Source organism: Mobula birostris, chromosome 5, assembly GCF_030028105.1.
Source record: "Mobula birostris isolate sMobBir1 chromosome 5, sMobBir1.hap1, whole genome shotgun sequence".
NCBI lineage: Eukaryota > Metazoa > Chordata > Chondrichthyes > Myliobatiformes > Myliobatidae > Mobula > Mobula birostris.
The window spans coordinates 167,046,685-167,118,773 of NC_092374.1; positions in this window are offsets into that span (position 1 = coordinate 167,046,685).

Here is a 72,089-nt window from a genome sequence, read left to right on the forward strand (position 1 = left end):
AATAAACAGTCTATATAAAGCATCTTATAATCCATTTGACAGAAACAGATGAGTTTTGTGCTTGACCTGATATCACACAATTGTTTTGGTTGTGATTATTGACCATTTGATTCTATAAACCTAATCTTTGAGAAGGAAATTAATTTGTAAATTGCTGGCTGCAAAATAGACTTTCAAAAAATAACACTGTATTGGAACAATATTTGTCAAGTGTTTTCAAAGATTTTTCATTTTGAGGCAGTCCTTCGGTTCTAAGGATGGCTTGTTTCAGATCTGGTTTTGTGGGTTTTAAGGTGGCTGAGGAGTTCAATATGGGAACACAGACTCTTCCACTGATACGGCAGGAAGTGTCCAATAGGTGAGTGGGTCGGTAGTTTGTGAGGTGATTTACTCCTTCTGCTGTGGACACTACTAATGTCGGAATCTGGGGTTCTCGATGTTACCTGGAATTTTGCTTCTCCACTTCTGAATGATCATTGGCCAGAGGATCCCTTTCTCAAAAGACTTTGAGCATCTTGTTTCAACCCATCTTTTTCGGTCCACCAACTAATTTCCCACCACGACAGAGCACAGAAGAGGGTGTCTGGTGTGGCTATCTGTTATTGGGAAAGTGAAGCAAGTATACAGCCTGATGAAGAAAATGGAGACCATTTGGGACCTTAATGTTCCAGACTTTGAGCTTGGTTCCCCTATCAGGAAAAAAATTCTTTCCTTTCATAATTAAGGGTAACCTCTTTTACTAATATTTCTCAAACGTCATGCTCTCGCCTTCCACTCTTATGCACTCTGGACATAACTTTCCTTTCAGAACCAACATACTAGTTCACCTCCTTATGAGGGCATAGAGGGAGACTTCGGCCAAGACGGCCTTCATAGAATAATAGATTCCTCTCTGCCAACACATGGAAGTAGTCACCCTTTCTAAGTTAAGGACAGAATTATTTTTAGAGTCAGGTATTGGGATGTTCCTCCATGGGCGTGTTTGGGATTGAACAGTGCCCCTCTACAGATGCTGTTTAACCTGTTGATTGATTTCTGCGTTCTCTGTTTTTTGACTTGGGGGTGAACAATTTGTGAAATTTGTGAGAAAAAGATGTGAACTTGACCCAGTCAATATTTCTACTGTATAAGAACACAAGGAATGGGGGGAGGAGTAGGCCATCTGCTCAGTTGAGCCTCTCTGCCATTCAATAAGATCATGGCTGGAGAATGAGATCCAGATCCATCTACTTGCCATTCGTCTATAACCCTTACTACCCCTACTATGCAAAAATCCACTGAACTGTGTATACTTCCTACTTTCAGTCAGGAAGATATGTGAAGCACAATGATCACATGTGAAATGAAGAATCAACATAAGAGTTCAGTGCAGGGGACATTTGATGAACTTTGCCTCTCTGCAGGAAAGCTGTGATAAAGCCAAACAGGACACGGAAAACACACACAAAGTACTGGGGGAAATCAGCAGGCCAGGAAGCATCTCTGGAAAAGAGTAAACAATTGACGTTTAAGGCTGAGACCTTTCACCAGATCTGGAGAAAAAAGCTGAGAAGTCAGGGTAAGAAGTGGGGTGGGGGGTGATGGTTGAGGAAGAAATACAAGCTAGTAGGTGATAGGTGAAACAAGGAAATGGGAGCTCTGATGTAAAGATCTGGGAAGTTGATTGGTGAAAGAGATTAAGGGCTGGAGAAGGAGAAATCTGATAGGAGAGGACAGAAGGCCATGAAAGAAAGAGGAGGGCGAGGAGCACCAGAGGGAGGTGATGGGCAGGTAAGGAGAAAAGGTGAGAGCAGGAAATGGTGAGGGAGAGAGCAGGGCACCATTACTGTAAGTTCAATAAGTTGATGTTCATGCCATCAGGTTGCAAGCTCTCTATACAGTTACTTCTCCGACCTGCATATGGCCTCATCATAGAGGAGGCCGTGGGCTGACATATTTGAATGGGAGTGGGAAGCGGAATTAAAACTAAAATTGACGGCCACTGCGGGATCCCGTTTTTTTCTGGCAGACTGAGTGTAGGTGCTTGGCGAAGCAGTCTCCCAATCTACGTTGGGTCTCACCAATATTCAGGAGGCCACACTGGGAGCACCTGATACAGTAACAGTCTCACAGGTGAAGTGTCGTCTCACCTGGAAGAATTGTTTCTGGCCTTGAATGGTAGTGAGGGAGGAAGTGTAGGGGCAGGTGTAGCACTTGTTCTGCTTGCAAGGTTAAGTGCCAGGAGGGAGGTCAGCGGGGAGGGGCAAGTGGACAAGGGAGTCGCATAGGGATCAATTCCCTCAGAAAGCAGAAAATGGGGGTGCTGGGGAGAGAAAGATGTGCTTGGTATTGGGAACCCATTGGAGATGATGGAAGTTATGGAGACTTCTGTGCTGGACGTGAAGGCTGGAGGGGTGGTAGGTGAAAACAAGAGGAACTCTATCCTTGGTGGGGTGGCAGGAGGATGGGGTGAGGGCAGACATGCACGAAATAGAAGAGATGTGGTAGAGGGGTGCGTTGATGGTGAAGGAATGGAAACCCTTTTCTATGAAGAAGGAGGACACCTCCTTAGTTCTGGAATGAAAATCTTCATCCTGAGTTCAGATGCTGCAGAGATGGAGAAATTGAGAGACACGGATGGTGTTTTTAAAAGTAAGAGGATGGGAAGAGGTATAGTCCAGGTAGTTGTGGTCTATAATAGACATGAGTAGATAAGCTGTCTCCAGATAGAGATACAAAGAGATTGAGAAAGGGGAGGGAAGTGTAGTAAATGGACCAGGTAAATTTGAGGGCAGGAAGGAAGTCGGAGCAAAGTTGACGAGCTCAGCATGGGTGCAGGCGGCAGCACCAATGTAGTTGTTAATGTAGTGTAAGAAAAGTTGGGGAGTGATACCAGTGTAGATTTGGAACATAGACTGTCCACATAGCCGACAAAAAGGCAGGCATATCTGGGACCCATGTGAGTGCCCATGGCTACACCTTTGTTTTGAAAGAAGTGGAAGGAACCGAAGGAGAAATTATTGAGAGTGAAGACGAGTTCCACCACACAGAGGAGAGTTGCGGTGGAGGGGAGCTGGTTGGCTCTGGTGTCCAGAAAGAAAGAAGCCTTCCTGTTGGGGGATGGAGGTGTAGAGGGATTGGGCATCCACAGTGAAATAAGATGATTTGAGACAGGGAACTTGAAATCATTGAGATGATCAAGACCGTGTGAAGTGTCACAGATGTAGGTAGGAAGAAACTGAACCGGGGGAGTAAAACTGAGTTGAGGTACGCAGATATGAGTTCAGTGGAGCAGGAACAAGCAGAAAAAATAGGTTTACCTTGACAACAGGAATTCTGCAGATGCTGGAAATTCAAGCAACACACATCAAAGTTGCTGGTGAATGCAGCAGGCCAGGCAGCATCTGTAGGAAGAGGTGCAGTCAACGTTTCAGGCCGAGACCCTTCGTCAGGACTAACTGAAGGAAGAGTGAGTAAGGAGTTTGAAAGTTGGAGGGGGAGGGGGAGATCCAAAATGATAGGAGAAGACAGGAGGGGGAGGGATAGAGCCAAGAGCTGGACAGGTGATAGGCAAAAGGGGATACGAGAGGATCATGGGACAGGAGGTCCGGAAAGAAAGACAGGGGGGGGGGGGGACCCAGAGGATGGGCAAGAGATATATTCAGAGGGACAGAGGGAGAAAAAGGAGAGTGAGAGAAAGAATGTGTGCATAAAAATAAGTAACAGATGGGGTACGAGGGGGAGGTGGGGCCTTAGCGGAAGTTAGAGAAGTCGATGTTCATGCCATCAGGTTGGAGGCTACCCAGACGGAATATAAGGTGTTGTTCCTCCAACCCGAGTGTGGCTTCATCTTTACAGTAGAGGAGGCCGTGGATAGACATGTCAGAATGGGAATGGGATGTGGAATTAAAATGTGTGGCCACTGGGAGATCCTGCTTTCTCTGGCGGACAGAGCGTAGATGTTCAGCAAAGCGGTCTCCCAGTCTGCGTCGGGTCTCGCCAATATATAAAAGGCCACATCGGGAGCACCGGACGCAGTATATCACCCCAGCCGACTCACAGGTGAAGTGTTGCCTCACCTGGAAGGACTGTTTGGGGCCCTGAATGGTGGTAAGGGAGGAAGTGTAAGGGCATGTGTAGCACTTGTTCTGCTTACACGGATAAGTGCCAGGAGGGAGATCAGTGGGGAGGGATGGGGGGGACGAATGGACAAGGGAGTTGCGTAGGGAGCAATCCCTGCGGAATGCGGGGGGGGGGGAGTGAAAGATGAGCTTAGTGGTGGGATCCCGTTGTGGCCTCCTATATATCGCTCAGACCTGATGTAGATTGGGAGACCACTTCACCGGGTACCTACACTCTGTCCACCAGAGAAAGTGGGATCTCACTGTGGCCACCCATTTTAATTCCACTTCCCATTCCCATTCTGACATGTCAGTCCATGGCCTTCCCTACTGGTGCGATGAGGCCACACTCAGGTTGGAGGAGCAACACCTTATGTTCCATCTAGGTAGCCTCCAACCTGATGAACATTGATTTCTCGAACTTTTGTTAATGCTCCCCCCACCAACCCATCTCCCTCATTCACCTCCATATTCCCATTTCCTTCTCTCACCTTCTCTCCTTACATGCCCATTGCCTCCCTCTGGTGCTCCTCCCCCTTCCCTTACTTTTGTGGCCTTCTGTCCTCTCCTCTCAGATTCCCCTTTCTCCATCTCTTATTCTTTCACCAATCAGTCAGAAGAAGGAAATTAGCAACATTTTGCGTTGAAACCCTGCATGAGAACTGAGAGTCAATAAGCAAGATGAGCAGCATAGGGAAGGAATGGGAAGTGGCAAGATAGATTCCAAGATGATTGGTGGACTAAGGATAGGTATCAGTTGATGGACTAACAGTGCAAAATGGGAGCAGTAAAAGGGGGTAGAGTTGGAAGTCTGTGGTAGGTGATAGATAACACGAGTCTGGTTCCAATGGTTAGGATCTCCAAAACTAGAGGGAGATCCAGAATTAAAGTGAGAGGATTTAAAGGAGATCTAAGGGGCATTTTTTTCACAAGCAGAGCAATTGCTAGAGGAAGTGGGATGAGTCAGATTTAGAAGGATATGAAATTAATGCATGAAAGTGGGATTAGTGTAGAAAAGCATGATGGTTGACACAGACATTATGGGCTGAACGGCCAATTTCTGGACTGTGAAACACATTAACACTATGATTTCTTGATGTCCATTATCTCCCTTCTGAGATAGTCAGCATATTGATGGACCAAGTTAGCAGAAAGCATGTTTCTATTTCCCTATCTCTCCTTACTATTCTTGTAGTCTACCCCGGGATCTCCTGCCTAAGGTGATGTAGCATGATGTAACACAGTTACTCCACAGTAACACACATGGTGATGCATTTTTGGGGAGAGCTAAATTTACAAGCATCACCGCCTTCTCAGTGTGACTAACTAAATCTGCACACAATCCATTTCTCTCTAGGTTAATAGAACCAATGGCTTTTGTGTGGTTAAGAGCCCACTTATAGTGCTTGAGGCCAATCCTTGGGTCTCCCTTGGAGCTGCTGCATGGGATATTGGGAAATGCCCGCTGTTTATCAGATAGATTAAGGATGCATTGGATTTGGATATGCACACACACACATGCATTTGCTATGTGCACACACATACACAGTGGTGCATACATACATTCTCTCTCTCTCACTCACACGCACACACAATGTGCATACACATATGCACACACAGACATACACACACAAGACAAAGACAAAGGAGCAGAAGTAGGCCATTCGGCCCATCGAGTCTGCTCCGCAGCTCCCCCATGAGCTAAACTATTCACCCATCTAGTTCCAATTTCTGGCTTTTTCCCCATATCCCTTGATACCCTGACTAATTAGATACCTGTCAATCTCCTCCTTAAACACCCTCAATGATTGGGCCTCCACAGCCATATGTGGCAACGAATTCCACAAATCCACGACCCTTTGGCTAAAAAAATTTCTCCTCATCTCTGTTTTAACTGGGTACCCTCTAATTCTAAGACTATGTCCTCTTGTCCTGGACTCACCCACCAAGGGAAACAACCTTTCCACATCTACTCTGTCCAACTCTTTCAACATTCGAAACATTTCTATGAGATCCCCTCATTCTTCTATACTCTAATGAATACAATCCAAGAGCCGACAGACGCTCCTCATATTCCAGGAATCATCCTCGTAAATCTTCTCTGAACTCTCTCCAACATCAGTATATCCTTTCTAAGATAGGGGGCCCAAAACTGCACACAGTATTCCAAATGAGGTCTCACTAATGCCCCATAGAGCCTCATCAGCACCTCCTTACTCTTATACACTATTCCTCTTGAAATGAATGCCGACATAGCATTCACTTTCCTTACTGCCAATCCAACTTGTTGGTTAACCTTTAGGGAATCCTGCACGAGGACCTCCAAGTCCCTTTGCACTTCCGATTTTTGAATTTTCTCCCCATCTAAATAATAATCTGCCCAATTATTTCTTCTTCTGAAATGTACAACCGTACATTTGTCAACGTTGTATCTCATCTGCCATTTCTTTGCCCACTCTCCTAATCTGACTAAGTCTCTCTGCAACCTTTCCGTTTCTTCAACATTTCCTGCTCCTCCACCTATCTTGGTGTCATCCGCAAACTTGGCCACAAAACCATTTAATCCATAATCCAAATCATCGATATACATTGTAAAAAGAAGCGGCCCCAACACCGACCCCTGCGGAACACCACTAGTAACCGGCAACCAAACAGAATAGGATCCCTCTATTCCCACCCTTTGCTTTCTGCCTATCAGCCAATGCTCCACCCATTTCAATATCTTTCCTATAATTCCATGGGCTCTCATCTTATTAAGCAGCCTCATATGCGGCACCTTATCGAAGGCCTTTTGAAAATCCAAATACACAACATCCACAGCCTCTCCCTTGTCAATCTTATTCAAGATTACCTCAAAAAATTCCAATAAATTGGTAAGGCAGGATCTTCCCTTCATGAAATCGTGCTGGCTTCGGCCTATCTTGTCATGCACCTCGAGGTATTTCATAACCTCGTCCTTAAGGATTGACTCCAATATCTTTCCAACCACCGATGTCAGACTAATAGGTCTGTAATTTTCTTTTTGCTGCCTCCTTCCTTTCTTAAATAGCGGAACTACATTTGCGACCTTCCAGTCCTCCGGAACCATGCCAGAGTCTATTGATTCCTGGAAGATCATTTCCAATGCTTCCACAATCTCCAAAGCCACCTCCTTCAGAACCCTTGGATGCACCTCATCCGGGCCGGGAGACTTACCTATTCTTAGTCCACTTAGCTTCCCAAGCACTTTCTCTCTAATTATCTTGACTGTACCTAAAACTATTCCCTGATACCTCTGGCTATCAGGTATATTGCTCATGTCTTCCACTGTGAAGACTGATGCAATACACTCATTCAGTTCCTCCGCCATCTTCGACAGACACATGAATACATAGAATACATACAGTATATGCACATGCACATATGTACAAAGATTCATGTACATGACCACACAGACACACACTCACTCAAGCACACACACACACACATGCTATGTGTTTACGCATACTGTATACATACATACACACATACCTCCATATTCATGAGACAAACAGGCGCGCGCGCGCGCACACACACACACACACACACACACACACACACACACACGCTATGTGTTTACGCATACTGTATACATACATACACACATACCTCCATATTCATGAGACAAACAGGCGCGCGCGCACACACACACACACACACACACACACACACACACACACACAGCAGTTGTAACTGTGAAAAGAAGTATTGAGCTGGGTTCGAATCCTTATTATTTCAGACAGTAGAAGGCTACAAACAGATGCTGCAAGGCCTTAACTGCTCTCACCACCACCACAGAGGCACCTTGGAGCTTCTTCCAAACATACTGGATCAATCAACTGGGACCTGCCTTTAGGATAGAGTTGGTCACCATCAGGTCTGTCAGCACTGCCCTTCATGCCTCAACAAGGTCAGCTGGGTGGGAAACTTCTCCTTCAGCTGGGCGTGCTGGCTCTGTCTGACCATACCGTGACATGTCAGAGTCAGGGAGCGTCAGCAAATATTCCTTTCCATAATGAGTTTGGTCAGAAAGTCACAGAAACAGGCTCTTTGGCCCAGGTAAGCTAGAATCCCATCTAAGATAGTCTTATTTGCCTGCACTTGGCCCATATCAGGGGTCCACAGACCCCTTGGTTAATGGTAGGGGTCAGTGGCTTAAAAAAAGGTTGGGAACCCTGTCTAAACCTTTCCTGTCCATGTACTCCATTCAAGTGTCATCAAACTGTTGCTAAAGTATTTGCCTCAACCACACACCCTGGTCCCGTGTTCTAATGTGGGAGCTGTATAGCAAAGTTCAGGTTCATTTATTGAAGAGATCTAATGTTCTCCTGTGGATCTGTCTTTAACTTACCCATGTTGCTTCTGCTTTATTTGTGAATGGAAGATATGCCACTTTAACTGCGGGGAATTTTGATTGTGTAATTTTTGATTTGTCTCAGACAGCTATTCAGTGAACAAGGTGATTGTTGCAATAGTTTCTCACTGCTTGACCAGCATTCAAAATAGCTCATCTAGATCTGTGTTGCAATTTAACAACTAAAGGCTATACATGTACTGGTAACATTCTCCAGAGAGGAAAATGTTCAGGAAATGTGGATAAATGTGGATGCTGATTAATGGATCATGCCCAAGTTCAGTTAGTCACAGTGACATAGAAACATAGAAACATAGAAAATAGGTGCAGGAGTAGGCCATTCGGCCCTTCGAGCCTGCACCGCCATTTATTATGATCATGGCTGATCATCCAACTCAGATAGATCCGTGCTGATTCCAATTATGAAATGGTGACCTTTAGTGTCCCCATGGATGTTCACCCACTATGACTATTAACTTTACTCTAAAGATACACTTTCTGGCAGGGGGCTAAATGGAAAATAAACACTCACGTTCAAGTTTGAGGTTATTATCAGAGGCAGACATTCACAGGGTAAGAATGCCATGAAAGTTAGCTTTTTGTAGCACAGTACATTACAAACACAACATAATCTACACATACTGTACACAACAAAATACATATTACAACACTAATTGAAGTTGAGTGACACATAAAGAATAAAGAAATTGGCTGAAGTATTGTTAGGGTTTTTTCAGGTCAGTTCAAAAATCTGATGGGAGTGAAGAAAAAGCTGTTATCAAACTTTTATTCACCTCTTCTGGATCACTCTTCATTCTCCTGTGCTCCAATGAATAAAATCCCAAACTGCTTTATCATCTTTCTCTTTAACTCAGTCTCTCAAGTCCAAGCAGCATGCTCATAGATATTCTCAGCACTCTTTTTCACTTAATGGCATCTTAGCCACGGCAGGAGGACCAAAGCTGAACACACATCTCCTGGCCAACGTGCCAAAAGCCTTCTTCACCTCCCTATCTACCTGTGATGTCACTTTCAAGGTTGGGATTCAAAGGGAGGAAAAAAAACATAGCACCTTACACACAGGATGCTCCAAAGTATTTTACAGCAGATGAAATACTTTTAAAGCACAGCTGGGATACAGTTAACATAACAAATAATTTTCATGCATCAAGATCTCACCAACAGCAATGAAATAAGAAGCTTGCTATTCAGTTTCTTTCTGAAGAATGAGTGCAGAGTCCTAAGTTTAAAAGGACGCAATAACGCTCTCAAACTGAGTTTTATTCTTGTTACTAGACCTTTTGGCAGCAACGTGCATCAGCCCTGCATATACAGTAGAGAGCTTTATACAACAGAGAAGTAAGCCATTCTGAGCTTTGTATAACCACTGCACGCTCTTCCCACCATTCTTCTCGGCAGCCACTGATGTATCCTAATCATTTTCCTCTCAGGGATACCATGGTTTGGTATTATAATTGGAATAGGTTTATTATTGTCACATGTATCGAGGGACAGCTTGTCTTGCATACTCTTCTACAGGTCCATTTATTGTGCAGTGCATTAGGACAATTATGGAATGTAAAAAAAGTGTAATTATTATGAGTAAAGTGCAGTGTAATCAGACACTAAGGCACAAAGTAATAACGAGGTAGATTGCAAGGTCAAGGGTTCACCTTATTCTATGAGGGAGCATTCGATAATCTTATAACAGTGGGGTAGAAGTTGTCCTTGAGCCTGGTGATTAGTGTATTTTCTGCCCAGTGGGAAGGTGAGAAGGGAGAATGTGCAACACCGAGCATTCACATATCTGTCTTTTAAACCTTTCTACACTTAATATATGTCGAACCACCTGCAAGTCCATAGCATCCATTCGTAGCCATTCCTTCAACCACCAAAATCAAAGTCAATGTCACCGTTCAGAATCAGGTTTATTATCTCTAATGTGCAGTATGTCATGGGCAAAATAGTGATGTAGTGTTCATGCATTCATGGACCATTCAGAAACCTGATGGTGGAGGGGAAGAAACTCTTTCTAAAACATTAAAGCTCCTGTAACTCCTCCCTGATGCTAGTAATGATAACAGTGCATGTCCTGGGTGATGGTGGTCCTTAATGATGGGAGTCACCTTTTTAAGGCATCACCCTTTGAAGGAGTTTATTGTAACATGCAGAAGTATATGAATGTGTAATTGAAATAGAGAACCTACATGCAGCAGCATCACATATAGTGCCATCTTGACTCCTGAAATTCCCTCTCTAGTTAATCATCTCTCCACCTGTTATCGTGAGATGGAGATAAATCCTAGGATGCACAGAGACACATCGTCAGTGATACAGTCAAGGATCATCAGTTGTTTCAGGTCTTTTAGCATCAGACACTCTTGGCCAGGCAACCTTGCCAGGATTGATCAGACCCTGCCTGGTGTCCCAGCAGCACTGGTCCACTGGGTTCACCTCTCCATCCATAGCTATCTAGAGGTTCGCTCAGCAGCCCCTGTGACGGCGCTGATGGCTCTTTTATTTGCAACCCCCATAATGTCAAGGACAGAGCAGGTTCTGCAGAGCGATTAGCCAACAAAAGCTCTACATCCCACCTCTATAGGCTCGCAGTGTGTCCTCCACCGCTGCCTCTGGAACTGCTTTACCAGCTCCTGGTATTTGGCATTCTTACGTTCAGATACCTCCTCAATCTAGTCTTCCCAAGGAACTGTCTCTTCTACCATGACCACTGCTTTGAGTACTCTGATAGAATGACCTTGTCAGGTTTCAAGGGTGATGCTGTGATGAAGTCAGCGACCTTTAATTGCTTGCCAAGATCAACTTCCAGATGCCGTGGTGGGCATACCTGAAGGCGATCTGGGCTGAGGCTGGGTTGGTCTTTCTGGATTGGTGGAGGTGTCTTCTGGAGTTCATGGCCGAGAAGATACTTTCTGCCACCATCTTCAACACCTGGTCATGACGTCAGCCATAGTGGCCTTCTCCCAGGGCTTTTGGGCAGCTTCTGAGGATATGGCCCAGGGTCCCTCTGTCAGGGCAGAGCGGACATGGTGGTGCCTCACTTTTGCCCCAAGCGGAAAGTTTCGCTGGACTAGGCAGGACATCGTACACAGACTGGATCATAAACTTGATGTGCTGGGGTTCTGCCTGCCAGTTGTTGGACCAGAAGATCTTCTGCTTCAGTGTACCCTTCCACATTGTCCAAGCTCTCTGCAGCCCCATTCCCACCATCCTGGTGGTACGCACTTCATCGACAGCTCGCATACCTATTCCTGGACATGTTTGCATTTTCCCTGACCAGGACCCTGTCAAAGTGGATTGAAGGGAAGCCACCCAGGATAGGTGGGTGGAGATTAGGAGGACGAAGGCGCCCAATGGCGACTCCTTTGCTTACATCTTCGGAAACAGCTCTATTTCTATCTTCGATATCTCCTTTTTACATTTTCAAAGTTCTTTTGAAGACCCTGACCTGGAGTTATACGCTGACTTCACTTCTTTGCGGAACTGGGACCTCACGACCAGCCACTTTTTGATATGCCAATAACGCAGCCTGGAAGACCAGCACGCATTCAGGGTGCCGGATTTTCGTGGCTCTGGAGCAGGGCTGATTCGAGGCCGGTGCCTTCTCCTGACGTGTTGTGGGAGTACACAGAAGATCGAAAGCCGTGAGCTGGCTGCTGGCTATGTGCACAGGGACCTGAGTTCTTTGGGCACAGAGCTTGGAAAAAGTGTTGCAACAGACTTTTAACACTATAAATCAGCAAGTTGTTTTGTTATTTCTCCCCTCTCGCTGCGAAACAGGGATACCTCTTTTTCCCTTATTAGGCAGAGAGAAAGCCTGTGGTATGTTGAATACCAGGTGAATGAGTAGTCTTTGGGGTACTGCAAGTCTGTGTCTTTATTGATGCTTTGCTGCACGCTTGAATGCTCGGTGGGGGGGGGCGCCATTGAGATTGAGCCTGCCGTTGACCTATTGTGGCGATAGGCAAATTACAATGGGTCCAGGTCCTTGCTGAGGCAGGAGTTCAGTCTAGATATGACCAACCTCTCAAAGCATTTCATCGCTGTCGATGTGAGTGCTACCGGGCGATAGTCATTAAGGCAGCCCACATTATTTTCTTAGGCACCGGTATAATTGTTACCCTTTTGAAGCAAGTGGGAACTTCTGCCCATAGCAGTGAGCAGTTGAAAATGTCCTTAAATACTCCCACTAGTTGGTTGGCACAGGTTTTCAGAGCCTTATCAGGTACTCTATCAGGATCTTCCACTTTGTGAGGGTTCACTCTCTTTAAAGACAGCCTCTGAGATGGAGATTACAAGGTCATCAGGTGCAGCAGGTATCTTCACAAAGCAGTCCTGTAGGTGCTCCTGTGCTTCCCTTCTTGGTCCTCATTGCTGGTGCTGCAGCCTTCAGTCTCTGCTTATATTCAGGAAGTAGAAGTACAGCTAGGTGATCAGATTTCCCAAAGTGGGGGCATGAAATAGCACGGTAGGGTGTTCTTGATGGTGGTGTAGCAATAGTCCAGTGTCTTGTTTCCTTTGGTATTGCAACTGATCTGTTGATGGTAGTTGCTTAGTGATTTTTTTCAGACCGGCCTGGTTAAAATCTCCCAAAACGATGGTGAAGGCATTAGGGTGCGCTGTTTCGTGCATGTTGATCCCATTGCTCAGATCATCTTGACATTTGCCTGAGATGGAATATAAACTGCTACCAAAATGACTCAGAAAACTCCTGTGGTAGGTAAAAAGGATGGCAATTTACTCCTAGATATTCCAGGTCTGGTGAGCAGAATTGGGACAGCACTGATATATTTGTGCACCAAGAAGAGTTGATCATGAGGCATACTCCTCCACCTCTGCTTTTGAGAGACTCTGTAGATCTATCCTGATCGTGTATAGTAAACCCGTCGATCTGAATCGCTGCATCTGGTACGGAAGTGGTTAACCAGGATTCCGTGAAACAAAGGACACATGTGGTCCTAATGTCCCTCTGATTCAGCACCCTAGCTCTGAGATCATCGATTTTATTTACCAGAGACTGCACATTCACCAGCAAGATAGTCAGTATAGGGAGTTTAAAACTCCATTTCCTTAAACGTACTTGTAGCCCCGATCTACACCCATGCCTCCTCTGAGGTGTCCTCCATGGACACTTCTGACCACAATCGGTGTTGTTTCTGTTGGTTTTAAGCAGCGATAGGTTGCTTAAATGCATCAAGACATCTTTGTTGCCTAAACTGACTTTGGAAGCAGTTGTGCTTTTTCACTGAAACAGGGATATTTAATTGTATCCATTGAGAGTACTGCTGCTACTCTTGTCGTGCCTAGGCATCTCTGACATCAAATGTACCTATTGAAATTATTGAAACCTATTGTTGAAAGACCTGCAACACCCGATGACCCCAGGTTACATTAATGAAGATGTGTTCCTGTGCATGTTAGGATGTATCTCAATTTTATTATAAAACTACTCTTTAGAGCCTATTCCTGTTTCCACCATTCAGTCACCACTTTTCAGTTCCTGATCATCCAGCTTTGGACAAATCTCCCTCAATGAACTTTGAGACTTTATCACAAAAAAGGTATTAACACTTTTCTTTGCCCAAAAACAGATTCCTCTGAATTGTTGAGCTGTGGAGAAATAACATTAAAACTTTCCCTGTGCTGTGTTGAATCATTTCCCTGTGGCAAACTAATGAAATTTCAATGGGCTTTTGTTGACAAGAATGCAGTTCATACAAAGGGAGTGCACTGACAATGTCAGCAGCACATATCAATCTAAATTCGCTGCAAGTGACCTTTGTCTGAGATATTTCGGATGATTTTAGATGATCTTGACCTAGATTCACAATTTATTTATTCACAAAGATTGACAATACCCTCGATGAGAAAACTGCCCTATTTCACTGTGTAAAAATGCTTTCCAAAACAGCACAGACTAATTGAATTATACATTCTTTGCTGGCTTTTAGAGTATACATTGGAAATTCAGAAGTTTTACAAATGCTCTAATTCTGAAATGAAAACAGAAAATGCTGGAAATACAGACTCAAAAGAGAATGTAGTTGCTGGAATCTCGAGCAAAACACAAAACACTGGAGGAACTTAATGGGTCAGGCAGAACCTATGAAAGGAAATGATGCTTCAGGTAGAGATGTATGATCAGCACTAATGAAAATAAATAACGATAAATATTAAAGATTAACTTCAGTTGTTACATCTACATTGAAACTTATAGTAAACTACACTCACTTGCCCATCCATTAGTTGTTCACACAACAAATGATTCCCTTTTAAATACTCTTTATCTCATTTTCTCATTATTTATTGCTATTTATTATATTTGCACTTGCATGGCTTGTTGTCTTCTGCACTCTGGTTGATCTTTCATTGATCCTGTTATAGATTTGCTGAGTATTCCTGCAAGAAACTGAATCTCATGGTTGCATATGGTGACATATATGAATTGAATCGAATTGTATTGACTTTATTTCTTTCATCCTTCACATACATGAGGAGTAAAAAATAGAACAGTCAATGTAACATAGAAATACACTCAAATCAGCGTGAGTTAATCAGTCTGATGGACTGGTGGAAGAAGCTGTCCCATTTCCTGGATGGTAGCAGCTGGCATAGATTGTGGTTGGGGGTGACTCAGGTACCCAATGATCCTTCGGGCCCTTTTCTCACACCTGTCTTTGTAAATGTCCTGAATCATGGGAAGTTCACAACTACAGATGCACTGGGCTGTCCGCACCACTCTCTGCAGAGTCCTGTGATTGAGGGAGGTACAGTTCCCATACCAGGCAGTGACGCAGCCAGTCAGGGTGCTCTCAATTGTGCCCCTGTTGAAAGTTCTTAGGATTTGAGGGCCCATACCAAACTTCCTCAGCCACCTGAGGTTTAAGAGATACTGCTGTGCCTTTTTCACCACATAGCTGAAGTTTGATAGTAAAATTTACCTTGAGATTTGAACTTTGAAATACATTCTTTGCAGCAACAAATCTGAGTAACAAGGATTGTGCTCAGGCAGCTGAAATGCCAACACAGTATACTCACACTTACAAAACCCTGACTATAACCAAGCATCTTTGGAAGGTATGAGGAAGCTCCCACAGTCACAGGGAGAACATACAAACTCCTTACAGACAGCGGCAAGAACCAAAACTCGATCAGTGATCACTGATGCTATAAAGCAATTGCAATAACCATTAGGCTACTGTGCTGCCCTACTCAAATAGTCAGACAGCAAATGAGGAAAGGGACAACAAATTAATACCTCAGCTCAGAGATCTTCCACTGGAACTGGGAATAAAGAGGAAATTATTTCTGTCAGCCTCTATCCTATGTTGACATATATTCAAAATAAAATATTTCTGGATTGGTTTATGAATCAGTCTTTATTAAAGACCATTAGCCTGAAATTTAAACACCATTTCTCTCTCTCTTTCCAGAAGCTGCTTGATTTGCTGAGTATTTTCAATGTAGTCAATTTTATTTGCAATTTTTATTATTAGCAGCTCTCCTGTACATGACATCTCATTCAGGGAGATGTATACAATGTGAAATGGAAATTTCTCACTGAGAACATTTCTTTTCATTTCATAAATAAAATTTCCAACTGCACAACTGCGTGATTGCTACACTGGCAGAGGGGAATGCCTTTCAAATGAGACATTAAATTGACTTCTTGTGCATAGAAGGGTGAGTTTATACAAAGTGCCTCTCAGGTTCGGTACACGTGGTGGAATCGGGATAATGAAGAGGTGGAAATAGGAATGCTGAACAAATGGCTACTGACATACTGTGGAAAGTGTCCTGACTAGTGCATCATAGTTTTGTATGACAACTTGAAAACACAGGAATGTAAGATTCTTGCAGAACATCATGGATTCAGCCCAGTACCTCACAGGGACATCCCTCCTCACTACTGGTATCACCTACAGAAGGTACTAGCTCAAGATGGCAGCATCTACCATCAAAAATTCCCTCCATCCTGGTCATGCCATCTTCTTGCAACTACCGCTGAACAGGAAGTAGGAAAACCTGAAGTCTCACACCATCAGGTTTAACTTCAACTATGTGGTTTTCGAATCAATGGCAAAACCCAAATCACTATCTCAGTATAACAACTCTATGACCACTTTGACCATTTTGCACAACAATGAATTTTGTTTCTTCATGTTTGAATTCTGTCCTTTTCCATTAGTAGGACCATAAGAAATAGAAGTAGAATTAAGCCATTTGGCTCATTGAGACTGCTCTACCATTTCATTGTGGCTGATTGATTTTCCCTCTCAGCCCCAATCTCCAGTCTTTTCCCCATATCCCTTCATGTCCTGACCAATCAAGAATGTATCAACCTCTCCTTTAAATATACCCTATGGCTTGGCCTCCACGGTCACTTGCGGCAATGAATTCCACAGATTCACCACTCCCTGGCTCAAGGAATTCCTCCTCATCTCTGTTCTAAAAGGATGACTCTCTTTTCTGAAGCCATGTCCCCTGGTCCTAGACTCAACAATCCTAGGAAACATCCTCTCCACATCCACTGTATCGAGGCCCTTCAATATTTTATAGGTTTCAATGAAGTCATCCCTCATTCTTCTGTATCCCAGTGAGTACAGGCCCAAAGCCATCAAACACCCTTCCTATGTAAGCTTTTAAATCCCACAATCATTTTTATGAACCTCCATTGAACCCTCTCCAATCTCAGCACATCCTTTCTGATATAAGGGGCCTTTGTATAACTTTTTATAACTTTGTATAATCTGTTTTTTTTCTTCTCGTGAACACTGTGTATCTGATTCTTTATGCCCAAGATGCTGCTACAAATAAGGTTTTCATTGCACCTGTTCATACATGCACATGGCAATAAAGTGGAATTTGATTTTGTGGAGGGTGAAAAGGGCATTGGATTTAGGACAAATCAATGATTGAATAAAACAGTGATAAGCAGCAAGTCAGTCTGCTGTAGATTTAAACATGTGCAAGACATACTTCACTCACTTGGCCTTGAACTGAAGGATAATGTATATAAAAGAGTAATACTCGAATTTGAAAGTTAATCTGAACCATAAATAAGTTACTCCATAATAATGTAAAATTTGATTTATTCCTGCACTTGGATTAAATAAAAAAAATGAGAAACTGCCCCATAAACTTGGCCAATGTAAAATCAGGAAGGTTGGAAGTAATTGAATATTGCAGCTGTGGCCAATAGTTCATTTTCATCACCACATATAATATAATTATTAATACAATATATTATGACCTGTAATATTTTAAAAAATATTTCAACTCAAATCCAAGTTAATTTATAAGTACAAAATTTACATTTAAAAAATACGTTAAGAAACAACACACAATCAAAGGTGAATGAATACTGGTGTCACTGCATTACTAACCACAATTGAATTATTCTGTGTACTCACCACTGTAATCAATGCGAACGATCATTCAGGCTTTCCACTTACATAAAGGAATAAATGGTGTAAAGAAAGCAAATGATTCCTGCACTTGTATTTTCATCAATTAACAGCTGGCAGATCAAATCAATGTTTTTTCTTGAATTTGCTTGGAGCTAGTGTCAATTCTAAATGCAGGTGATGTTGAACAGTAATGGATTATTGATGTTCCGTTTATTATATCCATGGACTGCTGAGAGGGTTTGACACCACATTTTCCTGCTGCTCATTTGATACTCATCAGCGTAAGGAGCTGAGTCCGGTGGATAAAATTTAAACGTGGCATTTCTATACGTTGAGGTGCATATGTGTGCATGTGTTTCAGTATGTTGTGCATTTGTGTGTGCTCATGCAGACTTGTATATCAGTGTTTGTGGTATACATGGCTGTATTTGTATCCTGAATATATGACACTGAGATGAATCTCAGGGTTGTATACTGCATACATACCTAGATAGTAATTAGAACTTTGAACTTTGGTTGACTGTGTGTGATTGTGTCTGTGCACATGTATGTGGGTTCCTGTAAATGCATTTGCATTGCATCTGCGTGTGCATGTATGTGAATATGTGCTTATATGCATTCATTTGTCAGTATATCTGTGCACATTATACATACCTACATCTCTGTGTACACATAGATATGTGTCTGGCACGCAAAATGCTGGAGCAACTCAGCTGCTCAGACAGCATCTATCGAAAAGGGTAAACAGACTTTCTTATGTTTAGGTATGTGTATGTTTATTGCTACATTTGTGTGAGAGAGAGAGAGAGAGTGTGTGTGTGTGTGTATTCGCACACGTGGGCGTGTGTGCACACACATATGCATGTGAGTTTACCCCCAAAGCCAAAGGAGAGAGGATTGTGAGCTTCATTCTTTGTTCACTCTTAATGCAATTTATTGTCTAAAACCGTTTTTAAAATTCCAGAGAGATTTTGAGTGGATAATTGAATAAAAGAGAAAGACTTGCTTTACCCTTCTGCAGCAAAACCATTCTCTGTTCTCTCATAGCAACACTGTCATGATATAATGCTGAGCTACTTGGGATGACATGGGACAGGTTCCCGGTCATAGTTGGAAGTGTTTTACATCTGGTGAAGTGCGGGACTTTGCAACATAGTCATAGTCATACTTCATTGATCCTGAGGGAAATTGGTTTTCGTTACAGTTGCACCTTAAATAATTAAATAGTGGTAAAACCATAAATAATTAAATAGTAATATGTAAATTATGCCAGGAAATAAGTCCGGGACCAGCCTATTGGTTCAGGGTGTCTGACCCTCCAAGGGAGGAGTTGTAAAGTTTGATGGCCACAGGCAGGAATGACTTCCTATGACGCTCTGTGTTGCATCTCGGTGGAATGAGTCTCTGGCTGAATGTACTCCTGTGCCCAACCAGTCCATTATGTAGGAGATGTAATATCTGTCCAATGACTGATGCAGCAATCTACACTCAGTGGCCACTTTATTAGGTACACCTGCTTGTTAATACAAATAAGTTATCAGCCAATTATGTGGCAGCAACTCAATGTATAAAAGCAAGCAGACATGGTCAAGAAGTTCAGTCGTTCAGTCCACACATCAGAATGGGGAAGAAATGTGATCTAAGTGACTTTGACCTTGGAATGATTGTTGATGCCAGATGATGTGGTTTAAATATCTTAGAAACTGTCGTTCTCATGGGATTTTCATGCATAACAGTCTCTTGAGCTTACAAAGAATAATTGAATAGTTCCATAGTTCCACTTGATGTCAGAGAGTGTATGCAATGGATAACCTGATTCTTTTTTTACTCTCCGCAGATATCCTTGAAGCAGAAGAACCCCCCCCACCGAATGAATGACAGAAAAAAGATATAAGATCCCCAAAGCCCCCTTCCCACTCCCATGCACAAGCAGCATCAACCCTCCTCCTCCCCCACGTAATCTAAATAAAGCATCACGATCCCACCACCCACCGTGCCAGCAACAGCAAAGCCTCTAAAGAGAGACAGTACATCAAAAACTCACTGTTCACTCCAAAATTTTGACATCCCACAGGATTTCTCGCTCTCTCACAACAGAGTGACAGATATCGCTCTTTTCACAACAGGGGAAACAACAGTGGCTACTTTGTTGTTGCAATCAGTCTGAAGTATTGCTTTTTATTTCAAGCTCTCCAACCCGAGAGTCGGCGAATCGATTACCAAGTACGGAGCCCTCCGACAGCTACTCTTGCTGTCTTCGATGTTCCAGCTTCCGCTATTCTTCAGTGCCCAACACCAGCGAGAATTTGTGTCCACAGGGCCGCACAGGCCCCAAGGTTGCCCAACTTCTGTGTGAACCTGGACGCAACTGAAACATGGCCGATCAGCGGGCTCCAAGAACAGGAATGCACTGTTGTGCAGTTTTCTGAGTGTGCTACAACAGTGCTGTACAGAAGAGCATCTCTGAAAGCACAACATGTCAAAACTTGAAGTAGATGAGCTAAAGCTGCAGAAGATCACAAGCATACATTTGAAGACCATCTTATAGATACAGGAGGTACCTAATAAAATGGCCACTAAATGTATGTTAACCACACAGGTTTCAAGCTTTTACATCCTCTGTATGACGGGATAAGAGAGAATGGGAAACTACAGATTCCATATGATACAACGGCTGCCTTCCATACTTCAATTTGTGCATTTGGAAATAAATAGCAACAAAGTTAAATAGATATAAAAAAACATGGTCCTTTAATAGCTCAGATTATCACCGGTCTGTTATCAGCTTCAGATAGCAATAGCTGAGCTCATTCAGTCACATTTTGAATCATATAAATGGTACATTACTTTCCATTGTAATTTGACAGATGTGGTATTTACGCAGAATCACCATGTAGCAGGCTGTCAATGCTAACCTGCTCACTGAACTGTTACAGAATGAAAATCCATATCTTAAGTCAGAATCAACAAATCATTGCCTCCAGCAGTCAGAAAAAAAACACATTGCTGTTAAAAAATGTACAACACAATATCACAACCCTTAAAAAATGCCTGGTTGTAATTAATCTGTATATTATTTCTGCATCTATCTTTTGGCATTATACTAATCATCTCAGAGTAGTTCTCTGTGTAAACAATTTTATTCAAAGTGTGAAATTAGCTAGTAATTCCTGCAATGAATAATTACGGAAACATTCCAATAATTTCATCAATCCCGTCTTGAATCTGTTTCCACATGAACTGCCCTGTCTTCAAAAATTTAGTCAGAGTTTTGTGGCTCATTTAGAACCAGTGAGATCAGAAATGTTCAGGGTATGCTTCAGAATTTTAATAGAAGTGTACAGTTGTGCATTCATCTATGGAACTTAAAAACTAAAGAATTAACTCATTTGTAAGATATTCAGATGAAATTACCATACCTAGTATTTTAACAATTGAATTGAGCAGTTATTTTATTTAAAGATACAGCATGGAACAGGCTCTTCCCATCCATCAAGCCATACTACCTAGCAACCCACTATTTAACCCTAACCAAATCAGGACAATTCACAATCACCAAATTAACAACACGACCAGCTGTGAAACAAATTCTTAATTAGTGCATTAATAAATTTCATTATTATATTTCATATGATGCAATTTCTCTCATAAAGCTTCTCCTTCTTGAGCCCTTAGCTCACAATGGAGCATAGGCCATTGATGACTTTCTGTCTCCATCGTCAATGCTATGGTTGGAGTTCATCAATATTTCTGTAAATCATTTTATCTATTGGACAGGGGATTGGCCTGTACAGCTTCACCAGAGCCCTGCTGGCCAGCCTTACCCGTTTCCACCTCTCATGACAGGGGCGTGGGTTTGGATGTTGAGAGGCTCCTGAAGCTTCACAGAAAGGATTTGCATACAGTGCCTATAAAAAGTATTCACTGCCCTCAGAAGTTTTCATGTTTTATTGTTTTACAACGTTGAATCACAGCGGATTTAAGTTAACTTTTTTTGACACTGATCAACAGAAAAAGACTCTTTCGTGTCAAAGTAAAACAGATAAATTAATTACAAATATAAGACACAAGATAATTGATTGCATAAGTATTCACCTCCTTCACATCAGTATTTAGTAGATGCACCTTCAGCAGCAATTACATCCTTGAGTCTGTGTGGATAGATCTCTATCAGCCTTGCCCTTCTGAACATTGCAAAGTTTCCCTATTCTTCTATACAAAACTACTCAAGCTCTGTCAGATTGCACAGAGATCATGAGTGAACAGCCTTTTTCAAGTCCAGCTACAAATTATCAGTTGGATTAAGGTCTAGACTCTGACCTGTCCACTCCAGGATATTTTTAATCTACTCCATGTAGCTTTGGCTTTATGCTTGGGGTCACTGTCTTGCTAGAAAACAAACCTTCTCCCAAGTTGCAGTTTTCTTGCAGACTGCATGAAGAGTTTGCAGCATTCATTTTACCTTCTGTCTTCATATGCCTTCTAGGCTCTACTGCAGTGAAGCATCCCCAGAGCATGATACAACCTTCACAGTAGGGATGGTGTGATTTTGATGATGTGTGGTGTTTAGTCTGATAGTCAAAGAGCTCATCAGATCAGAGAACCTTCTTCTAGCTGACTTCAGAAGCTCCCACATGCCTTCTGGAAAACTGAAGCCACGATTTCATGTGAGTTTTTTTTCAACATTGGCTTCTTCTTCGCCACTCTCCCATAAAGCTACAACCAGTGAAGCACCTGGGCAACAGTTGTTGTATGCCCGGTCCCCCCCACATCTCAGCCACTGAAACTTGTAGCTCCTCTAGAGGTGTATTAGGTTTCCTATTGGCCTCCCTCTCTAGTCCCCTTCTTGCATGGTCACTCAGTTTTTGAGGATGGCCTGTTCTAGCTAGATTTACAGCTGTGCCATATTCTTTCCATCTCTTGGTGGTTAACTTAAACATACTCCAAGGGATATTTAGTGACTTTTAAATTTTCTTGTATCTATCTATCTTGTATCTTGTTTTTCAATCGCCTTTTTGTGGAGTGGCGTGGAGTGTTCTTTTGTCTTCATGGTATGGTTTTTGCCAGGATACTGACTCACCAGTAGTTGGACCTTCCAGATACAGGGGTGTATTTTTGCTACAATCAATTGAAACACTTTGACTGCACACACAGGACCGCATTTCACTAATTATATGATTTCTAAAGCCAATTGGCTGCACCAGTGGATGGTTTGGTGTGTTATATTAAAGTGGGGGGGGGTGAATACTTATGTAATCAATAATTTTTTATTTTATATTTGTCATTAATTTAGATGACTTTGTAAAGATCTGTTTTTTTCTGTTGTTTATTGCCAAAAAAAACCAAATTACATCCATTGTGATTCAATGTAGAAGAACAATAAAACATGAAAACTTCTGGGGGTGGGGGGGGTGAATACTTTTTATAGGCACTGTATACGTAACCTCTTTCAATATCTCAATATGCTAACATCAGTTTAGAGTTAATGGTGTCACAGCTGTCATCAAAGATCCCTATCATCCAGGCTATGCCATCTTCTCACAGTTATCATTGGACAGAAAGTACAGAAGCTTGAAGTCCGACACCACCAGCTCAAGAACTGCTACTTCCCTCTAACCATTTGGATCTTGAACCATCCTGCACAACCTCAGTATAGGTTTGACCACTTTGCACTATAAAGGATGTTTTTCTGTTTTATCTTTCTTGTGAAAATTGTGTACAATTTACGTTTTCCTTGTGAATGTTGTGTGTACCCGTGATGCTGCTGCAAGAAATTTTTATTGCATTTGTGTGTACATATGCACATGACAATAAACTCAACTTTGACTTTCCATGACAAACAGCAGCTAATTTGTACACCATTTGCTCCAATAACAGTAATGTGGAAATGAACAGCTGTATTAGTTTAGTGATGTTAAAGAGAGAATTGACCCTCTTCAAAATGGTAGAATAGTACCTAATGCAACCATCTGAGAGAGCAGACAGCTGAACTTTTCCTTTAAACTTGGTTAAATTGTTGGAAAAATTCCGCTACTGCTGTGACAGAATAAGCTTGCATTCATAGGTCTCTGATGTAGGTCACAAAACCATGACTTTCTCTCTGTAGGGCAAGGACACCTTAAAAACAAGATTGACTCAGAAACAGGAGAGTATAGGTTTAGATATGATGAAGTGAGAGATTGAATAGGGAACTGAGAGTGGGCAGCATGGTAGCATATTGGTTAGCACAATGCTTTTCAGTACCAATGACTCGGGTTCAATTCCCGCTGCTGCCCATGAAGAGTTTATATGTTCTCCCTGCGATCGCATGGATTTCCTCCAGGTGCTCTGGCTTCCTCCCACAGTGCAAAGACATACAGGTCGGTAGGTTAATTGGTCATTGTAAATTGTCCTGTGATAAGGCTCGGCTTAAATCGAGGGTTGCTGGGCAGTGTGGCTCAAAGGGCCGGAAGGGCCTATTCTGCACTGTATTTCAATAAATAAATAAAGCTGCATTTCTTTTTTCACAAAGAGCATGGCTGATATCTGGAATCCGTTGCTGGAGGAGGTGGTGGAATCAGATACAATCAGTAAAAAGGCATTTTGACAGACACTTAAATGGCTAAAGTGTAAAATGATATAGACCTAATGTGGGCATATTTGTGTGGGGAAGCAAAAGAGTCAGCACAAAGATGGTGGGCCACAGGGTCCATTTCTGTGCTGTACCACTTAAAGAATGCCAGCTTGTTATCTGTATTCATCTGCTTTACAGTTTACTTATGTAGCCGTGCACTTTGGATAGTTTCAGGACACCTGCACCTTTAACATTTAGTGTTGACTCCCACTCCAGTGAGTTAAATCCTCTGGCACTGTCTGGGTGGAGTCTGCAAGTTCTCCCTGTCATCCTCTGGGCTTACCACAGGTTCTCTTCTCTTCTCAAAGACTTCGAGGTTGGGGGTTGGGGGGCAGGTAATTGGCAACAGTGAATTGCCCTTGGTAGAGTTTGCCATCGGGGTAGGGGTGAGATTGCGTATTTAGTTTTTTAGTTAGAGAAGCAGTATGGTAACAGGCTCTGTGAGCCCGGCCGCCCCATTTACACCCATGTGACTAAGAAATCTACTGATCCATACGGAATGGGAATGTGCGAGGAAGCTGGAGCACCCAGATGAGACCAATGTGGTCACTGGGAGAACATGCAAGCTCCTTAGTGACAGTGGTGGAATTGAACGCAGGTCACTGGTGCTGTAACAGTGTTAAGCTAACCACAGCACTACAGAGCTAACCGAATTGGAATGGAGTGGAATGGGAATTAATGAGAACCCATGGAAATTAATGAGTCAGTGTTAAGAGGTGATTGATGGTTGGTGCAGATTCACTGGGCTGAAGTCCCCCTATGACTCTAACTTTCTATTTACATCATTCTTTTCATTTTGCTTTTCAAAAGTCATAATGGCTATTGAACTAAATCTTGCCATAATGTCTTCTGCATATTAATATTGATAAAATATGTTTCTGCGTGAAGTTGAATATCATAATATTCATTCCTGTCTCCACTTTACTCCGATACAAGAAGCTCATGCCATCCAGGAATGTCCAATACAACCCTCATCACTCCAAGTGTTCTCTCCCTCCACTTTGCTACAGCTGACACTCCACAGCAACTCCCCAAGGCTGCTCTGGCACCACTTTGCAAATCCCTCAACAACCAGGACAGGCGAGGCTAGCAGACACATGAGAACCTGAGAGGGCTGCTCCAACTCATGCACCAAATTGCCTTATAAAAACACATCAGCCAATCCTTCATCACCGCAGGGTCTAAATCCTAGGAAGTTCTTCAGCAGTGGCCTAGTGCTAATACTTTCACTAGAAAGTTTACAATAGTTCAAAACAGTTTCCTACCACCCCTCTCAAGTATAATTAAGGATGGGTAATAAATGCTAACCGGGCCAACTAGGATCAGATCACATGAAATGGAAACAGACACATAACAATATGCTAAAGGTAAACTATTTTTAACTGAACACATTGCTTACACCTAAGCAAGCCAAGAACACTTTTGAAATTCATTCATATACTTCTTAAACTTATAGCACACTTTATTTCAACCACCATTATGTATTTGAAGGATATATAATGATAAATTTTCCAATGGATCACCTGTTTCGATTCCCTAAGCACAAAACTGTTTATTAAGACAATTGATGATTCTCCCTAATACTAAAAGAATGACAGATTGCTATTTATATTAAACATGGGGTTGTGTTTGCATGGATGTGAAGTGAACTATTACTAATTCACTTCAAAGGGCTCAAGATCCTTGTGATACGTTGCGACTCCCAATGTCAGCACTGAGCTACAGAACAACATTGCGGGAGTGACATCCATGTAATTAGTGCTTATGTCCATTTAAGCATTGAATTGGCATTTCAGGAACTTCAGTTTTTTTATGTAAAATTTAAGGTACTATTAATGAAATATAGAATAAACTTGTCAATCTGTTTCAGTTTTACACAAAGGAAGAGAATTCCGAGTGTCTTCTTGAAGTGAAACAGTGTTTGAATCGGGGAGTTGGACCACTGCTTAGATGGAAGGTCAGGTGCTCAGTTTAGTAGGGACAGGACAAGGATACTGAATAGCTCAGTATGGGCTTCATAATTAACCAGGTTTTATTGTTCTAGTTTTGCCTCCCCATTTGCTCTGCTTCTCACCAAACAAACTCTGCCAGATTTGCAATTCTCAGTCAGGCTTCAGCACTTGGAGAAAGTCAGCCTGCAGGGACTTAAATGTGCAGATGCAATTAATCTGACACCAGTACTGAAGTAATGAAGTGTTCCTCAATCTTCAGCCCCCCCTTTGAACCATTTTCTTTCTCTCTTTCTCTCTCTCTCTCCTCAATCGCTCTCACTATATCATTATCTCACTTTATCTCAATCTTATTTCTCCTTTTATCTTCCTGTCTGTCTCTCTTTCAACCACACACATACACACACAGTAATAATATTCTATCTTCCTGTACCTCTCTTCCTGTATTTCTGATAATTTCTATCTTAATATCGGTTTCTTTTTATGTATTTCTCCAACTTCCAATACTTCACTCACTATTGGTTCTGTGGTTAAGAAGGCATACAGTGCATTGGCCTTCATCAATCGTGGGATTGAGTTTAAGAGCCAAGAGATAATGTTGCAGCTATATAGGACCCTGGTCAGACCTCATTTGGAGTACTGTACTCAGTTCTGGTCGCCTCACTACAGGAAGGATGTGGAAACCATAGAAAGGGTGCAGAAGAGGTTTACGAGGACATTGCCTGGATTGGGGAGCATGCCTTATGAGAATAGGTTGAGTGAACTTGGTCTTTTCTCCTTGGAGCGATGGAGGATGAGAGGTGATCTGATAGAGGTGTATAAGATGATGAGAGGCATTGATTTGTGGATAGTCAGAGGCTTTTTCCCAGGGCTGAAACAGCTAACACGAGAGGGCACAGTTTTAAGGTGCTTGGAAGCAGGTACAGAGGAGATGTCAGGGTAAATTTTTACACAGAGAGTCGTGAGTGCGTGGAATGGGCTGACATTGACGGCGGTAGAGGCGGATACAATAGGGTTTTTTAAGGGACTCCTGGATAGATACATGCAGCTCAGAAAAAGAGGGGGCTATGGGTAAACCTAGGTAATTTCTAAGGTGAGGACATGTTCGGCACAGCTTTGTGGGCCGAAGGCCCTGTATTGTGCTGTAAGGTTTCTATGTTTTTGTGTTTCTATGTTCTATTTGTTGTAGGAGCGATATCCCTCTCTCCCTTGCTTGGAGGGAGGGAGGAGGGAAGGAGGGAGAGAGAGAGAGAGAGTGAGAGAGAGAGAGAGAGAGAGACTCTGTCTGAGATGTCAAAGTGTTGGGATGGACAATGGTTTTTGATGGACTCATGGTCTCTGGGGGTTTTGCTATTGTTTACATGGTGGGTGGTGGGAGATTGATAATTTTTCTGGAGCAAGGGAGGGGGAGGGTTAATTCTTTTTCTGCTGCTTATGTGTATGGGGGCAGGAGTGGGGCTTTGGGTTCTAATGTTTTCCAGTCATTCATTTTTTGGAGTTTTTCTTCTGTTTTGTCTGCAAAGAGTGAGAATTTCAGTTTGTTTACTGTGTACATTTTCTGATATTAAATTGAACTATTGAACCTTTGAGCTATTTCTCTCTGATCTTTCCTGTTAACTATCTATTTCAAGGGCTACCTGACCTCTTTCTTTCAGATAACATTCTATGCTTCATTCTTAACTGCTCCTGCACACCCACGCACTGAACTTCTCCTTGGCAGTGACAATCCTGTGACAAAAGTTGTCTGTTTGAGTGATAGGATTCTGGATAAATCAGTCCTTCCATAGCTGGCTCTGTTCGTCACTGTTCTGGCCCTTTTATTAGCTGCTCTCTGTACTACAGTTCATTAGGATATTCCTCCTCGTTAGGTGTTCTTTTCTGTCTTGTGGTTTCAGCATTAGCGTACTTAACACCTCCGCCCTAGTATGCAATGGATGGCACGGTCCTTGGTGACCTGGGCAGTGACTGATCCGGTATGGGGTCTGTTGCTGTGTCCATCATGTCATGTGTCTTGGACTGGAGAGGGCTGGCAGTGCCCATTCCTCTCCAGGCCAGCCCACCGCCAATGTCCTCCAACTCGGTGGCTCCCCCAAGTCTCGAACATGTAGCCGTTGTAGTTCTTAGGGGAACTCATCCACCTTGGCCCGTGACTTCGTTGATGTGGTCCTTCACCCAGTGGTGCTTTGTTAACACCACCCCCTCATGTCGCTTAGCCAGCCAGCTGAAGCGGCGTACCGGCGTGTGACTCTTGGGGGCAGAAGTGAGAGATTTAGGAGATGGATAAGGACCAGTGATGCCTGTCCACCCTATGAGGTAGAGGGCAGTTGCCAGACATCAAAGGCACAAGCTCTATCCATAAGATCCAAGGGATAGACTACATCTCATTAGCCACATGGAGTGTGAGAACACCTGCCCAACCAGGGAAACTGCAGAAGCTCGCATTTGAGCTAGAAAAGTATACTTGGTACATCGTAGGTCTCTGTGAGATCAAGTGAAGAAACCTCGGTGAATATTTTACTGAGGAAGACCATATGCTATACTGCAGTGGAGAATTTGACATACATGCCAATGGAGTAGGTTTTCTTGTCAACGAGAGCATCAAGAACTCGGTACTCGGGAGTCACCCAGTATCCAGCAAGCTTGTTTCCATCTGCCTTAGAGCAGCACCTTTCAACATTACAGTAACACAGGTCTATGCACCAACAACTGACTATGAAGATGACCAAGTACAGGAGTTTCTACACCCAACTCCTGGGCATTATTGATAAGGTGGACAAAACAGACATTCTAATTATCTATGGGACTGGAACTTCGAGGTGGGTGCAGACGCACTGAAAGACTGGAAGGAACATTGCAACCCCTCCTGCAATGCCATAGCCAATGAGTGAGGATTACGCCAACTTGAGTTCACCAGCTACAAAAACACAGTGCTTGCAAACACCATTGCAGAGCACAAGGCATCACAACGCTGGACTTGGCATACACCCAATGGAATATATCATAGCTAGATTGATTGCAAACTGGTGCAAAGCCAGTTTCAGGCTGGGATCAAGGAAGCCACAACACGGACATCCCCAGGTGCTGATATTGGAAGTGACTGCAACCTGGTGATAATAAATTTTGGAATAAGGCTGAAGAAAGTCAAGAAGCCCAAGAATATCAGAATGAAATTCAACTTGGACAGACTGAAGGACCCCTCCATCTCCGAAACCTTCAAAGGACAACAGTGCAGAAAATTTGCACCACTGTTGACGTTTGATGAAGATACTGAAATGTTGGCAGTTAAGTTTCATGAAGTGATGACAGAAGCAGCCAGTGAGATACTTGGAAAACACCACCAGAAAACCCAACCCTGGGTAACAGAGGAGATCCTGGAAATGTGTGACATTAGAAGAGACCTGAAGAAAACTACTAACACAACAACAGGAGATGCAGCGTACAGAGAGATCAGCAAGAAGATCAGGAAAAACATAATCAAGGCCAAGGAAGAATGGATTGAGAGACAGTGTAAAGAGATAGAAGATAGTCTAGACAAGAACAACAGCAGGTGAGCCTTTCAAATTGTGAAGGACCTCACTAAACAGAGACAGTCTTGAGTCAGCACCATCCAAGACAAAGAAGGTAACTATTGCAGGGTGTGGAACTCAAGGCACTAATTTAGATCATGGTCTTATATTGATAAAAGACAGATAGTCTAACAACGTTATGATTATGGTTACGGATATGTTATGATTGTTTTGGGCACGTGGCCAAGCGGTTAAGGCATTTGTCTAGTGATCTGAAGGTCGCTGGTTCAAGCCTCAGCTGTGGCAGTTTGTTTGTGCCCTTGAGCAAGGCACTTAATCACACTTTGCTCTAGTCTGTGCGAGGAGTGGCGCCCCACACAGACTTCCAATCTGCGCCTTGTAAGGCATGAAAATGCCCGATGCAGGCCTCTCATGGCTTGAGTCGATGATCCCTCCCTACGGATCCTGCAGCTGACCTGGGTTGTATGGGTGCTGTACAGATGAGCGCTGCACCAGTTGTCTCCATCCCTCACGGTTTTGGGCGAGTGCTTGGGTTGTGGCAAAGCCCTCTCTGGTCCACTCTGCAACGCTGCCTGCCCGTTTTCCCCTCTGTCTGCCCCTTTTTCTTTTCCCCTGCACCGTTCCCTGAGGAATGGTCTTTGAGAGTCCACTTGATCTTGTTATGTGGTGATACCATCTCAGTTTCTTCTTCTTTGCTGTGGACAGTAGATCTTTGTAGTCTCTCATGTGCTGGATGATGTTTCTTTGTACTTTGTTGTTTGAGACATGGTCTGTGTAGGAGAATCCGAGAAACCTTCTGAAGCAACTTATTTCTACTGTCTGGATCTTCTTTTGCAGTTCTGCTGTCAAAGTCCATGATTTGCATGCTTACAAGAAGATGGAGAGCATAATTGCATGCAGGAGTTTTAACATGGATCTGAGAGTGATGTTATTGTCTCTCCAGATTGGTTTTAGGTTAGCCAGTGTTGCTGTTGTTTGGGCTGTCCTTGCATTGACTTCAGACTTTGACCCTTCTTGGTTGATGATGGCGCCAAGATACTTGAACCATTTGACAGTCCCTAGTTCTACTCCACTGACTGTGATTTTTGTCATGATTGGCTCCTCACTGTTTCTCATCAACTTGGTTTTCAACAATTGTTATAACACTGCTTTGTGGCTGCAATAATTCCAAAGCCCTAAACAGCAGTACTGTCCATGTATAGTTAGCGTGCACAGTACTGTATTTGTCAAAGTGGAGCGGAGAGTGAATTTGTAAATCTAGCAGGAAGAAAGGATGTTTGCAATGGTGAAGGTGGGGTGCCACGGGAAGGGTTTGTGACAGGTGACGGAGAAAGAGTGCCTAGAGCAGGACGTAGCACAGGTGCTGACTCACCCAGCCTGAGGCACCAGGCAAGGTCATTTGATTTGAAACAATTGGTTTATTGATCATTCAAATTTCTACAGATGTACTGCGGAGAGCATTCTAACCGGCTTCATTACCGTCTGGCATGGGAGGGACATTGCACAGGATAAAAATAAGCTGCAGAAAGTTGTCAACTCGGTCAGCACCAGCATCATGGGCACCAGCCTCCCCAGCATCCAGGACGACGTCAAGGAGCAATGGCTCGAAAAGCCAACATCCATCATTAAGGACCCCCATCTCCCAGGACATGCTCTCTTCCCATTACTACCATCAGGGAGAAGGCACAGAAGTCTGAAAGCACATAATCAATGATTCAGGAATAGATTTTTCTCCTCTGCATCAGATTTGTGAATGAACACTACCTCACTACAATGTTTTTTTCTTTTTGCACTACTTAATCAATTAAACTTTTAAAATATGTATATATATACTTACTGTAATTTACAGTTTTACTAATATGTATAGCAATGTAATTCTGTCACATAGCAACAAATTTCATGACATAAGCCAGTGTTTCTGATGCTGATACAGAAGGTCTCTCTGATGTTTCCTGCTCCATCCCCTTTCCCTTCCACTTTCCCCAACCATGATTCCCCTCTCCCTGCCCCTCTTCCCACTCTCTGTCCAGAATAGAGACCCATATCAGAATCAGGTCTAGCATCACTCACATATATAATGAAATATGTTTTTTTATGCTGTACAGAGCTATACATAAAATTACTACAGTATTGTGCAAAAGTCTCAGACACCCTAGCTATTATGCACCTAAGACTTTTGCACATTATTGTACAGGATTTTAAAAAATACTATAACATGCAATAGGCAATATGAAATAAATAAATAGTGCAAGAGGAGAGCAAAGTAGAGAACTGTTCATATGTTCATGAACAGTTCAGAAAGCCGATGCAGATGGGAGAAACTGTTTGTAAAATGTTGAGTGTTTGCTTTCATGCCTCTGCAACTTTTTCCTGATGGTAGTAATGAGAACAGGGTATGTCCTTGGCGGGGTTTTCAGTGATGGATGTCAATCGCTTCATTGCAGCAACACCAAATGTTATTAAATATGATAGTGTGGAACTGTAGTACTTAGAGCAACGAACAGGCACTTTGGCCCATCTAATCCATGCTGAACTATTAATCTGCCTAGTTCCATTGACCTGCACCTGGACCATAGCCCTCCATACCCCTCCAATCCAAACTTCTCTTCAATGTTGAAATCACACCCACATCCACCACTTCTACTGGCAGCTTATTCCACACTCTCACCGACCTCTGAATGAAGACTTCCCACTCATCTTCCTCTTAACCATTTTACCTTTCACCCTTAAACCATACCCTCTAGTTTTAGTCTTACTCGACCTCTGAGGAAAAAGCCTGTTTACCTTTACCCAGCTATACCCCTCATAATTTTGTATACCTCTATCAAATCTCCCCTCATACTTCTACACTCTCGGGAATAAAGTCTAAACATATTCAACCATTTCCTATAACTCAGGTTCTCAAGTCTTGGTCCTGGCAAAAACCTATAAATTTTCTCTGCACTCGTTCAATCTTATTGACATCTTTCCTATAAGTAGTTGGCCAGAAATACATGCAATACTCCAGGTTAGGCTTCACCAACATTTTATACAACTTCAATATAATATCCCAATTCCCTTACTCAATACTTTGATTTATGGAGGCCAACATGCTAAAACTTTCTTTACGACTCTATCTAACTATGATACCACTTTCAATGAATAATGGATCTGAATTCCCAAACCATTCTGTTCTATCACACTGCTCAGTGCCCGACTACTCACCGTACAAGTCCTACTCTAATTTGTCCTCGCAAGGTGCATGAAATTCCATCTGCCATTTTTCAGTCCTTTTTTCCAGATGGTCCAGATCCCACTGCAAGCTTTAGTAGTCTTCCTCGCTGTGCACAACACCCCCAATCTTGGTATTATCCGCACATTTATTGATCCAGTTTACTACATTATCATCCAGATCATTGATATAATGACAGACAATAACAGAGCCAGCACTAGTCAGAGAGGCACCCCTCCACTATCACTCTCTGGCTTCTACTTTGAAGCCAATGTCTAATTCAATTTACTACCTCATTCTGAATGCCAAGCAACTGAAACTTCTTGACCAACCTCTCATCTGAGTCTTTGTTAAAGGTCTTGCTAAAGTCCATGTCAACAACATCCACTGCCTTACCTTCATCAACCTTTCTGGTAACTTCCTCAAAAAATTCTATAAGAGTAGTTAGACATGACCAACCACACACAAGGCCATGTTTACTGTTCCTAATTAGCTCCTGTCTATCCAAATACTTATATATCTGGTCCTTAGAATACTTTCCAATAACTTCACCACTAGTCCATAATTTCCTGGCTTATTCTTAGGGCTTTTTTTAAACAACAGAACAGTAACTATCCTCCAGTCTTCTGGCACCTCACCTGTAGCCAAGAATGTTTTAAATATCTCTGCTAGGGACCCTGCAATTTCTGTACTACCCTTCCACAGAGTGAGAAGGAACACCTTGTCAGGGCCTGGGGATTTATATACCCTCATTTGCCTCAAGACAGCAAGTACCTCCTCCTCTGTAATCTGTATAGCACCCTGTCCTCACTGCTGCTTCATCCCACATCCATAGACCCTGGGACCATCTCCCAAGTAATTCAGAATCAGGTCTAATATCATTGGCATATGCCACAAAGTTTATTTACTCTGTGGCAGCAGTACAATGAAATACATGATAAATATAGGAAAAATCCTGTGAATTACAGTAAGTATATATATATTAAATAGTTAGATTCAATAAGTAGATCAAACAAAAAGGAAATAAAAAGGTAGTGATTTAGTGAGATAGTGCATGGTGAGTAATGAGGTAATACAGATGCAAAAGCTCCATTTAAGATCGCCCCCATCTCTTTTGGCTCCATGCATAGATGACCACTCTGATCTTCCAGAGGACCAATTTTGTATCTTGCTATCCTTTTGCTCTTATTATATCTCGGGACTCTCCTTCACCTTGCCCGCTAGAGCAATCTCATGCCTTCTTTTAGCCTTCCTAATTTTGTTCTTAAGTGTTCTCTTGCATTTCTTATACTCCTCAAGTTCCTCATTTGTTTCTGCCTGCCTTTGCCTGGTGTGTACCTTCTTCTTTCATTTTTAACCAGGTCTTCTTTTTTAAAACCATATCTCTTGAAATCCAAGGTTCACTAAACCTGTTATCCTGGCCTTTTATTCTGACAGGAACATACAGTACCAACTCTGTACTCTCAAACTTTCACTTTTTCAGGACTCCCATTTACCTGTGACAGCCTTTAACAGAAACCAACCTGTCCCAGTCCACACTTGCCAGATCCTTTGAAATGTCATCAAAGCTGGCCTTCCCTCACTTCTATAGATGGTATCCAGCTCCAGATTAAATACAGATGCAATTTATAATCTTCCCCAGTTCAGATCTTTAACCAAAGCACCAGATCTATCCTTCTCTCTAATTATCTTGATACAACTGGCATGAGGATCACTAGCAAAGTGTACCCCTAAACAAATTTCTGTCACCTCCCCTGTCTCATTCACTAATAGAAGATTTAGTATTGCACTGCCTCTATGTACTGATTAAGGAAATTTTCCTGATTACATTTGACAAGCTCTATCTCATCCAGCCCTTTGACAGTATGGGAGTCCCAGTCAATATATGGAAAGTTAAAATCACCTACCATCACAACCTTATGTTTCTTGTAACATTCTGTGACCTCTATATAAATTTGCTCTTCTAAATCCCACTGACTGTTGTGTGTTCTATAATATAATCCCATTAACATGGTCATCTCTTTCATAATCCTCACTTCCACCGATGTAGCCTCAGTAGACAAACTCTCCCATCTGTTCTGTCTGAGCAATGCCATGACATTTTCCCTTACTAGTAATGCTGTCTTCCCCTTTTAATTCCTCACAGTCTATTACATCTAAAGCAACAGAAGCCTAGAACATGGGGCTGCCAGTCCTATTCCTCCTGTAATCAAGTCTCTCTAAGGGGTACCACATCATAATTGAATGTCATGATCCATGCCCTAAATTCCTTGCATTGAAATATACGGAACTCAGAACATTAGTCCCACCATGCTAGGATATTAGTTTCCTGCAACTTGGGTGTAACTACCTCCAGTTCAGGTGCAAACTGTTCTGTCTGTACAGGTCCCGCATTCCCTGGAAGAGAGCCCAATGATCCAAAAATTTGAAACCCTCCTTCCTGCACCTTCCTCTTAATCATGTGTTAAGTTGTACGATCTTCCTGTTTCGGTAGCAGTTCTGAGGTCACAACCCTGGAGTTCCTGTCCTTTAACTTAGCACCTAAGTCCATGAACTCACTTTGCAGGACTTTATCCACCTTTCTACCCATGTCATTGGCACAGATATGGACCACAACCTCTGGCTGATCATGTCTCACTTAAGAATGATGTGGAGTTGATCGGAGAGTCCCTGACCCTGGCACCTGGGAATTTTGTTCTCATCCACTGATCCTCCTGTCTGTTTTCTAATCCAATGAATCTCTGATCACCACAGCTCGCCTCTTTTCCCCCCTTCCCTTCTGAGCCGGAGAGCTAAACTTGGTACCAGAGACCTGACCACTGTGGCTTTCCTCTGCTTGGTCATCTCCCCCAACAGTATCTAAAGTGGTATACCTGTTGTTGAGGGGAATGTCCACAAGGGTATTCTGCAATGGCTGTCCCCCTTCCCTCTCCTGATGGTCACCCAGTTACTTGTGTCCTGCAACTTGGGTGAAGTCCTAGCTATCAACCCCTTAGCCTCTCAAATGATCTGGAGTTCATCCATTTCCAGCTCTAATTCCTTAACGTGGTCTGGAAGAAGATGCAGAAGGATGCACTTCTTAGTCATCAGGGACACTAGAGGTTTAACTGCCTTCCCACAAGAGGAGCAGTCCACTATCCTGCCTAGCACCCCCACTGTTCTAATTGTGCAAAAAGAAAAAAAGAAAAAAGAAATGAAAAAATCTATGTACAGCCCACACCTCTCCTCACCAAAGCCTCTATGAGCCAAAGTATAAACTCCCCACTCTGACACTGACCCAGTCACACAATGACCACTCCACTTAAACATAACTTCTTTTCATTGGCCCTTTGGTTAAGTTATATTTTGCTAAAGTGAATTGTTGAATGCCTTATGTATCTAAGGTAAAAAAACATTTGTTATGCTGATAGAACAGAGAATATTTCCACTTTGGATCGAAGGAGAGCAAAGCAAAGTATATTTTAAGTGGAGAGAAACTACGTAATATTGTGAAACGAAGGACCTGCAAGTCATCGTACATGAATCATGAAGTACCAAGAATGGTATACTGGATTTTTTTGAAAAGAAATAGAGTATAACTGTATAGATGTTTTACTGCTACTGTACAGGAACAGTGAGACCCTACCAGGTACTGGCACAAGGCACTGTATATCAGTGAGGATCCCCACTGCATGGTATTGCTGATACATCTGATAGCAGTGAGACCATTCGTGGCATACTGCGTACGGTGGCAGACCATAGAATGTAGAAAATCACAGCACATTACAGGTTCTTCAGCCCACAATGTTGTGCTGACCATGTATTCTACTTTAGAAACTGCCTAGAATTTCCCTAGGGCATAGTCCTCTATTTTTCTAAGCTCCATGTACCTATCTAAGAGGCTCTTAAAAGACCATGTTGTATCCGCTTCCACCACTGCCGCTGGCAGAGCATTCCACACACCCACCACTCTCTGTGTGAAAAACTTACCCTTGACATCCCTTCGGTACCTATTTCCAAACACCTTAAAACTATGCCCCGTCATGTTAGCTATTTCATCCCTGGGAAAAAGCCTCTGGCTATCCACATGAAATGCCCCTCATGATCTTGTACACCTCTATCAGCTCACCTCTCATCCTCCGTTACTTCAAGGAGAAAAGGCCAAATACATTCAACCTATCCTCCAGTCCAGGCAACACCCTTGTAAATCTCCTCAGCACTTTCTTTATAGTATCTATGTCCTTCCTGTAGTGAGGTGTCCAGAACTGCGCACAGTATTCCAAGTGGGGTCTGACCAAGGTCTTATATCGCTGTAATATTACCTTCACGGCTCTTAAACTCAATCCCACAGTTGATGAATGCTAACACACCATACACCTTCTTAACAACACTGTCAACCTGGGCAGCAGCTTTGAGTGTCCTATCAACACAGACCCCATGATCTCTCAGATCCTCCACATTGCTAAGAGTCTTACCATTTATATTATATTCTGTCTTCAAATTTGACCTACCAAAATGAACCACTTCACACTTATCTAGGTTGAAGTCCATCTGCCACTTCTCAGCCCAGTTCTGCATCCTATTGATGTCCCGCTGTAACCTATGACAACCCTACAGACTACCCACAACATGCCCAACATTTGTGTCATCAGCACACTTACTAAACCACCCTTGTACTTCTTCATCCAGGTCACTCATTAAAAAAATCACAAGGAGGAGGGGTCCCAGAACAGATCCCTGAAGAACACCGCTGGTTACTGACCTCTATGCAGAATATGAACCACATACAACCACCCTTTCCCTTCTGTAGGCAAGGTAATTCTAGATCCACAAAGCAAGCTCTCTATGGATCCTATGCCTCTTTACGTTCTGAAGGAGACTTCCATGAGGAACCTTATCACATGGCTTACTGAAATCCATTTACACTACATCCATTACTCTCCCTTCATCAATGTGTTTAGTTACATCCTCAAAGAATTCATTCAGGCTCGTAAGGCACGACCTGCCCTTGAGAAACCCATGTTGACTATCCCTAATCAGATCATGTCTCTCCAAATGCTCATAAATTCTGCTTCTCAGGATCTTCTCCAACAACTTGCCCACCACTGAAGTCAGACTCACTGGTCTATAATTTCTTGGGGTTATCTCTACTCCCTTTCTTGAACAAGGGAACAACATTTGCAACCCTCCAATCCTCCAGTACTTCTCCTGTCCCAGTGACTTATCTAACTTAATGCTTTTCAAAAGCTCCAGCACATCCTCTTTCTTAATACCTACATGCTCAATTGAGCATATAGGGATGAATTATGTAAGTCATCCCCATAATTGCCAATGTCTTTTTCCCTGGTGAATATTGAAGCAAAGTATTCATTAAGTACCTCTGCTGCCTCCTCTGACTCTATGCACACATTTCCACTATTGCATTTGATTGGTCCTATTCTCACACGGCTCATCCTCTTGCTCTTCACATACTTGTAGAATGCCTTGGGGTTTTCCTTAATACTGCTCACAAATGCCTTCTCATGGCCCCTTCTGGCTTTCCTAATTCCATTTTTAAACTCCTTCCTAGCAACCTTGTAATTTTCTAGAGCTCTAATGGTACTTAGTTTTTTTGAAGCTTTCATAAGCTTTACTCTTCTTCTTAACTAGATTTTCTACATACTTTGTACACCATGGTTCTTTAACACTACCATCCTTTCCCTGCCTCAATGGAACTATGCAGAACTCATGCAAACATTCCCTGAAAATTTGCCACATTTCTGCTGTGTATTTCCCTGAGAACATCTGCTCCCAATTTATGCTCCAAAGTTCCTGCCTAATAGTACCATATTTCCCCCAACCCCAATTAAATATTTTCCCAAACCATCTGCTCCTATCCCTCTCCAGCACTATGGTGAAGGAGATAGCGTTGTGGTCACTACCTCCAAAATGCCCTCCCACCGAGAGATCTGACACCTGATCAGGTTCATTTCCCAATATCAGATCAAGTACAGCCTCTCCTCTAGTTGGCTTATCTACATATTGCGTTAGGAAACCCTCCAGGCCACACCGAACAAACTCCACCCCATCTAAACCTCTTGCACTAAGAATTGCCAATCAATATCAGGAAAGTTAAAATCTCCCATCACAACAAGCCTATTATTATTGCACCATTCCAAAATCTGTCTCCCTATCTGCTCCTCGATATCCCTGTTACTATTGAGGAGTCTATAAAAACACCCAGTTGGGTTATTGACCCTTTCCTGTTTCTGACCTCCACCCATATTGACTTAGTAGACCATCTTTCCATGACGTCCTCTTTTTCTGCAACCATGACACTATCGCTAATTAGCAGTGCCAAACTCCCACTTCTTGTGCCTCCCCCTCTGTTCTTTTTGAAACATCTGATTGGTTTCAGTGAGATCACCCCCACCCCATCATTCTTCTAAACTCCACCAATTACAGGCCCAGAACAATCAAATGCCTCGCGTACATTAACTCTTTCATTCCCAGGACCATTCTTGTGAACCTCTTCTGGACCTCCTTTAAGAAATAAACTTATATGGAAGATGGATGAGGAAAGTTTTAATTCAGTTTGCTTCCTGGAGAGAGGAGAGACTGACTTGTTGTTGGTTTGATAGACACTGAAGTTTATATCAACAAGCAAGATGTGGGGGGAACTCAGCTAGGTGCAGAGCATCTGCGGAGGGAAATGGAGAAATAATCATTTGGGTCAAGACGCTTCATCAGTCCAGATGAAGGATCTTGTGCCCAAATATTGATTGTCCATTTCGCTCTACAGATTCTGCCTGGCCTGCTGAGTTCTCCCAGTACCTTGTTTATTGCTCCAGAATCAGGCATCTGTAGTTTCTTGTTGCTCTTTTGGGCTTAGAAGATTGAAAAGCAATTTTATTGGAATACATAAATTTCGAAGAAGACTTGAGAGGATAGAAATGATAGAATATTTCCCATTTGAGGGAAATTAGAACTAAAGACATGGTTTTGGAATAAAATGTCACCATTTAAAATAAAAATGTCTTCTCTAGACTGGTAATTGGAATAGATTTATTTTTGTCACATGGAGTGAGATGCAGTGAAGAACTTTTTGTTTGCATGCCATCCAGACAGATCATTTTATACATAAGTATATGAAGGTAGTAATAAATGAAAAAACATTGTAGAATAAAGTGTTACAGTTACAGAGAAAATGAAGTGCAGACAGACAATAAGGTCCAAGGCCATAACAAGATCAAGAGTCCATCATATTGTTCCAGGGAACCATTCAATCATCTTATTACAGTGGATAGAAGCTCTTCTTCAGCTTAGTAGCACATGCTTTCAGGCTCTTGTATTTTCTGCCTACTGGTGGAGGGTGGGGGTGAAAAGAGTATGTAGGGGTGGGTGGGGTCTTTAATTATTTTGGGCTCTTTACTAAGTAAATTGCTCTAGCATTGAACAAATCATACTCAATAGACAGAATGTCTTCCTTCCAGGCTCTAACCCGTGGAGAGATTAGTGGTTCTGTAAAGAGATTAGTTACCAGGTTTTGGTGGACGATCCAGATTAACACATTGAAAATAACTAAGTAGCACAACAGTGATGATAATGGTAATGATAGTACTGGGACAATAATATCTCGATGCCATAACATCCTCTTTAAGGTTGCACATTGTCTGACATGTGAGCAAAGCCAGTAGCCCCTGGCTATTTCAGAGAAAAGTACCATCTGGTTGGCAACAATCTGTGCTAAAGAGGGAAAGATGCTCACTCAGCATTCTTTAGAGAATTGTTGATGGATGACTGTGTCTATACTGACCTGAAATTCTCTGGGTATGCTGCAAAATAATAACCTACTTTTGCTCTTTCCGTTTACTGAAAGAGGGTCTCACTTGCAAGACCAATACCTAAGCCCATCCCTAATTACCTCTGAGAAAGTGCAAGTGATTAACCTTCTTAAACTGCTGTGTTTTTTCTGGTGATGACTCACCCATGACGTTGTTGGTGGAGAGCTCCAGGATTTAGAGGCATAGTGATATGTAGCACAGAAGAGACCTTTTGCCCCACCAGGTTCATGCTGACCATCAAGCGTCCATCACTAAATGCACATAGACCCTTTCCATTCTCGCCATACTTCCATCAACTGTCCCCCGATTCTATCCCTCACCTATACACTTGGCAAAATCATAGTGGCTAATTAGCAACCAGCATAACTTTGGGATGTGATAGGAAATGGGAGTACATAAAGGAAACCAACATAGTCACAGAGAGAATGTCCAACCTCCACACAGACTGTACTTAAAGTCAGGATCTATCCCAATTTATTGCCACTGTGAGAGAGGTGTTCTGTTATCTGTTCCACTGTGCAAGCCCAACAACAATAAGGGAACAACAAGACGTTTCAATGTCACGATGATAAGTGACTTAGAGAGGGCAGTAAGTGCTTGTGATTCCAAGGACCTTCTACTGCCCTTTTTGGCAGTAGAAGTTATAGGGTTGGAAGATGCACTCAGGATAGTCTCATTGAAAAATCTGTACCAACTGCAAGATAGTAGACATAGCACTCACAGTGAGCTGAAGGCAGTAGAAATTAATATTTAGAGCATTGTTATTAATTTATTATTGTCACATATACCAAAATACAGTGAGAATTTGTCTTTATACAGCACTTTTTACAGATCAAATCATTACACAGCGCATTGAGCTTAAATAATGTAAAAGAATAACAATGCAGAATAAAGGTAACATGGATTTGTGCGTGGAAAGACCTGTTTGACAAATCTTACTGAATTTTTTGAAGAGGTTATAAGGAAAGTTGATGAGGGTAAAGCGGTGGGTGTTGTCTATATGGACTTCAGTAAGGCCTTTGACAAGGTTCCACATGAAAGGTTAGTTAGGAAGGTTCAATCGTTAGGTATTAATATTGAAGTAGTAAAATGGATTCAACAGTGGCTGGGATGAGAGACGCCAGAGAGTAGTGGTGGATAACTATTTGTCAGGTTGGAGGCCGATGACTAGTGGTTTGCCTCAAGGATCTGTACTGGGTCCAATGTTGTTTGTCATATACATCATATATATTAATGATCTGGATGATGGGGTGGTAAATTAGATTAATAAGTATGCAGATGATACTAAGGTAGGTGGCGCTGTGGATAATGAAGTAGGCTTTCAAAGCTTGCAGAGAGATTTAGGCCAGTTAGAAGAGTGGGCTGAAAGATGGCAGATGGAGTTTAATGCTAATAAGTGTGAGGTGCTTCATTTTGGTAGGACTAATCAAAATAGGACATACATGGTAAATGGCAGGGCATTGAAGAATGCAGTAGAACAGAGGGATCTAGGAATAATGGTGCATAGTTCCCTGAAGATGGAATCTCATGTGGATAGGGTGGTGAAGAAAGCTTTTGGTATGCTGGCCTTTATGAATCAGGGCATTGAGTATAGGAGTTGGGATGTAATGTTGAATTTGTATAAGGCATTGGTAAGGCCAAATTAGGAGTATTGTGTACAGTTCTAGTCACTGAATTATAGGAAAGATGTCAATAAAATACAGAGAGTACAGAGAAGATTTACTAGAATGGTACCTGGGTTTCAGCACCTAAGTTACAGAGAAAGGTTGAACAAGTTGGGTCTTTATTCTTTGGAGCCTAGAAGGTTGAGGAGGAACTTGTTAGAGGTATTTAAAATTATGAAGGTGATAGATAGAGTTGGCGTGGATAGAGTTTTTTACATTGAGAGTAGGGGAGATTCAAACAAGAAGACATGAGTTGAGAGTTAGGGGGCAAAAGTTTAGGGGTAACACAAGGGGGAACTTCTTTACTCAGAGAGTGATAGCTGTGTGGAACGGGCTTCCAGTAGAAGTGGTAGAGGTAGGTTCGATATTGTCATTTAAAGTAAAATTGGATAGCTATATGGACAGGAAAGGAATAGAGGGTTATGGGCTGAGTGCAGGTCGGTGGGACTAGGTAAGAGTAAGCGTTCGGCACAGACTAGAAGGGCCGAGATGGCCTGTTTCTGTGCTGCAATTGGTATGTGGTTATATGGTTAAGTTTAAAAACTACTGGGCAGAGTGCAGTGCCACTAAGCAATAAAGTACAAGATCATAATAAAATAAATTATGAGGCCAAGAGTCCATCTTACCATACAAGTAGTTAATTTAAGATTCTGATAACAGAGGCATAGAAGCTATCCTTGAGCTTGCTGGTATCTGCTTTCAGGTTATTGTGTCTTCTGATTGATAGGAGAAAGCAGCAGAGAGAATGACCGGGTGGGTGGGTCTTAGATTGTGCTGGATGCTACAGAGGCCATGGGAAGTATAGATCACATCAGAGTGGAGGTTGGTTCTTGTGATGTGCTGAGCTGTGTCCACAACTCTTGCAGTTTCCTGCAGTCATGAGCAGAATAGTTGTCATACCAAACCATTATGCATTGAGATAGGATGCTTCCTATGGTGAATTGAGAATAATTGGTAAGAGTCAAATTCATTTATTTATCACATGTTAATTGAAATATAGACTGAAATGCATTGTTTGCATTTCACTCTAAATAGATGTATTCCCTCTATATGCATTTCACTCTAAGGATGTGCTGGGAGCAGCCTGCAAATGTCACCACACATTCTGGAGCCTACATAGCATGTCCACAATGTTCAGCAAAACAACATAAGCAACAATAACAACAATAGAAAAACAGCAACAAAGCAACAACAGCAAAATAATCCCCTTGATGTTCTTGGGTTTGCTCACTACAAAGTCCAGTATAAATAGCCATGAGTACTCTCACTAAAGGGAGACTGTACTGTAACTACCCAATCTTCAATGACTAGTTTACTTCCCTGTTTATTCTCCATAGTGAGTACAGCTGCCAATACTCAATACTTGAGCAGTGGGTCCCCCCCCCCACTCCACCACCTACCAAGGAGAAGATAATTCCAGCTAACGAAGTTGTTTAAACACAGTTCATTTATTTTCAGTGAGACACGTTTAAATCCACACAACACTCTTACAATTCACAGAAGATTTCTATCTTAGACATATACAAATTACAAACCATTTCTAAAACGCAAAGCATTTTCAGGACGTTTTCTGCAGTAATTCCTAAAAACTAAAAAGACGTGCCGACTGTTTGATCTTCCAAGTGACAGATGTTGTGTTTAAAATGCTTGGCATCGTATGAGACCCCTGGCCCAGGAAATGAATATCCATCATACACCCCCCACCCACCCTGGTATGTGGAGATTTATAACCCATCTTTTCCCTACAGATAACAGCTTTGAGATCAAGAATCCTGCCAAAATTCCTCTTGGGAATAGGCTATCACTCCTCCAACCATTCCAGTAGGTGACCAGTGATAGACTATCAGGGCACCATTCTTACACAGATGGTCTAAGAGCTTTCTGGAGACATAGGTCCCAGCTATCCATAATTAATATTTTAAAGCTATCTTCTTTGAGCACATAAAGCTCCCAACTATAAACACAACAGTTTTTGATATTCTAAATGATTGTATCCACCTTGTCTACAAGTTTCTTTCAACTAAGCAATTTAGCCAACATTGTCCATTTTGAAACAAGACAAATTAAATAATGCATTGTCTTATGCTGAACTTCTTGAGCAGCAATAAACAAGGTGTTGTGGACTAGCAGTCTGCTCCATATTTTTTTTGCTAAGGTGTGTTTTTAACTTCAATCTGATTACTGCTTTCCATTTACATTCTAAGAACTGAAGGCTGACTCCTGTTTATGACCAGAAGCTAAACAACTGCTAGTTGGAAGTTTACTCACAACTGTTTGATCTTACAATCTGCAGCTGTTGTGTTTAAAAAACTAAAAACATGAGCCCTCCCCCCGCCAGGCCCAGGAAATCAGGAAATGCATATCCATCATACCCTCCTTCCTCTTGCAACCCCCCACCCGCTAAGCAAAGATTTATAACCCAGCTTCTTTGTCCTGCAAATATCAGCTTTAAGATCAAGAAGACTCCTCCTGAGAACAGAACAGGCTATCACTTCACCAATTGTTCCTGTAAGTTACCAGTGCTCAAAAGACAATCCTCGATCCAATGCTCAAACAACACATTTGGTACCTTTCAAGGTATTGGTTTCTATGTAATTTTCACTGTCTCCATCATCAGGTCAACTGGCAGTGTCTCTCACTAAGCTGAAGATAGTTCCTCTCTTTCACAGGGGAGTTTACATTGTTTTTGATGCAGTGTATGACTTTACTCAGGTTTTCTGAATATGAGACTGATTGTGTATTGCTGTCTAAGGACTAGTAATTTCACATTTTAGTTATAGAAAATCATACCCATCAGCCACATGATTTCACAATATACTAACATATATAAAAGATGAAACACTTCCTCTGTTGTGGATTCTGTCTTTACATTTAATTCTAGAGTTGTCATGGTCCGGTCCGTGAAGTCCGCATTCCGGTTCACGGTCCGGTTCACGGTCCAGTTCATGGACTCAGGACTCTGGGTCTTCCAGCTGTCCCTTGTTTGACTAAATCAAAGGCACCTGATTCCCATCTTTGGGCTTGCAATATAAGTAGCCTTGGGATTGAGTGTGGGCTGCTGGTTTGTTTCATCAGTCCCCCTTGGAGTAACCTGCTGATGGAAGGTTAGTGAAACCATTTGTGATCTCTAGGCCTGGTTGGAGGACCACTGCTTCATGGAGCCTTGTTGCCGCTCATTGGAGTAGTCTTTGCAGTATGGATTTGGCTGTTTCCTGGGCCAGCTGAGTGGCTGCCAGCTACTCCAAGCTAGGTAGGGATCCGACTATTTCCGTAGCCAACTGAGGGTGCTGGCCAAACTGAGACTCAGAGCTTCCCCGGAGTAGAGATGGAACTGTCTGTCATTCTTTGGTGTTTGTCTCTTCTTGTGCTTGCCTCTGTGGGGTAAGCCAGGCTGTTTTGCCATTGCTCTGCAGGGAGATCTGTCTTGTCTTGTCCTCGCCACTATGGGGTAAGCCAGGCAGTTTTACCGTTGCCCTGCGGGGGGACCTGTCTGGTCTTGTCCTTGCCTCTGTTGGGTAAGTTGGGCCATTCTGCCATTACCTGATGGAGTGACCTGTCCCACCTTGGTGTGGAGATGAAGTTGAGTCCCGGCTTGCCATAGGAAAGTCCTGGCTCTATGTTGTTGTTCAGTTCCCAGTCTGTCTCTCAGCTCCAGTCTCCGGGTTATCAGCCTCCGCATTTCAAGACAAAGAGCCCATAGCCAAGCTCCAAGAGCCCAAGCCTCGAGGATCCCAAGCCAAGCTCCAAGAGCCCAAGCCTCGAGGATCCCAAGCCAAGCTCCAAGAGCCCAAGCCTCGAGGATCCCAAGCCAAGCTCCAAGAGCCCAAGCCTCGAGGATCCCAAGCCAAGCTCCAAGAGCCCAAGCCTCGAGGATCCCAAGCCAAGCTCCAAGAGCCCAAGCCTCGAGGATCCCAAGCCAAGCTCCAAGAGCCCAAGCCTCGAGGATCCCAAGCCAAGCTCCAAGAGCCCAAGCCTCGAGGATCCCAAGCCAAGCTCCAAGAGCCCAAGCCTCGAGGATCCCAAGCCAAGCTCCAAGAGCCCAAGCCTCGAGGATCCCAAGCCAAGCTCCAAGAGCCCAAGCCTCGAGGATCCCAAGCCAAGCTCCAAGAACCCAAACCTTGATGATCCCAAGCCAAGCTCAAGACCCAAGACCCCAGCCTCAAGCCATGTTATGTCCTTGCCTGGATCTGGGGTCTGAGCCCGAGGCAAGAACCAGGTTCTGGGTCCTTGTCCAGTCTCGGGCTCAGAGTCCGAGCCTTGTCTTGTCTCCAAGCTCAGGCCTCTAGACCCCAGCCACATCCTGTCCTGAAGCCATGTCATGTCCTTGCCTGGATCTGGGGTCTGAGCCCGAGGCAAGAACCAGGTTCTGGGTCCTTTTCCAGTCTCGGGCTCGGAGTCCAAGCCTTGTCTCCCAGTCCATGGTTCCTAGTCCTGGTCCCGCTTTCCCTAGCCCAACTCTGTGTTCTTGTTCTAGCTCCTTGCCTGAATCCTGAAACGTCCCTACTCTATTCAAGTCCTGTTCGTTGTACTTCAGTGTCTGTGTCTTGCATTTGGGTCTGTTTCCAGCACCCCACTGTGACAAGAGTCCCAGAAAAAAGATGTCAGAATATAGCTGTTGATTACGTCCCTTCCATGGGAGTGAATGCCTACTGGTGTGCTGCAACTTAGCGTTCTGATACCAACCATACTATCTGCATAAGTTTCTTCCAATTTTTTGCTGATTCTGGCTCTGGGTATAATTGTTCACATCTTTCCCCCTTTACTTTGTTACAGTTTGGGCCTAACTGAGAAGAATTAACACATGCCGAACTTCTATGCTTTCCCAGAAAACTTTAACTGATCAAGGCTACTTAGCTGTTCTATAAAACTATGGAGTTTTATCAACCAAATATAGAGTGTCCTAGTAACAATAAATATAACATGAATAACAGTATTAATAGACATAGTGGTCCTACTTGTGGTCTTGTAGGAGTACCACATATTAAATTAGATTAGATTCAATTTATTGTCATTGTGCCAAGTACAGATACAAAGCCAATGAAATGCAGTTAGCATCTGACCAGAAATGCAAAGAGTAGTGTTATTTACAAAATAACTGCGAATAAAAAGTGCTACAGCACACAAATATAAAAGTACTGAGACAGTCCAATATGGGTGCAATACTGCTTAGTGCTGTGATGTGAGGTTCATCAGGGTCACAGCCTCAGGGAAGAAGCTCTTCCTGTGCCTGCTGGTGCGGGAGCAGAGGCTCCTGTAGTGCCTACCGGATGAGAGGAGAGTAAAAAGTCCATGGTTAGGGTAAGATGCATCCTTGATAGTGCTTTTCATCCTGCCCAGGCAGCATTTATCGTAGATGTTCTCAATGGTGGGCAATTGAGTGCCGATAATCCACTGGGCAGTTTTCACCACACGCTGGAGTGCTTTGCGGTCCGATACGGGACAATTGCCATACCACACTGAGATGCAGTTGGTGAGTATGTCCTCAATGGTACAGTGGTAAGAATCTGTCAGTATCCTGGGACAGAGGTGAGCTTTCTTGATGCTCTGTAGGAAATAAAGGTGCTGTTGTGCATTTTTGATCAGGATGGAGGAGTTCAAGGACCAGGTGAGATCCTCAGAAATGTGGACACCAAGGAATTTGAAGCTTGATACACGCTCCACTACAGCTCCCTCGATGTAGATGGGGACGTGAGTGTGGCTCCTAGCATGCTTGAAGACCACAATGATCTCCTTGGTCTTCTGGGTGTTAAGAGCCAGGTTGTTGTCAGCACATCACGTGGTCAGGTGCTGAACCTCGTCCCTGTAGGCTGTCTTGTCATCTCCTCTGATCAGGCCAACCACCGTGGTGTCGCCTGCGAACTTGATTATGGAGTTAGAACCATATACAGGAACGCAGTCATAGGTGAAAAGTGAGTACAGAAGAGGGCTCAGCACACAGCCTTGAGGCACACCGGTGTTCAGGGTGAGAATGGAGGAGGAGAGGTTGTCTAACTTGACTGATTGGGGTCTGTTAGTCAGAAAGTCCAAGGTCCATTTGCAGAGGGATGAGCTGATACCAAGCTGGCGAAGTTTGACGATCAGCTTGGAGGGGATCACAGTATTGAATGTCGAACTAAAGTCAATGAACTGCATTCTGATGTAAGGGTTGGGGCTGTCCAGGTGGGTCAGGGCAGAGTGAAGTGCCGTGGAGATGGTGTCCTCTGTTGACCTGTTGGTGTGATAGGCAAATTGATTGGGGTCCAGGGTAGTGGGCAGACAGGATTTCAGATATGATAGAACCAGTCTCTCAAAGCACTTTGCAATGATGGGGGTGAGTGCAACTGGGCGGAAGTCATTCAGGCCCATGGCGGTGGAATGCTTCGGCACTGGCACAATGGTGGCGATCTTGCAACATATATGCAATATATGTTTATATCCAAGTAGTTAGTAAAGCACTTCCAAATACTTCTACCTTGTGATTATATTTCTGGATCTGGAGTCCCCAGGATTACATTGGTGTTTCTGAAGAAATTGAAACAGAATACAGTAGGTAAAAAGGTTATCAGGAGTATAGAATTGCTCAGGGGTTGCTATCTTTCTCCTCCTGTTAAGTTTCTTACTGTTGTAGAACAAAGCACTCAAAATATAGTAAGATAGATGGTTTTAAATATCAAAGGTGTAAACTATAATAATATAAAGCAATCATTAGCAGTGAACAACATATTTACAAAGTACATTATATAAAATCTTAAGAACCATATACAGTATTGTGTAAAAATCTTGGGCAGATGCAAAACCTGTAAAGCAAAGGTACCTTCACAAATAATAAAAAGAGATGTTTCTAAATATCAAAAAAATTACTATAAAGAGCAGTAAACAGTAAAAAAAAAACAAAATCAAAGTAATATTTGATATGACCACCCTTTGCCCTTAAAACTGCATCAATTCTCTTCTCTTAGGAAAATTGGCCTAGCAGATCGGCGCAAGCACCTTTGAGAACTCGCTGCAGTTCTTCTGCAGGCATTGGCTGTCTTGCTTGTTCCTGTCTTTCCAGTCACTCAGTGATGTTGAGATGAGGGCTCTGTGGACCCCATACCATCTGTAGCCATATAAAAAGTCAAGAGTGACTAGGACTTTGCACAGTACTGTAAATAAAAAGTTACCCATGTTAGAAAGCCAATATGTAATATCCAACTAGGTCAGTGAAAATGTTTGTCGACTCATTTTTTCACGAGATTGTGTTATTAGAACAATTATTCATGGAAGCACGCTCAAGTTGAGGTGAGAGATGGGCATCCTCATGCACTACATTAGCGATCATGACTAGGAAAAGGAGAGGCACAAAGATAACATGAACAGGGCAGTCCCTGTTCTTCACTCAGAGTTGAGAACAAACTAGAGGAATGGGTAAAGAGGCAAGCATGAGGCAGTATATAGCAAATCAGACATAGGCAGATGAGAGAAACAGTAACCCATGGTAGTGCAGCTTAGTTATTGAAGTGAACAGAATCTTAGGAGTGAAGCTATTCTCTAAAAAGTCAAAGTCACCTAATTTCCATCCTTGCAGGCTTCAACATCTTAACAGAAAGGAGATTCTAATGGCTAGGGGAATGGTCCACTGGAAAATTGCAACGAAAAGTAAAATTCTGTAACCCAATTTAAAGTAGTGCCAATCCACCCAGAAACTGTACTTGCAGCTGCAGAAGCTAAATTTGCCACAGCTGGGATGGTCTTAGTATTGTTTCTGCTGGAGTGTGAAGCCAGTCTGGGGCTTAGTATGAGTCTGCAAAGGAAACTTGTAAAAGGAGGTGCCTCGCTCATCTGATTGTGTCAGTTCACTTACACTCATAATGTACAGAAACATATTCTTTTGATTTGACTGAGTTTCTACTAGCCATTATAGATGAACATCAAGTCCTTCTAGAACATTCTTGGTTGCATCGATCATACGTTATTCCTTAAAGCTGGATTTGCATTCCTGTCTTGAGCTATACAATATAGATAAAATCATCAAATTACTCCAAGTCATTTCCTCTATAAACCTCAGAAAGTGAGTTATCTTCCAATCACTGTATGTCCGTACATCTAAACAACTTTAATCAACAGAAGTTTCTACCTCCCAGGTAAGCCAAAGGATCACATCACTGCTATTATGAGAGTGAGCAGGCAGTTTTACTCTAATATTTATTCTAAAAAACCATGAACATTTTTTCGGGCCAAATTGTTTTTATTCTCCCTCTGCCTATTGATGATGCCACCATGCTACTGAATACACAGCAATAATCAAAGGCTTGTCTGTGTATGTAACACCATCTATTTGGGGAAGTAATGTTATCTGTGTATTGTCAATTGGTCTCCAACAGTAAAATTTGTTGTAGGGTTGTTTCCCAGATTTTCATCTTATAGTTGAAGTCTATCTGAAATATAACTGAATTTGTAAGGACACCAATAATTCTGAAATAATTTTTATTGCAAAGTATTATTCACAGCACAGCATGAACTATTCAGGACTGTTTGATTAAGGGAAAATAGGATATCTGGATAAATATAAGTCTATGGAACTAAAATCTCTAGAAAACTTATTGGACTTCACAGTTCCAGTTGACCAGGGATGAAAGCATTGTTGTTTTATTTTAGTCTGTGCTTCAGTGCATCTTTCCAGCTTATCTTCCCATGCAAAAACCCAGCTCAAGGGCTTTGCTGAACCATTCAAAACATAAGGCAGAAATCAGAAGATTGTCATGTTACCTTGATTCTAAACAACAGAGTGGAATAGTGATCATAATTAGAGAAATGGGAATGCCTAACATCATTGTTCATATACTTTTTGGCCATAAAGGGAAAGTGCAAAAGACACTTGTCTCACAGAGAAGTCTTCTTTTAAAAAATAGAGTTTTCATAACGTTCTAGTGTTCCAGTTCAAAGGCAAAGATTAAGGGTTCCATTGTATTAGTTCACATATGACCAAGAGGTAAGGGCCATTGAGTGATATTTAAATTAGAATCATCAGTGGTCACAGATCGCTTAGCCTAATATTCTTGAGTCATTAAGTTTTCAGGTGTCCGAGCCAAATGAGACAGTTTCCATAGTAAATGCAACTTCATCTGAGAAAGAGCAAATGGTAAGGAAGGCATCACTGAACAATACTGATTCAAGCACAAATATTAGAAGTGAAATACAGCAAAAGTAGTATTTATTCTTAGAGTTTGAGTCTGTCTTACTTTGAAAACAGCAACACATTTTGAATGTATTATCCCTGGGCAATATATCTACGAGACCTTCCACTAGTGAAGAGGAATTTTTTTGTTCCTGTTCAGATCTAAACATGTGTTCATCTTTGCAATACATCTCACCACCAACACCCACCCCCCCCCCCCCCACTACCAGGGTGGAGGAGTTTCATGGTGGAACCATGTACTGGACTAATAAAAGGTTTTCACTCATTCTGGGGGGATAAATCATACTGGAGCATGTTTGATGTTGTCTATGAGGACAGTTTTACCTACAGTCTTCTTTCCATCCAGGCCTTGATTGCCACAGTCCTATCATTGATTACCTGGGTAATGTGACAAGAGGTTTACAGAACCAGCATCAGGTTTAACATCACTGCCATGTGTTATGAAATTTATTGTTTTGTGGCAGCAGTACTATAGGAAATATAAAAAATAAATATGTGCGCAAAAGAGAGTACAATAGTGACTTAGTGTTTATTGGTTCAATGTCCATTCAGAAATCGGATGGCTGAGGGGAAGAAGCTGTTCCTGAGACATTGTGTGTGTGTTTAGTATGGTAACTGGGGCCAGAATTATTTCCGCTCTTGGACTCCAACCTATATTGTCAGGTTCTTTTGCTTTCTCTTGAATTCACTTGAGGAGATTTGTATTGGTGATGGGTGGCCTGAGTTAGTGATCAGGGGTGAATTTAGGTAGACATTGTACATAGGGGTCTACAATTCAAAATACTTCTGATTCTGGAAATCTAAAATAATCACTGAAAATGCTGAAAGCATTCAGGTGAAGTCAGTGGAGAGAGAAATAATGCTAGCATTTCACATTAATGATCTTTCATTAGAATGATTAAAAGAAAAGGCAGACGTTGCAAACAGTGATCTAGGACAGGATGGGGCACAATAAGAGATGAAGAAACACTGAATGTATTTGTGAGATCTGAGAGGGCTGATGTAACTCACAGATGACAACCTTCAGACTCTAGAGAAGCAGAAACACTGACACATCACAGTAAAACTTCCAATACCTGTTGGTTTTGAGAATATAGATGTTCTGTTTATTTTTGATATTCATTAAGCTTCCATTAAACTTTGTGGATAAATAACTTGAAATATGTGAACTATAGCAATCTCCTTGTATCAGTCTGTAAAGTGTAGATGATACAATGTGAAATGAGCTTTTCTGTGCAGGGTCTGGTCTGAAGAAAGTAGAAAATACTGACTGCATTGATTTCTACCCACAGTGTGTCTTCAAGGCACAGAGATACGTGCTGAAAATTAGAAGTTTCTGAACAATCAAAATGAACGTTATTCTTTAAACATGAAAATCAAAATCATTTCTGTTTAATTTGTTTGACCTGATGTGCTAACTGTGTTCGGTTTCCACAGATACTGCCGAACTGTTGAATGCTTCAGCATCTTCTGATTTCGTATAATTCCTTAAAATATTGGCTTTGGAGTACTTCTGTCATCAATGAGGTTTTGTGGAATTAATGTGACACACTTTTCTCCTCAGAGACACCATCCAGTCAGGAGAATCTGAACAGTTTTGACATTATTACAAAATAATGTAGGTGAAAAATGTAGCCATTCAGTCTCTTAGGCCTGATCTCTCACTCAATAGGATCAACTGATCTTAACTGAGACACAAGATATTCTGCAGATGCAGTCTTTGTGAAGGGTCTCAGCTCTTCACAAAACTGTTCATTTCCCTACATTGATGTTGCCTGTCTTGCTGAGTTCCACCAGAATTGAGCTAACTATCCTTTTGTTCCCATAACTGACGTTTCCAGTAAAGTCTAAAAATCTACCCATCCAGCTCACCAATCAAGAATATGGAATAGTACAGAACAGAACACAATACCAATGCTGTTCACAATAACAATTAGACTAATCTTACCTGCCTGAACATGCTCTATATCCCTCCATTCCCTGCCACTCATTATGTCTGTCTAAATACTTCTTTGACATTACTATCATAACTACTTCCACCACCTCCACTGTCAGTGCATTCCAAGCACCTAACCCTTACTGTGTAAAAAAAACTTACCTCCAACATCTCCTTTCCTGCTCTCACCGTAACCTATGCCCACTAGTATTTGATATTTCCACCTTTGAAAATAGAATCTATCTACCCTATCTACATAAGCCTCTTGTAATTTTGTATACCAATATCAGGTCTCCACTCAGCAACCAGTGTGCCAGGAAATAAAACATGTTTGTCTGAATCACATAATGATTCACTCTCCCCGGTTATCTGATTGGGGAGTCTAAGACCAGAGGGCACAACCTCAGAATTGAAGGACATCCTTTATAAAAGAAATGAGGAAGAATTAATTTAGCCAGAGAGTGGTGAATCTGTGGAACTCATTGCCACAGATGGCTGTGTAGTCTAAGTCATAGGGTATATTTAAAACAGAGGTTGATGTGTTTTTGATTAGTAAGGGAGCCAAAGGTTACAGCAAGCGTTCAAAAGAATAGGATTGAGAGGAATAATAAATCAGACATAATGGAAAGGCAAGGCACACTCAATGGCCTGAATGGTCTAATTCTGGTCCTATAATATGGTTTTATGGTCTTACAATTTGAGGTACAGAACCCAAAACCTCTGAGAGAAGAACCATGATCTCAAATGAACAACACTTTATCCTAAATTAATGCCCTCTGCTCTTTGATTCTATCCACCACAAAAAGCATTAAAACTTAGGATCCTGTAAGTTTTAATGTAATTACTTTCTAATGCCATGAGATTTTAAGTTCCATCATGAACACAATAAAAGATCTGAGGAGAGGCATTTTGAAATTAATGGGAAAAGACGATAAACTTGTATGTGGGTAACCATCAGTATAATCTCACTGAATGCTTTGCTTCCTTAAGAAATTCAAATATAAAAACAATCTTTAATAGTAAACCACTCTGACCTTAATCCCACATAAAATCAAACAACAATTTCTTCAGTTAGAAGACTCAGTGTGCACTATTTGACACTATTATCTAAAACAAACAATTCATTTCTTCCACTTTGAAAGATTACTCCTCTCATCACAATTAGTAGGAAAACAAATAATTTTGAGAATATTCATATATAGCAATCCAGGCACTAATATATCTTATTGTCAGCCAAGTAAAGATGTTTTTTAAATAGACTTAAAATCTTACAACACTGGAATTCATAAGTCTTACCATATACCGTATATCTGAAATATTTTTAAGTATACTCTGCCGATTCTACCCACAATAGGGTTGGGCATTGCTCATTTGCTTACGCAGTCTGGGTGATCCAAAATTGATTTTCTCCTGGAGCATTTTTAGAGTCCTGGAGACTTATAACATAAAACAGTACCTTTAACCTCCTGTGTCCAAGCTGACCATTAAGTAACTCAGAGAAAATAGCATTTTATTTGCCAAAATTCAACCTACTAGGGGTAGTTTACATCAGTTAATTAACCTACTAATGTACAAGTCTTTGGGTTAAGAGAAGAAACCCACAGGGTGAAATGCCTACAACCCCACACTGGCTGCACCCAAGGTCGGGATTGAACCTGGGCCACTGGAGCTGTAAATCGGCGGATCTACTAGATGTGCTACTCAGGTTAGCCCCTGGTTAGGTTGCAAAACACTGTAAAATTGGACCAGATACTTCCAAAGGTGATCCAGGAAAATGGCAGTTGTAAGAAAGAAAAGTAACAAGAAGTTACAGATCAAAATATCTGCAGATGTAGGCATTTTCAATCACTACATCTGATGGTCTTATATTCCAATAGTCAAAAGATTAGCTTAGTTATTTTTTTCTTACTCTTACATTATCCACACATCTAAGTTCTCACTGCCTTGTTGTGATTCCTGCGGCATTAATCATTAATAATGTGGGGTCACTCACAGCATGGGAACTTCACCAGGCAATGTGATCACCTAATGGACAATCACACAACAACGCACACAGAGTGCTGCAGGAACTCAGCAGGCCAGGCAGCATCTATAAGAAAGAGTAAACAGCCAACATTTCGGGCTGAGACCCTTCACCAGGACTGGTGATGTTTGGCCTACTGAGTTCCTCCAGCATTTTGTGTGTGTTGCTCTGGATTTCCAGCATATACAGATTTTCTTGTGTTTGGGGTAAACACACACACTGAAAAACTCTCTGGTGTCACTCCCTCTGTGGCTTCCTGTGCAGCTGCCCGGAGACCACCTTGAAGATGAGTCCCTTTTGTTCCAGTAACCTTTCTTACGTACAGGTCAACAGAGACCTGCCACCCTCCTCAGGCAAAGTGTTCTACAAAACTTATACATTAATGAGGGTTTGACAATCCTTACAATATTGTAACTGATCAGGAGGCACCAGAGCTGCTTAATCTCTTAACACACCTCGATGAGTTCAATCCAATTCCTCAGTAAAGCAAGCTTACAAAGAATGCTAACTTTCACAATGCATCTTATATCTTAAGTATTTCCACTGCAATTTTAGTAAACGAAGCAACAACAAAGCATTGCCCCTCAGGGGCTCGAATGTGTTGCAGATAGTAATAATCATAGTTACTTTGAAATTGTAAATAGTTTATGAAGCCTTGCTTACTTCATCGTGTTTTGATGGTAAATAAATGTTTGCAAAAAAGAAAAAAAAACAAGAGAATACTATGAATGCTGGAAAATTTCCTTCCTGTCTGTTCTAGGAAGATGCATTGGTAACAGAATTCAATTTGTGATAACAAATTCAGAACACTTCTATAATTCAGATTGACTTATATTTTAATATATTACTTTTACACATTCAGAGGACTCAGGTGTCAGAGACAAGGGCAGAACTTATCACATATACCTAATTGCCCTCAAGAAGTTAATGATGAATGACCTTCTCGATATTGAAAGATATTTAAAATATCTTATCTTTTCACCTTCGAACTGAATAGAAAAGGGGAGAAATTCATCTTTGCTTGGCAGTCAAGTCAATTGTCATGCACACAGGCACAGTGAGGTGCAGAGCAATGAAGAACTTGCTTGCAGCAGCATCATAGGCACATGGGTACAGACACTGCGCAGAATATAAATAATGCAGGATATAAGTTATACTTAAAAATTACACCATACAGTGGAAAAAAAAGACTTTGCAAAAGCAAGACTTTTATTGCAAAAAAGAAACAAAGAACGAATAATCAAGAACACTGTGCGGACTACTTCTTACACCACCGAAGTCCACACTAGCACAATAAGTCATCCATAGCTGTCCATTGTTGATGTAAGGTTAGAGTTGAGCAGGTAGGCTCAATTATGTAATGGACCTCAGGCTTCTGTAGCAGTGACAGAGGGCATGACCCAGTGGTAGTGATCCTTGATATCGGATGCTGTCTCCTTGAGGCAGCACCTTCTGTAGATGCTGACAACAGTGGGGAGGCTGTTGCCTTAACGTAGTGGTCCCCAACCACTGGGCCACAAATCATGTGCCACTGGGCCGTGAGGAAACGATATAATTTGGCGATATGAAACCACTTGAGTCAGCTGCACCTTTCCTCATTCCCTGTCACGCACTGTTGAACTTGAAATAACCTACCAAATCATACCAAATAACACATAAAACCTAAAGTAACACTAACATATAGTAAAAGCAGGAATGATATGATAAACACACAGCCTATATAAAGTAGAAATAATGTACATACAGTGTAGTTTCACTTAACAGAATTGGGAAGATTAAGCCAAAACCGATTTGTAGAAAAAAAAATCGACATGTAGACGTATGCGCACGTCATGTATGCACACGTCACGCATGCACACACAGGTGCCCGCGCAAGGCTTCATGGTCATGGTAGCCTTTCTTGGGGTAAACCCAAGTGTCCCGTATTTGACTGCTACTTTTGTCCCTTGTTTGGCAGTGAGAAAGTTGGAAATACTACTTGAACACCCCACCCACCCCCCGGCGGCCGGTCCGCAAGAATATTGTCAATATTAAACCAGGCCGCGGTGCAAAAAAGGTTGGGGACCCCTGCCCTAACGGGCTTGAGTACATCCAAAATTCTTGTATTCTGGTGCATTGGAAGTGCTGTACAGACCATGCTGAAATCAGTCAGGTTCCTTTCAAAAGTACATCTCTAGAAATTAGTCTGAGTATTTGATGACATGCCAAATCTCTTTAATCTCCTTGTAATGAATATTTAATGAATAATTTAAGCTCTCATGCACATTTCCATCAATAGGGCTCCGCCCTTGCAAATTAATTGACATTAGTGCCTGAGAGACTGGTGTAAGGGGCAGGGCTTCAGGTACCTGGATAATTGGGGTATCTGCTGGTGGAGGTACGACCTGTACAAAAAGGATGGGTTACACCTAAACCTAAAGGGGTCCAATATCCTAACAGGCAGGTTTAATAGAGCTGTTAGGGAGGGTTTAAACTAATTTGGCAGGTGGGTGGGAACCGAAGTGATAGGGCCGAGGAAGGGGGAAACAGAAATAACTTAAAGATAGCGTGCAACAGAGATGATAGAAAGGATAGGCAGGAGATGAGGCGTAATCACAGCCAGTGGGATGAGCTACAGGGCAATAGAGGCGTGGAGCAGTTAAAACAGAAAGCAACAAATACTGGGCTGAAAGTGTTGTATTTGAATGCACGCAGCATAAGAAATAAAATAGACGATCTTGAAATTCATCTACAGATTGGCAAGTATGACATTGTGACCATCCCTGAAACTTGGCTAAAGGATGGCTGCCATTGGGAGTTAAATGTCCAAGAATATACAGTGTATCAGAAAGATAGGTTGGTAAGCAGAGGGTGTGGTATGGCCCTGTGTATAAGAAATAATATTGAATTGCTGGAAAGGAATGACATAGGATCAGAAGGTGTAGAGTCTCTATGCGTTGAGCTAAGAAATGGCAAGGGTAAAAGTACCCTAATAGCAGTTGTATACAGGCTTCCAAACAGCTGCCAGGATGTGGATTACAAATTGCAGCAGGAGATAGAAAAGGCGTGTCAGAAGGGCAATGTCATGATGATAGTTGGAGATTTTAACATGAAAGTCGATTGGGAAAACCAGGCCAATACTGGACCTCAAGAGAGAGAATTTGTAGTAATGTCTAAAGGATGGCTTTTTAGAACAGCTTGTTGTTGAGCCCACTAGGGGATCAGCTGAGCTGGACTGGGTGTTGTGCAATGATCTGGAGAGGTGATAAGAGAGCTTAAGGTTGAGGAACCCTTAGGGAACAGTGATCACAATATGATCGAGTTCACTTTGAAATTCGAGAAGGAGAAACTACATTCCAATGTGTTGGAATTTCAGTGGAATAAAGGAAATAACAATGGCATGAGAGGGGAACTGGCCAAGGTTGACTGGAAAGGGACACCAGCAGGAAGGACAGCAGAGCAGTAATGGCTGGAGTTTCTGCAAAAAATGAGGGAAGTGCAGGACAGATATATTCCAAATAAGAAGTTTTTGAAAGGAAGATGGGCACTACCGTGGCTGACAAGTGAAATTAGAGCCAAAGTAAAAGCAAAAGTGAGGGCATACAAGGAAGCCAAAGCTAGTGGGAAGATAGAGGATTGGGAAGCTTTTAAAAACTTGCAGAAGGAAACTAAGAAGGTCATTAGGAAGAAAAAGATGAATTATGAAAGGAAGCTAGTGACTAATATCAAAGAAGCTGCTAAAAGCATTTTTAAGTATACAGGTATAAAGGGTAAAAGAGGATTAAGGGTAGATATAGGACCAACAGAAAATGATGCTGGAGATATTGTAATGAGAGACGCTGAGATGGCAGAGGAACTGAATGCGTATTTTGCATCACTCTTCACAGTGGAAGACATCTGCAGTATACCAGGCATTCAAGAGTGTCAGGGAAGTGAAGTATGTGCAGTGAAAATTACAACTGAGAAGATGCTCAGGAAGCTTAATAGTCTGAGGGTGGATAAATCTCCTGGACCTGATGGAATGCATCCTCGGGTTCTGAAGGAAGTATGATTATGAGGATATGCAGTCCCCTTTTATTGTCATTTAGTAATGCATGCATTAAGAAAAGTAGCTGGAGAGATTGCGGAAGCATTAACAATGACCTTTCAAGAATCAATAGTTTCTGGCATAGTACCGGATGACTGGAAAACTGCAACTGTTACTCCGCTATTTAGGAAGTGTGTAAGGCAGCAGAGAGGAAACTATAGACCTGTTAGCCTTACATTAGTGGTTGGGAAGTTGTTGGAATTGATTGTTAGGGATGAGATTACGGAATACCTGGAGGCACATGACAAGATAGGCCAAAGCTGGCATTGTTTCCTGCAAGAAATATCCTGCCTGACCAACTTACTTCAATCTTTTGAGGAGGGTACTCTTTACAAGCAGGGTAGACAAAGGAGATGTAGTAGATGTGCTGTACTTAGATTCTCAGAAGGCCTTTGACAAGGTGTCGCACATGAGGCAGCTTAGCAAGGTAAGAGCCCATGGAAGGGGATGGGAACCGGAATGACACAGCGGAGGAAGGGGAAAACAGAAATAAATTTAAGATAGTGAGCAGTAAAGATGTCAGGAAAGACAGGCAGGTGATGGGGCAAATTTGTAACCATTGTGATGAGTTGCAGTGCAATAAAGTCGCAGTGAAATCAAAGGGAAAAGTACCAATTACTGGTCTTAAGGTGTTATACTTAAATGCATGCAGCATAAGGAATAAGGAGGATGATCTTGTTGTACAGCTACAGATTGGCAGGTATGATATTGTGGCCATCACTGAGACGTGGCTAAAGGATGGCATATCTCTGGGAGCTGAACGTCCAAGGATACACGGTGTATCGGAAGGATAGGAAGGTAGGCAGAGGGGGAGGCGTGGCTTTATTGGTAAGAAATGATATTAAATCATTAGAAAGAGATGATATAGGATCGGAAGGTGCAGTATTTTTATGGATTGAGCTAAGAAATTGCAGGGGTAAAAGGACACTGGTGGCAGTTATTTATAGGCCTCCAAACAGCTACAGGGATGTGGACTACAAATTACAACAGGAAATAGAAAAGGCTTGTCAGAAGGGCAGTGTTATGGTAATTGTGGGGGATTTTAACATGTGAGTGGATTGGGAAAATCAGGTCAGCACTGGATCTCAAGAGAGAGAATTTGTAGAATGTCTGCGAGATGGCTTTTTAGAACAGCTTGTTGTTGAGCCCACTAGGGGATCGGCTGTACTGGATTGGGTATTGTGTAATGAACCGGAGGTGATTAGAGAGATTGAGGTGAAGGAACACTTAGGAGGCAGTGATCATAACATGGTTGAGTTCACTGTGAAACTTGAAAAAGAGAAGCCGAAATCTGATGTCGGTATTTCAGTGGAGTAAAGGAAATTGCAGTGGCATGAGAGAGGAACTGGCCAAAGTTGACTGGAAAGGGACACCGGAGGGAAAGACGGCAGAGCAGCAGTGGCTGGAGTTTATGCGAGAAGTGAGGAAGGTGCAAGACAGGTATATTCCAAAAAAGAAGAAATTTTCGAATGGAAAAAGGATGCAACCGTGGTTGACAAGAGAAGTCAAAGCCAAAGTTAAAACAAAGGAGAGAGCATACAAGGAAGCAAAAATTAGTGGGAAGACAGAGGATTGGGAAGTTTTTAAAACCTTACAAAAGGAAACTAAGAAGGTCATTAAGAGGGGAAAAGATTAACTATAAAAGGAAGCTAGCAAATAATATCAAAGAGGATACTAAAAGCTGCTTCAAGCATATAAAGAGTAAAAGACAGGTAAGTAGATATAGGACCGATAGAAAATGATGCTGGAGAAATTGTAATGGGAGATAAGGAGATGGCAGAGGAACTGAACGAGTATTTTGCATCAGTCTTCCATGAGGAAGACATCAGCAGTATACCGGACACTCAAGGGTGACAGGGAAGAGAAGTGTGCGCAGTCACAATTATGACAGAGAAAGTACTCAGGATGCTGAATAGTCTGAAAGTAGATAAATCTCCCGGACCAGATGGAATGTATCCTCCTGTTCTGAAGGAAATAGCGGTGGAGATTGTGGAGGCATTAGCGATGATCTTTCAAAAGTTAATAGATTCTGGCATGGTTCCGGAGGACTGGAAGATTGCAAATGTCATTCCGCTATTTAAGAAGGGGGCAAGGAAGCAAAAAGGAAATTATAGACTTGTTAGCTTGATATCAGTGGTTGGGAAGTTGTTGGAGTCGATTGTCAAGGATGAGGTTACAGAGTACCTGGAGGCATATGACAAGATAGGCAGAACTCAGCATGGATTCCTTAAAGGAAAATCCTGCCTGACAAACCTATAACAATTTTTTGAGGAAATTACCAGTAGGCTAGACAAGGGAGATGCAGTGGATGTTGTATATTTGGATTTTCAGAAGGCCTTTGACAAGGTGCCACACATGAGGCTACTTAACAAGATAAGAGCCCATGGAATTATGGGAAAGTTACATACGTGGATAGAGCGTTGGCTGATTGGCAGGAAACAGAGAGTGGGAATAAGGGGATCCTATTCTGGTTGGCTGCCGGTTACCAGTGGTGTTCCACAGGGGTCCGTGTTGGGGCTGCTTCTTTTTACATTGTACATCAACGATTTGGATTATGGAATAGATGGCTTTTTGACTAAGTTTGCTGACGAAACGAAGATAGGTGGAGGGGCCGGTAGTGCTGAGGTACGGAGAGTCTGCAGAGAGACTTGGATAGATTGGAAGAATGGGCAAAGAAGCGGCAAATGAAGTACAATGTTGGAAAGTGTATGCTTATGCACTTTGGCAGAAGTAATAAACGGGCAGACAATTATTTAAATGGGGAAAGAATTCAAAGTTCTGAGATGCAATGGGACTTGGGAGTCCTCGTACAGGATACCCTTAAGGTTAACCCCCAGGTTGAGACAGTAGAGGAATAGAGTATAGGAGCAGGGATGTGATGTTGAGGCTCTATAAGGCGCTGGTGAGACCTCACTTGGAGTACTGTGGGCAGTTTTGGTCTCCTTATTTAAGGAAGGATGTGCTGACGTTGGAGAGGGTACAGAGAAGATTCACTAGAATGATTCTGGGAATGAGAGGTTAAAATATGAGGAACGTTTGTCCGCTCTTGGACTGTATTCCTTGGATTTTAGAAGAATGAGGGGAGACCTCATAGAAACATTTTGAATGTTGAAAGGCATGGACAGAGTGGATGTGGTAAGGTTGTTTCCCATGATGGGGGAGTCTAGTACGAGAGGGCATGACTTAAGGATTGAAGGGCACCCATTCAGAACAGAAATGCGAAGAAATTTTTTTAGTCAGAGGGTGGTGAATCTATGGAATTTGTTGCCACGGGCAGCAGTGGAGGCCAAATCATTGAGTGTATTTAAGTCAGAGATTGATAGGTATCTGAGTAGCCAGGGCATCAAAGGTTATGGTGAGAAGGTGAGGGAGTGGGACTAAATGGGAGAATGGATCAGCTCATGATAAAATGGCGGAGCAGACTCGATGGGCCGAATGGCCGATTTCTGCTCCTTTGTCTTATGGTCTTATGGTCATATGGAATTACAGGAGAGTTACTAGTATAGGTGGAGCATTGGCTGATTGGCAGAAAACAGAGAGTGGGAAAAATGAGATTCTATTCTGGCTGGCTGCCGGTTACCAGTAGTGTTCCATAGGGTTCGGTGTTGGGACCACTGCTTTTAACGATGTCAATGATTTGGACTACGGTATTAATGGATTTGTGGCTGAATTTGCCAATAATACGAAGATAGGTGGAGGAGTGGGTAGTGTTGATGAAACCGAGAGCCTGCAGAGAGACTTAGATAGCTTAGGGAAATGGGCAAAGAAGTGGCAAATGAAATACAATGTTGGATAGTGTATGGTCATGCACTTTGGTGGAAGAAATAAACGGGCAGACTATTATTTAGATGGGGAGGGAATTCAAAATGCGAAACTGCAAAGGGACTTGAGAGTCCTTGTGGAAGACACCCTAAAAGTTAACCTTCAGGTTGAGTCGGTGGTGAAGAAGGCAAATGCAATGTTGGCATTCATTTCTAGGTTTATGGAAATGATTACAGCAGGGATGTAATGTTGAGGCTCTATAAGGCACACGTGAGACCACACTTGGAGCATTGTGTGCAGTTTTGGGCTCCTTATTTTAGAAAGGATATACTGACATTGAAGACAGTTCAGAGAAGATTTACGAGAATGATTCCAGGAATGAAAGGGTTACCATATGAGGAAAGTCTGGCTACATCTTGGGCTGTATTCTCTGGAGTTCAGGAGAATGAACGGGGATCTCATAGAAACATTCCAAATGTTAAAAGACCTGAGCAGATTAGATATGGCAAAGTTATTTCCCATGATAGGGGGGTCTAGGACACGAGGGCTCGACTTCAGGGTTAAAGGATGTCCATTTTTAGAGTAGAGATACAGGGAGATTACTTTAGTCAGAGGGTGGTTAATCTGTGGAATTAGTTGCCGTGAGCAGCTGTGGAGACATAGTCATTGGGTACATTTAATGCAGAGATAGATAGGTTCTTGATTACCCAGGGTATCAAAGGGTATGGGGAAAAGGCAGGGGAGTGGGGATGACTAGAAAAATTGGTTAAGTCCATGATTGAATGCCAGAGCAGGCTCGGTGGACCAAATAGCCTACCTCTGCTCCTGTATCTTATGGTCTCATGGTCTTTACTACACAGAAGAGTGTACAGAGACTTGTTACACTAGCAAGGTTTAATATTGAAAACCAAAGAAAAAAATCTTCCATACAATTTGTACCTTTAATTAAGTCATTGCTCAGATTTGAGATTTGTGTTCAGGAGCAAAAGTATTTTTGACACAGCGTGGTTTGGGAATAACTGGTTGCACACTGTAAAAGAAAATAAATCTACCAGATAGATTCCAAAAACGTGGAAGTCTCACTGATCTCCTCACCACTGTGCAACTGCTAAGATTTGGTTAAGAAGGGGAAAAACTGTCTTCTGAAAGCTATCATATGAGATTGTTCCTCAATCATAAAACTTATCTAAAATGAGCATGCAAAAATAAACACATCAAAACTTGAAAAACAAACAATATGTTGGATTGACCTCTTCATTGAGGGGGTCAATGGTGGAAAGCGTGAGCATCTTCAAAGTCCTAGGCATCAACATTTCAGAGGATCTATTCCTTTGATATTGACAGAATCATGAAGAAGGCATGCTAGCAGCTATACACCGTTAGGAGGTTGAGGACATTTGATTTTTTTTTCAAAGATTCGAGGAAATCTCTACAGATGTACGTTGGAGAGCATTCTGACTGGTTGCATTTCCACCTGGTATGGAGAAAACTCTAGATCTAGATTTGAAAGACCTCCAGCTAATCAGAAATCTGTACTGGGAACAAACTGCCGCTGTAAGAATAGATGGAGGAGTGAGTCAGTTTACGAAAATCAAGAGAGCCATTAGACAAGGGTGTGTTTTCTCCCCTGATTTATTAAATGTGTACAGTGAAACAATATTACAAAAAATAAGAGATATCTCAGGAATCGAAGTTGGCAGTGAAATCATCAATAATTTCAGATATGCAGATGACACTATGTTAATTGCAAGTACGGAGGAAGAACTACAAAACTTAATTGATATAATTGTTGAAGGAAGTGCAAAAATGGGTCTACCTATCAATTGCAAAAAGACAGAATGTATTGTGATATCCAAAAAGAAGGAGAATCCTATCTGCAGGCTGAGAATAAATGGGAAAGACATAAAACATGTACAGAACTTTTGCTACTTAGGAAGCTGGGTGACATCAGATGGCAGGTGCGACTTGGACATCAATAGAAGAATAGGGATGGCAAAAGACACCTTTACGAGAATGAAGATTATACTGACCAATACTAAACTAGGCATGACAACCCGCCTCAGAGGACTGAAATGTTATGTGTATGGTATGCAATTATGTTATATGGCTCAGAATGTTGGACGATATCTAGTAACATGAGGAAACCAATTGAAGCAGCAGAGATGTGGTTTTTGAGGAGGATGCAAAGAATATCATGGATGGAACGAATATGTAACGAGGATGTCATGAACAGAGCAAACACAAAAAGAAAAATAATGTATGAGATCATGAAAAGGCAGTGTAACTTCATTGGACATATGATTAGGAAAGAGGAGTTAGAATGCATGGTAATTATGGGAAAGATCGAAGGGAAGAAAGCAAGAGGAAGACAAAGACAAATGGAGACAGCACCCAGAGAACTGGAAATGAATACTAATGAATTGATCCACTTGACACAAAACAGGAGTGTGTGGGCCACAGCAGTCAAAGCTCAAACTGGGCACGGCACCTGATGATGATAATGGAGGCTCCAATGCATAGGGTTGAAAGTGGCTGAAAGTGTTGTAGACTCAACCAACCATATCATGGGGACAAGCTTCCCTACATCGAGGACACCTTCAAAAGGCGATGCCTCAAGAAGATATTAAGGGCCCTCAACATCCGGGACAAGCTTTCTTCTCAGTACCACCATCAGGAGCAGCCTGATGACCCACACTCAACAACTCAGGAACAACTTCTTCACCTCTGATGGTCCTAAATACATAAACACCACCTGGCTCTTCTTCTTTTGCATGTCTTATTTATTTATTTATTTTAACTTATAGCATTGTTAACTGTATGTATTGCACTGTACTGCTGCCACAGAACAACAAATTTCATGACATATATCAATGATAATAAATCTGATTCTGGAGAACCTAGAAGGTTGAGCAGCATCTGTGGGGGGGAAAGGAATTGTCAACATTTTGGGTCAAAACCCTACATCATGGACCAGCTGAGTTCCTCTAGCCGCTTGTTTGTTACTCCAGTAACCATCCTCTGTAGTCTCCTGTGTTTGTAAGAATTATGAAAAAGCATGTATAGGCAGTTTGTAAAAGAAAATCTTTCAGTGTACCTCAGTACCAGTGACAATAATAAGCAAACTACAAATTACCAGCTTGACAATAAAGTGAAAATAATTAATGAGATTAGGTGAGCAAGGAAATGCTAAGATACTCTCAAAAATATTGATTAACCATTAGTATAGATTTAATAAAATTTGAACAGATGATTTCATCCCAATTTTATAAGTACCAATGCCAAGTTTAAAATTGGACACAAAAGAAGGTACCATTTATCCAGAGAAAGTGGTTTATGCAATTTGATAGCTTTAAGATGACATATCAACAACTAAAGTGATAACAAATCTATTCTATATTCAGAAAGTAATCAATGAACATCCACTTCCCTCAGTCCAAAACGATAATATGAATGTGAAAGCTGAGAAAAAGAGTTAATCTATTTCTTGTCTCTGATTTTATGGAGTTACTAAGAACAGAATTAATGCTCCGGATTGTAAACCTTTCATTTCTCTTGCAAAGAGCTGGCACAGACACACTGGCTGAATGGGCTTTTTTTCTGAGGTTGTACAGTCATTTATCTTGTTTCTTGTGGCGCTTTGCCATGTGCACATTTACAAAAACATTTGTCTCTATAACAATAGTGACTCTACTTCAAAAGGTAATTCATTGACTGTGAAGCAAATTCAGACATCTTGAAAGGATGTGGAGTACTTTTTTAAATGCAAATTCCTTCTCTTTCGAGCCACAGATTTTCCTATATCTTGTATAATATTTTACAAACAAAGAAAAATTGCATTCTTACATTGCCTTTCAACACTGCAGTTCATCCTATCCAGCCCATAAGTCAATTAAGTAATTTGAAAGGTTGTCAGTACATTACATTTATATCCCTCTTTACGCAGTCCCTTGAGATTGAGGATAAATTGCTTCCACTTCCAGTTTTGTGGGTTCTGAGGAGGCCGATAAAAGCAATGTGGGAACCTCATGTGATCTTCTATGTCTAGTCTTCTCACTGGTTTGGTAAAGAAGCTAGCATAATTAAAGACCCCACGCACTCCAGACATTCTCTCTTCTTCCCCCTTCCATTGGGCAGCAGATACAAAAGCCTGAAACCACACAGCACGAGGCCCAACAACAGTTTCTACCCCACTGTTACAAGACTATTAAATAGCTTCTTAGTATGATAAGATGGATCCTTGACCTCACAATCTACCTCATTATGATCTTACACTTTATTGTGTATCTGAACTGCACCTGCTCTAAAGAGCTGTACTCTTTATTCTGTATTGTTATTGTTCCATCTTCCTCTACCTCAATACAATGTGTAATGATCTGATCTGCATGAACTGTATGCAAGACAATCTTTTCACTGTGTCTCGATACTTATGAATATAATAAACCAGTTCCAATTCTAGGGCAAAATAAAATGCTGGAGGAACTCAGCAAGTCAGGCCACATTTTGGAAGCAGGATAAACATTCAACATTTTGGGCTGAGGCCCTTCATAAGTCCTGATAAATGATTACTGATCAAAGTGATGACTGCTTATTCCTCTCCATAGATCCTTCCTGACCTGGTGAGTTCCTCCAACATTTTGTGTATGTTGCTCAGGAATTCCAGTATCTGCAGAATCTCTCAAGTTTATAGATTCCAATTCTAGACTCTTCCACAGACTGGGCACCAGATGGTTGACAAGAGAGAGTCAGAAACTTTAAATTCCTCAGTGTTAACATTTCAAAGAGCCTGTCCTGAGCTCAGCATGTAAGTGCAGGCGTAAGGAAAGCATGACAGTGCCTTAGGAGTTTGCAAAGATTCAGCATGACATTTAAAACTTTAACAAACTTCTAAACTGTAGATGTGTGGCGGAGAACATAGTGACTGGTCCCATCACAGGCTGGCATGGAAAGACAAATGCCTTTGAATGAAAATCCTATGGCCCAGTCCCCACCATCGAGCACATCTACATGGGTTGCAGGAAAACAGCATATATCATTTGAGACACAACCACCCAGGCTATGCTCTCTTCTCACAGCTGCCATCAGGAAGGATGGAGCCTCCGGGCTCACACCACCAGGTTCAGGAACAGTTATTACCCCTCAACCTCTGCAAACAAAGGGAATAACTTCACTAAACTTCACTTGCCCCATCACTGAACTGTTCCAACAACCCATGGACTCACTTTCAAAGACTCTTCATCTCATGTTCTCAATACTTATTTATTATTATTAATTATTATTGTTGTTTCTTTTGTTTTCTTTCTTTTGTATTTGTACAGCTTGTTGTCTTTTTCACATTGATTGTCTGCCTGTTGGAGCAGTCTTTCATTGTTTCTATCATGGTGATTGGATTTATTGATTGTGCCCGCAGGAGAATCAATCTCAGTGCTATATATGTTGACATATATGAGCATTGATAATAAATTTACTTTGAACTTTTGAACATGCCATATGTGAGGAGTTCACAAGTTGGCATGTTCCTTCCACTGCTTACTCAGGACTTCTGTATGCTCTTTATGTGAACCTCAGGTTTTCAATACAATCTTGAATACTTCCTTCAGCATTTAATCACCGGAAACCCTGGGAGTCAGTGAGAATGTTGCATTTCTTGAGCGAGAAGAAATCCTTGAATTATCCTTCTGGAAATTCCTTCACGGCAGCAGCCGTCCTTGGCGGACTGTGTTCATATCGTAAAGTTTACAAAGATCTGTTTCAAGACCTGTAGATAGCTTACTAAGTTTTTATTGAAAAAGATCAGTCAACTGACCCTGTGGCTAAATACTGTCACAAAAAATTGATAAACATCACACTCAAAGTAGCTTTACGGGTTTTAAGTGATGTCTTTCATGAACTGGCTGCACTGTGCAAGACTCTGCAAATGAGTGGCCTGACACAGATTGATTCACTTCATTTTGCGCGAGGCAAAATTGACAAGATAAGAAAGCAGTATCTGGGAGACAATGTTTCGTGTAGTGACGAAGTTAAAGTTCTGCTAAGCTAACAACATGAAGAAAACATCACAGTAGGTACAAGTTCGCTGTTGACTTTTATAAAGAGTCTTTGTGTTCATTTAGAAGAAAAGTTTCCTGAAGATGAGGCACAAGAACGGTCAGCTTTTGATTTCTCTGCAATTGCAGATTGTGACTTCACATTTGGCGATGAACAAGTTAATGCCTTATGTCTAAAATATCATGATTTTCTAGCTGAAAATATAGTGAAAGTTAGACAGTTTAATGATTTCAAATTCTCTGTGCAAGAAAAAATTAAATCCAAACTAATTTCAAACTTTGCTCAAATGGTGGCATTTGTACTTCAAAATGAACAGTTTTGCGACCTTGCACAGTTGATGGACATTGGAGGAACCTTTCTTGCGTCTAGTGCGGACTGTGAGCAAGGTTTTAGCCTATTGAATCAAGTCAAAAACCGTTTAGGTGAATGTCATTTGGATATATTAATGAGAATCAAAAGCTATCTATTGGATGGAAGTTCTATTAGTCTAGATAGAGTTTACAAAGAATGGGTAAATGCCAAAGACAGGAGAGAGAAAGAATAACTGAGTGACTTAAATATGGATGTTATTTTGTTGTTATTCTGTGCAGTTTTATGTCTAATATTTTGTAAACCTACATAAACTGTGCCATTTGTGCAGTCAGTGCGCACATACTTTTGTCACAGGAAAATAATTTGCACAATGTAAGATTTTTGCACACACTGACTACTAAAAATTAGAGGGAACATTGCTGGTGAGGAGATGAAAATGAATTAAAGCTTAGTCTCTAGGCATGTGAAATGCAATCTTTTTAACAGAGTAAAACATTCTGAGTGGCTTTACAGGGACTTCACTCAAAATCTATCACAGTTGCAGATGTGGAAAATTTGGCAGATTCTGTAAACTATTTAAGGCAGAGGTTTAAGGTGAGAGGGCAGAAATGTAAAGGAGAATTGAAGGGTATGTTTTTTTTTACACAGAAGGTGATAGGTATCTGGAACCTGCTCCCAGAGAAATATTAAATTTGCAGAATTTAAAAGGCATTTGACTGATAGGGATACAGACAGTGTAAGTAGACATCACAGTCAGCATGGATAATTTGGGCTGAAAAAAACAGTTTCTATGTTGTCATATTCTATGATTCTATGTGAACTTATTCCGTCAGCACAATCAGCAGCGGGAGCAAGCCACAACAACGAGGTTTCTCGCAGGTCAGCAATGCTTGTTTAAAAGGAGAGCTTCTTGGGTATTCAGGCTCATTCCAACAGCCAAATCAGCAGCAGAAGCATGCCATAGCGATGAGGTTTCTCACAGGTCGGCAACACTTGCTTAAAAGTGCAGAAGGGACAAGCAGGGCGGCCATTGTTGGGAGTAGGCCAGGGGTGACAGGAGGAGTCTCAGGCTTTGGTTCAAAGGAGGCTTCAGTCTGAAGGAAGTGTTGGCTCTGGATAAGCCTCTATCAAGGTACCTTTTTTTTTGCTCTATTAATGTACCTAGTGTAGTTAATGGCCATTCTGTGTTCTTCATGCCGGATGTTGGAGTGCTGGGAGACCCAGAGTCTCCCAGGAAACTATATCCGTATGAAGTGCATCCAGCTGCAGCTCCTTGAAGACCATGTTAGGGATCTGGAGCAACAACAAATGATGAGCGACTGATTATCATCTTCAATTTGTACGGGAGAGTGAGGAGATAATTGATCAGACTTACACGGAAGTAGTCACCCCTAAGCTGCAAGGGGTGAGTGGCTGGGTGACCGTCAGGGAAATGGAAATGTGAATAGCAGTTAGTGCAGAGCATGTCTGTAGCCATTCCCCTCAATAATAAATTGTATACCGTTTTGGGTGCTGTTGAGGGGGATGGCTTCCCAGGGAATGTCATAGACACCAGGTTACTGGCACTCAACATGGTTCTGTGGTGCCGAAGGGAAAGAGGGAGAAGCAGGGATAGGGGACTCAATAGACAGGAGACTCTGTGGATGTGAACAGGACACCCGAATGGTATGTTTCCTCCCCGGTATCAGGGTCAGGGACGTCTCCAATTGCGTCCACAGCATTTTGGAGGGGGAGGGAGAGCAGCCAGATGTCTTGGTACATATTAGTACCAATGGAAGAAAAACCAAAAAGGTTCTGAAAATAGAATTTAGAGAGCTAGGCAGAAAGCTGAGAAGTAGGACCTCAGTGGTAGTAATTTCTGGATTGCTGCCCATGCCACGCACCAGTGAGGGTAGAAACGGGATGATATGGCAGATTTGTGTGTGGCTGAGAAGCTAGTACAGAGGGCAAGACTTCAGGTTCCTGGATCATTAGGATCTCTTCTGTGGTAAGGTATGATCTGTACAAAAGTGACGGGTTGCACCTGAACCTGAGGGCGACCAATATTCTCACAGGCAGGTTTGTCAGAGCTGTTGGGGAGGGTTTAAACTAATTTGACAAAGTGGTGGGAACTGGAGTGAAG